This window comes from Cervus elaphus, chromosome 7 (assembly GCF_910594005.1).
Source record: "Cervus elaphus chromosome 7, mCerEla1.1, whole genome shotgun sequence".
Classification (NCBI taxonomy): domain Eukaryota; kingdom Metazoa; phylum Chordata; class Mammalia; order Artiodactyla; family Cervidae; genus Cervus; species Cervus elaphus.
The window spans coordinates 25,060,679-25,130,002 of record NC_057821.1 but is presented as its reverse complement, the minus strand read 5'-3'; the positions used below and the strand labels follow the sequence as shown (position 1 = coordinate 25,130,002).

The window sequence follows — 69,324 nt, the reverse complement described above, 5'->3', positions numbered from 1 at the left end:
GTTGGTTTCTGTATCTATGATGGTTATTTCACTTTATGCTCTGTTCCTATTGCAATCCGTAGAACATAGTAAGTCTCAATAAATATTTGTGGAATGCACTGTTGGTTTCATGTTTACTCCATTATATTTATTAAACTACCTTGGAGACAAACCCTGAGATATAGCATTTCAGCCATCTTCTCAGCTGACATCCTGTGGGATCTGGTCTTTTAAAAGAATCTGAGGATGTTTGTGGACTTCCCAGGTGGCTCAGTGCGTAAAGAATCCCCCTCAATGCAGAAGATGCCATTGCTATCCCTGGGTCTGGAAGATTCCCTGGAGTAGGAAATGGTGACCCACTCCAGTATTCTTACCTGGAGAATTCCAGGGACAGAGGAGCCTGGTGGGCTACAGTCCATAGGGTTACAAAGAGTTGGACATGCATGAGGATGTTAGTGCAGCAAGGGACTTTAGGGCTAGGTGAGTTAACCTATTTGTTCTACAAGAAACACTTGAAAATCAGAGAGGGATGGTAACTTTTCTAAGGTTACACAGCCTAGAAGAGCTAGGATACAAATGCATTATCTCTGACTTCTAATTTTGTCTAGGATGAACGCTAGTTCTTAGAGAAGGAGTAACCTAAAGGACACATATTATCAAAGTGGATTTTCATTAGGAGGAAAAGCATCAGGAAAGGCACTGCAGTGGCCTGAGCAGAAGTCCTCTGCAGCTTCTTAGTTCCAGCTCTAGGCAGTTCATAGGGCTTTCCATGTGAGTTGGCAATGTCAGAACTCTCATGTTAAAGTCTATTCTTCCTTGTGGTTGTTCATCCTGAAAATGCTAAGGAATAACTTCTCTGTCCTTTTTCTGCACTCCTGTGAAGCAGATCCTTCTTCATAATAATAAAATAAAAATCCAGAGTTAAAATTTTAATTAAAAGCCAGAAATCTGAGATTGAAAAGGATCCTGTCTTTTTTGCCCAAAAAAATCCTATCTCTTCATGTGTTTCTTTGTGGGATCACTGCATGATCAGGACAAGTAAAATCTGTGAAGTAGTTTGGTTTTTCAAGGCACTCTTTGATTTTAGTGCATGGGAGGGGACTTTCCATTGAATTTCACTAATATGTTAGCTTGGAGAAGAGAGTCAGAAGGCCTGGAGAAATTAAAAGTCCTTTAGCAGAAATCATCTGTGAAGAAAAGAAAACAATCTCAAATTCCCACTAAGAACCTAGTTTTATCTCCTCTGGGCCATTCTATCGCCAGAGTCAGACAGGACTTAGTGACTAAATCACCACCACTTTGTCCTGGCTACTGTACTGTTGAGTCTGTAAGAAAATGGGCAGAGGATGCCCATATGTGGTTTACATAAATGTAATGACATTCACACCCTTAAACAGTTCATAATGGCAGGGCTGATATTCATCAGCTAACTCAACCTTGAGCTTCCTGGTGGGTGCCCATACTTACCTGGGGGAGAAACATTTCACTGACCATCATGAGGAAAAGCATGCACACCCACACATCACTCTGGCCAGCTCAGCTCAGTGGCACCCACAACCCCCCAAGCAGGCTCTGTGGATCCAGCTGGGGAAGCGCTGCATGGCTGCCATGCTCTGGCTGGGAGTGGGGAGGCTGAGCGGTGGCTGCCCCAGCCCAGGGCATGCAGGTCCAACTGAATCAAGCCATCCTCTATCTGTGGTCATCCACACTCTGCTTATAGAGACACTTTGTCCCCCTGACCTTGGAAGACAAGCTCAGGACCAGGGTGCTCCCCACGCTGCTTCATATTTGGCAGGACCTCTGAGTGTGTAGACTAAGCCCCCACAGATGGAGGCAAGCCTTCCGGATGTCTCAGGAGACATTTTATTATATCTGCAAAAAGCTGGCCTGTAGCTTCAAAGGGAGGCCACCCACTTGAAACTGCTTCTCTCTGTGCCTCAGAAAGCAGCTGTTAGACCATATTGGCTGGCCTCCCTGGTGCCTCTGACCTTGAGTGTTGATCTAGAGCTGGGCATGCCTTTCGAGACACTGGAGATGCCATCTGTGCCACCTTTCAGGACCTCCAGAAAAGGCAGCCTGACCTACAGGAGGTCATGGAAAGATCCCAACATGAGGTGGGGCTACTGGAGGCCTATGTGGAAAACTATCTCAACAGCTGTCAGAGCCTTTCAGTGATTCTTCATGTCCTGCTGGTCTCGACCTTTATGTCAGCCAAGTGTTTGTCAGCTGCCCTGGATCCAGCCATAATTCACATGTGTTGGAAGCAAGTCAGCTTTGCCATAGAGGAGACGCAGGCACTCTCTTACCCACTGTCCAGAAAGAAATAGGGGGGTGTCACAGGGCTTGTTCCAGTGGGTGGTGGAACGTATCCTCTCCATCAGTGGCGTACAGCCCAGTACCACCAACCTGACACCCCTGAGGAGCTGTGTTTCAGCAGGCTGTCTGGGGCACTGTGGAGCAGGCCTTCAGGCAGCTGACAGGCCAGCAGCAGTATAGCCACTGGGAAGCGGAGTGTATCGGTGAGGTGGTCACTGGTTATTGCTGGCTCCATAATCTGCATTGCTGCTGCTGTTGTTCAGTTGCTCAGCTGTGTCCAACTCTTTGTGACCCCATGGACTGCAGCACAATAGGTTTTGCTGTCCTTCACCATCTCCCAGAGCTTGCTCAAAGTCATGTCCATTGAACTGGTGATGCCATCCAACCATCTCATCCTCTGTTGTCCCCTTCTCCTGCCTTCTATCTTTTCCAGCATCAGGGTCTTTTCCAATGACTTAGCTCTTTGCATCAGGTGGCCAAAATATTGGAGCTTCAGCATCAGTCCTTCCAAAGAATATTCTGGGTTGTTTGAGGAGAGGTCTAATGCCCAGAGTTGGACCACAGCCTCCACCCTTGCTATGGCACAGAGAAGAACCGCAAAGGATGAGGCACAAAGGCTGCTGAAGTTCCAAGTGCATCAAGCCAACAGCCAGCACCTGGCACTCCAGGCCGGGCCAACCCGAGGTGATAACTATCCATCCTGCTTTTTCATTGACTTTCCCCTTCAGGTCCTTTTCCCTCCTTCCACATTAACCCCCCTTTTCCCATTCCTGAGAAGAAAGTACTGTTGCTGATGTTTGTATTAATAAGGCTCCAAGGTGTTCTATCTTCTTATAAAGTGCCGAGAGAGGGCATGCACGCTGGTCATCCCCAGCCATAGGGGAACAAATTGTCTTCACTGTCAAAGGAGCCTGTAAACAACTGGTTACAGGTGTGTGGCTGCTTTATAGCCCAAGTAGTTGATAGTGGCCGACACGCTCATCTGTTGGTTCTACTTTAAATTTCTTAGGCTTCACTTTTATCACTCATAAAGGTATAAGTATTTATGTATATGCCTTTACCCCAGTACACACACAAATATGCCCTCTCTTAACCAACTCTGTTCAAATAATCATCTGTATTAGTTTCCTACTGTCGCTGTATCAGGCCTCCCAGGCGGCACTATTGGTAAAGAACCCGCCTGCCAATGCAGGAGACATGACATGGGTTTGATCCCTGGGTCAGGAAGATTCCCTAGAGGAGGGATGGCAACCCACTCCAGTGTCCTTGCATGGAGAAACCTGTGGACAGAGGAGCTTGTCAGGCTACGGCCCACAGGGTTGAAAAAAGTCGGACACAACTGAAGTGACTTAGCAGGCAAACATGCAGAGCACATGTGCTGTAACAAATTGCCACAAACTTAGCAACCTAACACAAGTGGGACTTGCGGAAGGCACAGGGGTGACACAGTGTGGTCCTCTGGGAGAACTGCAGTTAGTTCTGCCGGGTAGGGTGAGAGGGGCAGTGTGGGGCTGCAGAGGCTCCAAGCTAAGGAGCTTGAACATCTTCCTAAGAGCCAAAGAGAATAGCAGAGAGGGACCATGATCACTTTGGCCTTTACACAAAGATAACCCTTCAGGAGTAGAGGGATGAACTGGAGGGGGAAGGTGAGGGAGCTGGGGACAGGAGGACCAGCTAGGAGGTGAGCAGGAGTTACACGGGAAGGGTGGAGAGTGAACTGTACAGCGGTGTGTGTGTGGTAGTCAATTAGAATACGTGTGTGTGTGCAGGGTAATCAATTAGACCACACAAGAACTTCTGCCTTGTTAAGCACCCGCCTTTTTCCGGTTGTGATTGACCATTGTAGGACTGCAGCCCAGGAGCTCATTGGATGACGGGGCTGTTCGTTCTCCGGGTTGAGTTAACCAGAGGGATTCCTGAAAGAGGTGGTTTCTGCCCTGACCCTTACAGTTTTCAGAAGGCGAGAACACTTCCTTGGCCTCTCTCAGTCCTCCTTCCAGCCTACCCTCACCCACCTAGCTGAGGCTACAACTCTCAGAGGCAAATGGTGGGCTGGAGTCCTGCAGAGCTGGACAGGAGCCTTGGTTTCCCCGTCTTTCGAAGTGGAGCCAGACAACCCCTAGACCCAGCTACGATTTGATTTTGCTGTGTTTACCTTGTGTCCTGCCCCTTTTCAGTTTCCTCTCCTCCCCTCAGTGTCCTAGAAGTGAAAAAACTCACTGGTGAACATGTTGTGGGTGCAGTGAGGGTGGGGAGGCGGGTGGGGGTTGTGGGGAGGACTTCAGGGTGAAAACTACACCACAATGAGGAAAGCTCTACTAGTTAAAAAGTGTAACTTAATAAAAGTTTTTGTTACTCTTTTCCCCTCCTTTAAGGTTTATGCTGGGGGGCGTTGGTGGGGGGCGGTAATAGGTGGTTTTTAAAGTTAATGATGAAAACAAGGCAGACAAGGAAGATTTTATTTTGCTCAGGGGATACAGTTCAGATGGGACAGGCGCTTATTTGCTAATTTGGAGGTGAGAAAGAAGAGGAACAAGCCTCCTCCTGAGCTGTTTCAGGCTTGAGACAAGAGGAAGGCTGGTCCTGGGGCCCCAGGGACCTTAGGCAGCTGGAATCAGTGACCATGAAGGGGTGGCACTCAGTCCTCGGATCAAGAGGGTAAAAGCACAGTCCAGGCTCATGTTTCACTTGCGCAGGCACTCTGCCAAGAGAAAACTTCTGGGGAGAGAGCTGAGGCAGTCTGTGAAGGTAAGCTTTGGGTGGATCCTAAAGTTGGACAAGTTCTGAACTCGGGAACCCCATCTCCTAGGACCCCAAGGTCCTGGAATCTCTTCAGGTCTCAACTGGTCTCTCTGTTACACAAGCGAGCCCAACTGAGATCAGGGTGCTCTAGGATCACTCGGCTTCTCGTGTGAAAATGTTGTCATGGTGCTCACGCACTGTAGACCCAGCAGCATTCTCTGGGGCGTCGGTCAAGTCTGGCTGCTGATCAGAGTCAGTCCCAGTTCCTGGGTGGAGCTGGGTGGCAGTGGAAGGGAAGAGAGGAAGGGACCCTGCTTCTCCTATCCCTGCAGCCTCAACCTTCTGGAACCACAGAAGGCAGCTACCTGGAGGTCTGATCATGGCCTCAGTGAGGCCGGGCTAAGGCGGGGGTTGGAGTTGAACAATGGAGCAGAGGTTGAGAAAGTCAAAAGCACAGAAAGACATAAGTCTCTCCCACAGATTCAGCATCATCTGCTGAGAGCATCACAGGTGGCCGTCTTCCCATCAGAGAGTTTGAAAATATCCACTAACACACCTCCCCCTGAGGATGAGTTGGAGGTGATCATTACGAGTTATCTGGATATTCTACTCTACTGTGTGAGTGTGTGCTCAGTCGTGTCTGATTCTTTGAGACCCCATGGACTATAGTCCACCAGGTTCCTCTATTCATGGGATTTCCCAGGCAAGAATACTGGAGTGGGTTTCCATTTGCTTCTCCAGGGGATCTTCCCAACCCAGGGACTGAACCCATGTCTCCTGCATTGGCAGGTGGATTTTTTTTTTTTTACCACTGCACCACCTGGGAAGCCCCCTACTCTCTACTATATGACCCTAAATAAGACACCAAGGATGCTTTGAGACCCTAAGGCCCAATATGGGCAGTATCTATGCCTACAAAGACTAAAACCATTTGTACACGAGACACCTACCATAATACCACACAAGAATGTTCCAATGTCAGGTCAGGCAGTTAGTCGTCACCCTCACCCCATTCTGTCCTGAAGAATGGCTCTGCCTCCTGGAGCCGGGTGTAGGTGTCTTGGACCAGGACTGCCATGGGGGAACTGTGATGGTCTTGGTGGCCCAGCAGCTGATTCCCAGGCCACTTCGCTGACCAGCCACCTCTTCTCTACTGTATCAGAGGCAATCATGGCAGCAAGTCAGGTGGCACCTGACACTGTGGCTCTGGGCTGGAGCTGGCCCACTTGGCTCACGTGTGCTGTAGGGGGCACTGAAGACACCCCGGAAGGTGCTGGGGCTGACGGAAGGGTCAGGGTGGAGCTAAACCTAGCTTAAGCTAGGCCAGTTTAACACAAAAGGCCCTGCACTCTGTTCCTACCTCTACTTCAGAGAGTGGCTGGAATGGCAGTAGGTGAAGGATGATGTTATTGAGAAAAGGACTCCCAGAGAAGCCCCACTGCTGCAGAATTTGTTGTGGCTGCTGCCTTTTGGGTTCTTTTAGCAGCTGGAGATAATTAGGGATGTGCCTGGTACAACAGATGATGCTGTGGAGGGTCCAAGATAGTAACGCTTCCTAATGTCCGAGGCCCTTAGACTGGACCCCCGTTTCATTCCAGCTGGAGCCTGCACAGGGAGGGACAGAACCAGAGAGCTGGTCTCCTGGCTTTCACCCATCCTGGCTGACCTAGACCTGCCCAGGTCCCAACAAGGAGTTTCCTACCCACCACAGCCACCCCAATCTGTCAACAGGGAGAGGTAAGTATAGACCTACTGTCTTGTCCCCTCTTGAAGCAAACAACAGGCTTCCTCCAAATGAGCCACTGCTCTGCCCTCGAGTGTCTGTTTCACTGCATTGTGCAGGGGGCTTTACTTGGCCCCCCACTTACTTGCTTCCACCTCAACAGGGCCCCTGCGCTGCTCATTGCTGAAGGCCAGCAGATCTTTCAGGCTGGCTGGCCAGTGAGGAAGCCGGCTCAAGGCAGGGCCAGTCACCCTCCACCATACCATCTGCACAAACATCTTTGTTGGAAAATCCCTGCAATGGAAACCAAACAGAACAGATCGGTTCGCACAGCACAGCTGACAGAAATATCTTGCTGGGCCAGACTGCTGTCTCTGTTAAGATACCACCCACAGCTGTAAGCACCAGCTGACTCCTTTTGAAAAGAGAGGACTGTTATAAAGACCAGGGCTGGCTTTGGAAGGCCAAGACTGGGTGTGAGGAGGCTGTTGGGGGCTCCACACTTCAGCTGGGGACACAGGGTAGGAAGGGCATGAACACTAGGTGTCAGCAACTGTCACGTCCCTCTCCATTACCCTCTTGGCTCCCACAAGGTAAGACAAGGCAGATGTACAATTCTGTGCTGCTTCTGGGGCTCCCCCAGAAAGTTCTCATTTCCAGACACTGCCCCTAGTCTGTCTCCCTTGTCTTCCTGACAAAGCACCCTGGGCAACCCCTGCAAGCTGGTTTGAGTGTCTTAGCTTAGAGCAGGAGAGAGAAAAGACTTCCAAGTTTAAAATTCTAAACGTCTCAAGAGGACTCATGAAGGTAGTGGAGCAAGTGAGAAAGGCTTGGAGGACTTTAACGAGAGGCCAGGAAAGCATTCATATAAAACGGACTGTACGTATCTTTTGCTACCTGATTTTTTCACGTGGCAGTCTCCTGATTAAACGTCTACATTCCATTATAAGAATAACCAATTCACTCCTTATTTATAATAGTTCTTATGCTATTTACTCAGCTTTTCTTTTTTTCCCACCTCTTTTACTGTCCTATGCATCAACAGTGTTTTATTTCTCTTTTCCCTTTATTGCTTTGGCAGTGATAAATTTTTTTTTAGTCTTTATCCTTAAATTTAAAAAAGATGTATTTATTTATATGGCTGCACTGTGTCTTAGCTGCAGCACACGAACTTCTTAGTCACAGCATGTAGGATCTAGTTCCCCTATCAGGTACTGAACCTGGGAGCATGGAGTCCTAGCTGCTGGACTACCTGGGAAGCCCCTGTCCTTAAATTTTTAACCTGTGTGTATGTGAAAGTTGCTCAGTTGTGTCCAACTTTTTGCAGCCCCAGGGACTATACAGTCCATGGAATTCTCCAGACCAGAATACTGGAGAGGATAGCCGTTCCCTTCTCCAGGGGATCTTCCAAACCCAGGGATTGATCCCAGGTCTCCCACATTGCAGGCGGATTCTTTACCAGCTCAGCCACCAGGGAAGCCCTAAAAAATTTTAACATAAACTTTTAACATAACTGCCTTCAAAATGTCATTCTCCTTCCAAATGAATAAAGACTTTAAAACATTTAATTTTGCCATGTTACTATTACCTAAAGTTGTGCTATTTAAAACAGTAACCACAAGTCACATGTGGATACTTAGGTTTAAACTAAGTAATGTTAAATAAATTCGTTTTCTTGGTTGCATAGCCACATTTTAAGCGCTCAGTAGCCACACGTGGCTAATAGCTACCATAGTGAACTGAGCAGATATGGAATACTATCATTGTGGAAGGTACTATTGGACAATGGAGTTATTTCCATCTAGTTTTTACCTCCCTCCAAATTAGTCATTATTATCAGTATTGCTTTTTAGAGTCAATACTTCTTTAGATTTACCTTTATGTTTACCAGTTTCTTTGCTCACCAATGTTTTTACACCCCATTTCTTACTTCCATATTCAATTTCTTTCTTTCTGAATGTATCCTTTGGGAGCTGGCTGTGGGCAGAACTGTGTCCTTCCAAAATTCATATGTTGAGGCCCTAACCCCCGATTTGACTGTATTTGGAGATAGGGTACTTAGGAGACAATTATGGTTAGATGAGATCGTAAGGGTGAGGCCCTAATCCACTAGGACTGGTTGCCTTACTACAAGTGTAAGAGAGCTTTTTCTTTCTCTGCACATGCTCAAAGGAAGGACTATGTGAGGACTCCGTAAGAAGATGGACATGTGCAAGCCAGGAAATGAACTCTCATCAGAAACCAAACCCTTCCAGATCTTGATCTGGGACTTCCAGCCTCTAGACCTGTTGTTTAAGCCATCCAGCCTATGGTATTTTGTTATGGCAGCCCTAGAGACAAATACAGAGTCCATTCAACAAAGGTCCAGAGTGTTACTCTGAAAATATTTTACCTCTTTAATAACAGTTTAACAAAGTACAGAATTATAGGTTGTTAGGTTTTTGGGTTTTTTTTTTTAACCTTTAAAATATTATTCCATTGCTTCTGGCCTTTGATATTACATTGAGAAATCTATTATTCAGAATGTTCCTCTTTTCTTTGGGATTTCTTTGAATAGTTTTCCCATATTTCTGGATTTCACTACTGTGGGTCTAAGTGAAGGTTTAATATTCCTTGCCTAGGATTATTGTGATTCTTTAGTTTGAGGATTCTAGTCTTTGATCAATGTTGGAAAATTTTCAACTATTATTTCCTTTGTTTTTCTCCATCTGAAATCCCCACTGGATATATTCTGAACCTTTTCATTCTATCATTTCTTTCTTTTAATTTCTCTTTAGTTTTCATTTTCCCCACTCTGTTGCATTATGGTAATTTCCTCAGCTCCATCTTCTAGTTTACAAATGTTTCTATTCTGCTTTTGACTAGTCTTAATTTATGCTTTCAATAACTATTTTCCAACTGTAAAAGTTTGATTTGCTCAAATCTACCCTTCCTTCAGGGTCTTGTTGTCTCCTAAATATTTCTTTACCTTAAAAAAAAATCTGGTTTAAATATATTGATTTCAGAATCAAACTGGACTTCAGTTGTCTAGATTATAAAATGAGGCTTTAGACTAAATGGCTTTTAAGGTGACTTCCAGTTCTGCAATTCGGATATTCATTTATTTCTAATAAACACTGCTGGCACACTCTGCATTTACATTAATGCAGGCACACTGGAACATGGCAGGGAATAAAGGATCATTATTTTAAAAGCCACCCTCCCCAGACCTCTCGGGCTCCGAGCCAACACCTTCCATTTTCTCATATCTCCTTCGTGTGTGAGCACAGAGAGAAACAGGTGGTTAACCAGATGAACACACGCCAGGAAAAATATCCATCTGGGTTTGGTTTCAGATCTGAGATATTTCTGGAGGCTTATCAAAGAATCCAGTGAAAGGCTGGGGAAAGAGGTGAACACTAAACCTCTCTGCTTCTCAGAGATTTTGTTTTGAACATTGTAGCACTTAACATATAAAATTAAGAGTGTTAAAGGATTTTCTACACTAAAAAACAAACAAACAAACAAAAAAAAACAACCCAGAATAGTGCAGGGCTGGAAGAAGGATAACAAAGGCTTGTACTAATTTTTATCTAAAGATTCCCACAATTGAGCTAGAAGAATGTAGTAAGGTCCTAGAAGTGAACTGTGGGTATGAGCTGGAGGTTGGGGCCTAGAGGAGGTGATCTAAGAAGCTTGTATACCACGGTGCTTCACAAATATATCTTTCAAAACCTGCTCTGCTATTGTCAAATGTTTAGTGAATAGAGGATAGGAAGAGATTCAGTCTTTTCAGACCCTGGCCTCTATCAAACTGTAAATGCTATGGACTGGAACTGTAGGTTTTTAGACAAATGGCAAGGTACCAATTAAAAGGAACATTCAGCTTACTTCAAAGAGCACTTATTCTTCCTCCCCCTCATGTCAAGCTGACCACACACATAGTGCTTTTATGATTTATTTTCTTTGCTTACATTTTCAGAATAAACTTGTCTGAGGCATAATTTATACATACTTCACTTTATGGAGATACAGTTTACATATACCTCATTTTAAAATTCAACAAAATATAAATTTCCTTCCTTTTCCATACTGTCTGAAATAAAGTTGTGAAACTAACGCTAGCATTGTATTCCTCTCCCAACTACTGGTGTTTTAAGAGACTTGTTTGTCTCTTAAGTTTCTTTTTCTGTGTCCTAACTGCAAAATAATTACTGATTCTTACTAAAGATCATTTACCAACTATATGCTTTTTTAAGTCCTTGAGGCACTGTCTGTGAGAACGTATCTATTCTACATATAGGTAATTTTTATCTCTCTCTCCCCCTCATTCTCACTTCATCCAAACAGCTTTTAGATCTGTCCATTTTTTACTCTGGAATATCTCACTCTCATCCTCTTCTTTCTGTCCCTTCTTTGAATATCTTTTCCAGCTCTCCTCTCTATCTGATTAAAATAATCCATTTCACACATCCTCTGTCTACATTAGACATTCATGTCTAATGCATGTCTGCATTCCTGATGCACAAATTTAATACTGTCTCTCTTCTGCTCAAAAGCTATCCATGGCTCCCTCTTGCCTACTAACTGAAGCACAATCTCCTTTCCCTGCTGGTCAGTGTCCTCTACAGTCAGCCTGGATGCACCTGATTGCTTCCAGTTCTACCCTGCCCCAACCCGTCCCACTGACCCTTCATTCCATCCACCTCGGCCTCTCCTAGTCAACACTGCCTTTACATTTTGCTTAGAATGTCACCGCTTGTCACATCTCCCTAGAGGAACTACTGCCCACCTTTTGATCCTCAAATCAAATACTACCCGTTTTCTTTTGCTTCCCCTCATCACCCCTGTGCACATTTGTACCTGCAGCTTGTGCTGCAAGGTGCCTCAAAAACATGCATAAAAATCTGCCTCTCTTAATGCATATGGCACCCTGCACCATGCTAGAACACATGTGCCTTTTCTCATGGTTATTTATGTTTGTGCCTTATTTTAGATACTGGATTGTACACGTTTCATCTTACCTTTGTATTCCCCTAAATATCTTGCATATAATAAAATACCAGTAGTATTACTTACAGTATGAATAAATACCAGCATCTCAAAGCTGAATTCACCTCAAAGCTGAATAAAGATAGGTATTTTAAATTTTTGCAACTTCAAAACTGTTGAGGGAAACTATGCGACTGCCTTGAGGAGAAGGTCCTCACAAGGAACTGGGGAAGGGCCAGGACCGCCAGGCATGTCTCGAGGTTTTGCCCTGGGAAACATTTCCTGCATATATGGCTTTTACGACTGCATGAGAATAGTGCTGAGGATAACAAGCTTGCCTTGAGGAAAACAGACTGTCTTTTGATCCTGAGAAAATAGAGTCTATGTGTCTCATGAACTTTGTAAACTTGCTGTTATCAACTTTGTACATGCTCAAGCTCCATCTGTGTAACCTTGGTTTTTCTACAAGCTCCATTTGTGTAACCTTGGTTTTTGTAAGCTATTTCCTTGCTTTCATGTATAAAACGATTCGCTATAGAAGTAAAGTTTTGTCAGTCTCCCAGAGAGGCTGTCCATGTCCTTTTTTCAGAGTCTACTCTGCTGAGCTTTCCACACAAAATGATGATGTATGGTTTACTTGAAAGATAGAATAAAAACTGATTATAAATTATATATAATTTACTGTCTCATATATAGCTTACATGCAATTGATTAAATGAATGAATAAGCAAATGTTATAAGACACATACAGATGCTACTCCAACTTTTTTTAAATTGAAGTATAACTGACTTATAAGGTTGTGTGATGCTGCTCCAACTTAAACTATCCATCATGTCCAGAGAAAGGTCCCTCTAAACCTTTGACAGTAAAATGGATAAGCAAAACTATAATATACTAATGTAAAAATACAATATACTGTGTTTTTAATGCAAGTAAAGTATTTTAAAATATAAAACACCTATTTGCTTAATATTTACGTAAATTCTATTGAATTTCATGAGTTAGATTTTGTATTTGGATCTTAACATACTCATTTGTTCTTAAAACGCTGTTTGATAAAGTCATATAGATGGGGGCCAAATCCTACCTCTCTGTTCTTTACTGGGATCTTTTATGCTGTAGTCTCCTCACCTGTAAAATAAGGATTGAAAATAACCATATCACAGGACTTTCCTGGTGGTCCAGTGGCTAAGACTCCTCGCTCCCAATGCAGGGGGCCTGGGTTCCACTCCTGATCAGGGAGCTAGACCCCACATGCAATAAACTAAGAGTTCCTATGCTGCACCTAAAGATTCTGCATGCTGCAACTAAATTTTGAAACTAAGACCTAGTGCAGACAAATAAGTATTTTTTAAAAACCGTGTAACAAGGTATTGAGAAGATTAAATGAGGTTACACAATACTTAGCAGAACGTGTGGCATAAAGTACATGTTCAGTACATGGTTGCTATTATGTCAAACTAAGGCTTGGTTGCAGATTCATGTGCAACTCTTGGCAACCCCATGGACTGCAGACTGCTAGGCTCCTTTGTCCATGGGATTTCCCAGGCGAGAATATTGGAGTAGGTTACCATTTCCTTCTCCAAGGGACTGTCCTGACTCAGGGATTGAACATGCATCTCTTGTGCCTCCCGTATTGTAGGCGGATTCTATAGGCTATTTCAGGAAATCATTAGACAGCACAGATGTAAGGCTGTGCTGTCTAATTGGTAACCACTAGCCACATGTGGTGATTGAGCACTTAAGATGTAGTTAGTCTGAACCAGGCTGTAGGGAAGTATAAAAACCACAGCAGATTTTAAAAACTCATTATAAATAAAATGCAAAATACCTCGTTAATATTTTTTTAAACATTGATTACATGTTCCCTGATGTCTCAGAGGTAAAGAATCCACCTGCAATGCAGGAGCTACAGGAGACATGGGTTCGATCCCTGGGTTGGGAAGATCCCCTGGAAAAGGGAATGGCAACCTACTCCAGTATTCTTGCCTGGAGAATGCCATGGACAGAGGAGCCTGGTGGGCTACAGTCCATAGGGTCACAAAGAGTTGGACATGTCTGAAGCAATGGAGCACACACATACGTTAAAATGCTATTTTAGATATACTGTGTTAAATAACACATTATCAAACTAATCTCACATTTCTTTTTTCTCTTAGTATTCAAAAAATTTTCTTCTTTTTAAAAAGCTTTTATTTAAAATTGGAGTATAGTTGATTAACAATGTTGTGTTCGTTTCAAGTGTACAGCAAAGTGATTCAGTTATACATATACAACGATTGTTTTTACTTTTTAAAATGGAGGTACTAGAAAATTTTTATATATGTGTGTTCCATTCTATTTCTGTTGGGCAGTGCTGACCTAAAGTCTGGTCAAGAACAAAAATATATAGATGCTTAACTAATATTTGATTGGTTGATTGATATAGCTAAATCTCTTCATCATTTCATTGCATTGGCAGTTAAAAGCATAAAGGACTATTTTTTTTAATGCACATAAACCTAGACACGGTTTACAGAGTAGGATTATTAATAGCAAATTTCATATATTATATTCACTCAAGTTTTTTGTAATTTCTCTCTGGAAGTCTTTAAGGAATGAGGTAAAACTCTTCAAACACAGCTTCTGTGAAATCTGTGCAATTAAGAATGGGGATGACCCTTTTCTTGTCACTTTTACCTCAATAAAGCTGAAAAAAAAACCCAAAAGAATGATTACTTTTCAGGGACTAAGAAACCTGGCTACTGAAATTAACCTTGGCAAATAACAATGAACCACAAATGTTGGCAGGTCAACTATGCTGTCAAATCTAATGAGCAAATTAGGATCACTGAAGCTCTCTGGCTCCTGGAATTATCTGCTCTTTGTAGCAAATCTAATTTGAAGGACTGCAGGAAGCAAAAGATGGAGCAGAGGCTGTGCAACTCTTCTGTCTTTACAAGACACTCTGGCTAACTCTTAAGGACCTTGTGATCTTCTTCCACAATGTTCTTTAAGCATGAAGTAAATGCCTCTGATGGCTTTCAACACTGGCAGAGCCTGAGCCAAACAATACCTCCTTTAGCCAATTTGCAGCAAAGAAGGTCTCACTCAAAGAAGTGTCTGGACTGGTTCCAGTCAAAATTCAGACCATTCTTTGAACTGGATGCTACTTTTAATTTTGTAGGAAAGAAAACCAAGGTACAGAGTGGTTAAGTTAACCACAGTCACATAGCAGAGCAGCCCAGAAAAAAAATGAGCCTGCTTGTCTTGGTGCTCTTGTTGTTTAGACACTAAGTCTCCTCTGACTCTTCTGCAACCCCCACAGACTGTAGCCTGCCAGGCTCCTCTGTCCATGGATTTCCCAGGCAAGAATACTGAAGTGGGTCACCATTTCCTTCTCCAGGGGATCTTTCTGACCCAGGGATGGAACCCGCCTCTCCTTCTTGGTAGGCAGATTCTTTACCACTGAGCCCAGGTAAGCCCCCTCTTGACCCTAGACTCCAGCATTGGGAGAAGATTCTGATAAAGAAGAGAACAGATCTGCTTCATCAGGGAAAGCCTAGACTCCTAGGTTTTTATTTAAGCTGCTCCGACACCTAGAGGTGTAGTTTTTGACCTCCAAAATTTTGTGGTCTTTGAGGTACTGCCAAAAAGCTGTAATGGATTCTAGCACTTTCCTGAGTGCCTAAAGCTAGGGTTTTGTGTGTTCCAAACATTTCTTTTATTTATTTATTTTAAAAGTTGAAGTATAATTGACTTACAACATTAAGTTCAAGAGTACAAGACAGTGATCTATTTTATAAATTACAAAATGATCCCCAGGATAAGTCTAGCTACCATTTGTCACCATACAAAGTTATTACAGTATTATTGACTATATTCCCTGTGCTGTTAAAACTAGTTATTAATCATAAGTGTTGTTTAAAAAGTTCTGCAACTTATAATATTGTTCATTGGTCTGAGCAAACATATATGTTATTTAGTATATTTATTACAGGCTTGTTCTGTGCCTTTGGGTACCTCTCATTCCTAGAGGACAAGGGAAAATTTAAGTATTACCATACTTTGCAATCTGTTTTTCACTGGCTTCCTGCATACTTTTGCTCTACAAGGAGACCCCTAGTGTTTCTTCAGTTTAGGAGACTGGTTTAGGTCTACCAAGGCCTAGGGTGGAGAGAAAAAAGATGCAGAGAGAAAACAAATATCTGAGCAAAAACGGAAACCACAGATGCCGGGCTTCATCAGGTGACACCTGTTTCTTCATTATCGATAAGTAGAGGAGGGCAACTGGCTCTGCTGGATTCTATATGACATACATACAAATGCCCCTAACTTTTTTTTAAGCAACAACGTGATTGATTGTCCCTTCTGAACAGTTTGGAGAAGCAGAGCATGATGAAGGAAATACACTTTCTCAGCTCAAAGATCTCACTCCTTAATGAAAGGAAGATAATACAGACTAAATATCTGAATGTCACTGACAAGGACTTACTGTGGAGCACAGCGAACTCTGTGCTGCTGCTGCTGCTAAGTCGCTTCAGTCGTGTCTGACTCTGTGCGACCCCATAGACGGCAGCCCACTTGACTCCCCCGTCCCTGGGATTCTCCAGGCAAGGACACTGGAGTGGGTTGCCATTTCCTTCTCCAATACATGAAAGTGAAAAGTGAAAGTGAAGTTGCTCAGTCGTGTCCGACTCTTAGCGACCCCATGGACTGCAGCCTACCAGGCTCCTCCATCCATGGGATTTTCCAGGCAAGTGTACTGGAGTGGGGTGCCACTGCCTTCTCCGGAACTCTGTGCAGTATTCTGTGCTAACCTAAATGTGAAAGCAATGGAAACACATGTATGTATAACTGGATCACTTTGCAGTACGCCTAAAACTAACATAACATTGTTAATCAACTATACTCCAATATAAAATGAAAACTTTAAAGAAATCTGAATGGCTTTCACAGCTGAGGATAATGACATTAAAGTAAACCCAGTCTTTATCCAGAACCATGGCAGGACGGTTCTCTGTGCAAAATTCCACAACTCTGAATGAAATTTTTGGGAATTCCCTGGTGGTTCAGTGCTTAGGACTCCATGATTTCACTGCTGGGGGCCTGGGTTCAATCCCTGGTCAAGGGACTAAGATCCCACAAGTCCCACAGTAGGGCCAAAAAAAAAAAAAAAGGAAACGTAAGATTTGGTTTTCATATTTCTACTTTTTTGAACTTTCCATTGCAAATAATTTTTTTTTTTTTTTACTTATTTGAACTAAGCTTCCTGGTTCTTTTAGCATTAATTTCAAGTTGATTTCAGAGCAGAGGACATTGGGTCTTCAATATAGTCATAAACTGACAGTTAAGATCAAGTGATAAAGGCATTCTCAAGTTAATAAATAATTATCTTACTACATACTTGCAAACAGAATCCTCATCTAGAATTCCTTCCTTTTTTTCCCTTCATAAACAAAAGCAGCTAGCCAGACGACAGCCTTTTTCCTCTGACTAAGGATCTGCCCGCTAGGATGACACAAAAAATATGCTAACTATAAACTCTGTAAAAACTAAGAATACACACATACAAATAGATGGCATATACATTTTGCTTGGGCGGATTATATTTAAGTGTACAGTGAGTCCCAGAGACTTTCAAACATAATTTAATAATTATTTGTCGAAATTTCAGATATGGTTACCAAATGTCTAGTCCTGTTCATTACTTAAGAGGCTTGAAACACCTTTGTTTCTCCTAATTATCTTTCAATAAACTAAGCTTTTAAAAAAGAACTTGTGACCTTCTAATAAGGGGAGAAAGCCTTTAACTTACCCGCTTGCAAGTAGGATGGTATAGTAATTACGTCCACAATTTCGTGTAACATATATAAGGCCACCTCGGAGGGCAGCTGGAAGTAGGGGTGAGAGTGGGTAACATCCCGACCATTTTTATCTCATTTTTCCCTCCTCTGCGGCTTGATATTTTTATGAGCTACTTCAGGCCCCGGTATTCAGTTAGCAAACGAGTCACTGAACTACAGAACTTCTCCAAAGATGTTATTCTATTTTCCCCTCAGATTCTCGAAATTCACTCCCCCCAACCACCCGCCCCGGATACCACCAGAGACTGGTTGACTGAAAAACATATCCATGCACAACTGATTTGAATATATTTTTTAAACGACTTGCCTTTATGTTTTTATCGCCCTGCGTTCTAAACCTCTGTTCTCTGACGTCTAAGCTACTTTCAGTCCAATAGCGGGGCTGAATTTCTTCACTCTTCAGCAGGTCAGGAAACAACTTGGGGGAAAAAAACACGAACGTTTGTAAAAGTACAGGGAAAAGGGGGACGACTACAACTCCCAGAATGCAGCTCCGGGGTCTCGCGGGCTCTGCAATGACCGGACCTGGTTTCGCGAGTATCCTCTCGTCCAATTGGTCCGCCTTCTCGTCAGTAAGGGCGGAGAGGGGAGGGCGCCGGAAGGAACATTTCCCGCCACCGCGAGACGCCGCGAGGAAAACCCGGAAAAGAAGCAGCTCTCGATTGGATGCTCGCTGTTGTAGCGTAAGAAAATCAGCCAATCGGAATGTACATACGCTCCACGATACCCCGCCCCCTCCTTGAGGTTACTTTTCTTGGCGGGAAAAGTTGGGACGTTTTCGCGCCGGGGCTTGTCAGCCAAAGGGCCTCAGCGCAGAAATCCCTGGGCGGCGAGCATGGCGGGGACCGTGGTGCTGGACGATGTGGAGCTGCGAGAGGCGCAGAGAGACTACCTGGACTTCCTGGACGACGAGGTGAGAGAGGCGCCGAGTCACGAAATTAGGGCGCTCGGAAGCCCAGGGGCCGCGCAGGAGCTGAGGAAGGCCGCGGAGACACTAGGGGCCAAGGGGACCGCGGGCCTCCAGGCTGCGGCAGCTGGGCGGCTGCTCGGGACCTTCCACCCCGATCTGGTAGCTTTCCTGGCGACGGAGTGGTTAAGAGCGATCCTGTAATTTTTCTCTTGAGTACAAATGGTGGCTAAGTCTCGCAAAAGTCAACAGGTTTTCTCCAAGTGCAAACCAAATGTAAAGCCTACGTTGACCTTTTAGAGATCGTTCCCACTTTTCCCTGCTCTCTTAATTTGGGGGGAGAGTGGGGACAGGACCGCGGGAAATCGGTAGTGACCCGCCCCGTTATAGGGTCCCCATGCTTTAATGACTGACTTCCTACCCGGAGGAAAAGACTTTCTAATTTGGCCTCATTCTTTTTCCATACCTGATGGGAAGCGGAGAAAGAGGGTTGGTAACGCAAATAAAGGGGATTTTATAGACTTCCCTGGTGGCTTAGACGGTAAAAGCGTCTGCCTACAATGCGGGAGGCCTGGGTTCGATCCCTGGATCGGGAATATCCCCTGGAGAAGGAAATGGTAACCCACTCCAGTACTCTTGCCTGGAAAATCTCATGGACAGAGAAGCCTGGTAGGCTACAGTCCATGGGGTCCCAAAGAGTGGGACACGACTGAGTGACTTCACTTTCACTATAGGCAATTTAGGATTGACAGCCATGGAATATTGGTAAAGCATCTTGAAGGATTGATAGTGCTGTTTGTAAATGTAACTAAGGCTCCCAACTCCTAGGTCCCTTATATGAGAACTCTTTATATTATACAGATAATAGGGAAGTAAAATATTTTATTTTCACACAAGATTCTGCAACAGAAGTTGCAGATATATTACTGCAACTAAGTTATAGTTAGTTACTTTGATATATTAAAAGTCCCTTTAATTTACATTTTGACAAGTTTTTTACTTGTCTTTTTAGACTTCTTATGAGCTTGTTTTAATTCCCCATTAAAAGTTGAGAAGTGACTGCATACAGAAGAGCTGTTGGTGATAATAGGAATAATAACCTTGAGGAAGTTGTTATAATTTATACACTGGCTTTTTAGGGTGTATTTGGAATCCGAAGCTAATGAGTGAAAATGTGGGTGAAGTGGGGGCTCAGGTCTGCTGCAGGGATGGATATATTTATCTTGCTGTGAGAGCTGCCTCTCTTTAAAAACATCCAGTGTTTTAATTTGTGAGCTGCTGTAGCATGTGGTGGTTATTTTGCAGGAAGACCAGGGAATTTATCAGAGCAAAGTTCGGGAGCTGATTAGTGATAACCAGTACCGGTTGATTGTCAACGTGAATGACCTGCGTAGGAAAAACGAGAAGAGGGCTAACCGGTGAGTTTCCAAGAGCACATCCCTAGTCCTGAGTGAGAATGGCTCCTCTCTCTTCCCCAGGTTGGAGCAAGCTTCCCAGGGGAGGACCTGGATGAAATATATTTGACCAGGAAGCCCTTAGTACGTCACCCTCACCTGCTTCTATGTTTTTTACTTCTTCGCAAACTAGGTGGTGGGCATTTTCCTCTCCTTCCATGTTTAACTGAGTATCATTTCCCCATCACTGAGTTAAAATTGGCCTGCAGCTCTGATGTATTTTACTGGGCCTTGTAGGATGGCAGGAGAAAGTAGAATCTAGATTTTCACTCCTAAGCTTTGATCAAGTAAGAATGTCCACTTCTGTTTTGTGGGTCAAGTTTTTTGAGTTCTGCTGTCTCTGCCTGATGGTTCTCTGCAGCCTCCTGAGCAATGCCTTTGAGGAGCTGGTTGCCTTCCAGCGGGCCCTGAAGGATTTCGTGGCCTCCATTGATGCTACGTATGCCAAGCAGTACGAGGAGTTCTACATAGGCTTGGAGGGCAGCTTCGGCTCCAAGCACGTCTCTCCTCGGACCCTTACCTCCTGCTTCCTGAGCTGTGTTGTCTGTGTGGAGGGCATTGTTACTAAATGTAAGTGGGCTACAGTTGGAGACCCGCGGAAGGGAGGTAGGGTAGACTTGGGGGTATGGAAGGCAGGAGAGGCGGAATAGAGTTGGGGAGCTTATGGCTTCAAAAAGGTAGAGCACTGAAATTACCGGGTGAAACTTGAAGGAACTCAAGTGTTGCACAGTAACTAGGGGAGCTTTGAGTGACCACCTGTGCCAGCGGAATGGTGAATCTGCTGAGAATGGAGGAGTCTTGGCTCTTGGCAGTCTCCTCATTCTGACCCTGAATTCCTCCTTCTGCTTGGTCGGGATCAGCAGTACTTTAAGGTTTTACATGGATATGGTATTATTCTATGTGTAAATATAAAAATGAATTAACGACAGCTAGTATTGGGATAACCTGACTAGTTGGAAGAACATAATTTGGAGTCATCATGGACTTGCCTGGGTCAGATCCCCTTCTCACTGCTTAGTTGGGTGACTTTCTATTCCTAGGCTCTCTAGTTCGTCCCAAAGTCGTCCGCAGTGTCCACTACTGTCCTGCTACCAAGAAGACCATAGAGCGACGTTATTCTGATCTCACCACCCTGGTGGCCTTTCCTTCCAGCTCTGTCTATCCCACCAAGGTGAGGGGAATCAATTAGTTGGACCTCTTCAGAGGTTGGGTTCAAAGTTGTTTTTTAATGCAAGTAATTAGGTAATATGTAAAGTCTTCCTCTAAATGTGACTAGGGTGAAAAGTAAGGATTCATTTGAAAGAAGATTGCTAGCCATAGTTTAATATGAAAACGCCACAATTTTTTTTAAGGAAAATATTCTCTTAGGAAATTTGGAAAACTAGGGAAGAGTTGAAGGAAGCAAAAAGGTCACCTAATGTACATTTATCTTTTAGCAAAGTTAAAGTATCATGATTTCATAATCTACTTAGAGTAATATGGAAAAATACTTAATGCAGTCATGTTACTCTGAAATCTTTGCAAATATTTTACTCTGGGTTTGAGAGAACGTTGGCGTAGAACGTGATTTTAGTCTTGGTGTTCAAATTCATTTGACTTGAGGATGGTGTAAGGCCTTCTTACTGAATGAGACAAGAGAAGATGATTAATATTGATTATTTGATGTCTGAACTCATTCTGTCCCTGCCATCAGATTTTTTTTTCCCAAGTAATGTTTTTATTGCCAGTACATGCACAACAGTAAGTAAAGAACTATAAATATGCAATGTAATTAACAGTAGAAAACAAAATTGATACAGGTGAAGGAGGGGGATATAAAGAAATGATTTTTCTGCTGTTAGAACAAAAAGGTAAAAGCCAATGCTAATTATCCAGTCAGTACTCTTATCTTAAATTCTTTACCTCCATTTCTAGTTTTTCAATTAAACAAGGAATGTACAGATAACTGTAAGAGTAGCAAATTGCTTCCCAGTAGCCGTTTCCCTTTCCAGTCAAATTCATTTTATGTTCGAATTGACAAAAAAAAAAGTCAAGATGAGAAATCATTAATATCCTGGTTCCAAATTATCTTACTTGCATCTCACGAAAACTGGCAATTTTTAAAAGTTCCTGCCATCTAATGTTAATTTAGAGCAACTGTATCCGAAGGATTGTCAGGCACTGAGGAGAACACAGATCTAAAGAAGACTCAGTCCTTGTCTTCAGTTTTATCACCTGGTGGAGGAATCAACATATAAGCAAGGTTTGCTGCTGCTAAGTCACTTCAGTCGTGTCCGACTCTGTGCAACCCCATGGACGGCAGCCTACCAGGCTCCTTCGTGCCTGGGATTCTCCAGGCAAGAACACTGGAGTGGGTTGCCATTTCCTTCTTTAAGGCATGAAAAGTGAAAGTGAAGTCGCTCAGTCGTGTCTGACTCTTCACGACCCCATGGACTGCAGCCTACCAGGCTCCTCTGTCCATGGGATTTTCCAGGCAAGAGTACTGGAGTGGGTTGCCATTGCCTTCTCCAAGCAAGGTTTAGTTTCTTAGAATTGTAACTGAGTTGTACTTGAGAGCCATTTAGCCTGTTTCCTGGTGAAATGTGAAGGTCGGAGAGGTGGAATGACTTGTTTATGTTCCAGTAACTGATGGCCCCAAGGACTAGGACCCTGTCTTTTTACTCTCGGGCCACTTGCATTTTCTGAGGCACCCAGCTTTCTTTTTCATTAGGATCCCTACTTTCTAGAATTTATTCTCCTGGAATTATTCAGGGGGTACTCTCCCGATTGCTGTGGCCAAACTTCTTAGCTCAGGACCTGAAATATACCAGACCAGGTGTTCTGGCGACCGTCTAGCATGGTTCTTAAGAGCATGGGCTTTGGCGATCACCGTGGGGAACTTCTTTAACCTCTCCCAGCTTCAGTTTCCTTATTTTTGTAAAATGTGAAAAAGGCCTGCTTTGGGAACTGAGTTGTGGTGATGATCCTACGAGATAATTTTATGAAGTTACACCACAGTGCCTTGCACATAGTAGGCACTCCGTAAGTGATAGCTGTTGTGTTTTTAGAAAATTTAAATGGCAAGGAAGTAAAACTTCAAAATGTTTTTTTTATTCAAGTTTAATATACAGAACCCTAGAGAAGGTAATGGCAACGCACTCCAGTATTCTTGCCTGGAGAATCCCGTGGACAGAGGAGTCTGGTGGTCTACAGTCCAGGGGGTCGCAGAGTCGGACATGACTGAGCACAGCAGACACACACACACACAATGTACAGAAAAGTTTACATTGCGTGTACAGCTCAGTGAAATTTCACAAGATGAATATACTATAAAATCAACATCCAAATCAGGAAGCAGCACCTTACTAGTGCTCAGAAGTCCCTCCTGAGGCCGCTCTGCCCTCGAGATCCTGACATCTACAGCAGTTACGAGTAGTTTTCTCTGTTTTTATGTTTAAATGCTTGTCTGTGTCAGGCTTCTTTTGTTCAGTGTATGTTTTTGAGATTCATCCATGTGTATAGGTGCACTCCATACACTCATTGCCGCGTCGTGTTCACTTATGTGGATGTACCACACTTATTTAACCATCTTGTTGATGGCGTTTGAATTTTTCCTAGTTTTGGGCTATTACAAGTAGTACTTGTAATGTATGTGGCTTTGGGTGAACATTTGTGTTCGGTATTAACCTAGGAGTGGAAATACCGAGTCCTAGCACAGAGGAAGTGAGTATCTTATATGTACGTGTTAATATAACCGTGGTCCCTCTGGCTGTAGATCACCCCTTCCATTTGATGGTTTGTTACTAGGACAGGATTGTGAAGAACTGGAGAAGACACTTGGGGCATTATGTTCCTAGATACTAATCTTGTGAGGGTATCTCTGAATTATATTTGTTTCCTATAACAAAACGAGTGTGTGGTGTTTCTAAGACAGGGCTGAGGTGACCGCTGCTCCGTGTGCCTTTTTCAGGATGAGGAAAACAATCCCCTTGAGACAGAATACGGCCTTTCTGTCTACAAGGACCACCAGACCATCACCATCCAGGAAATGCCGGAGAAGGCTCCCGCCGGCCAGCTTCCCCGCTCCGTGGACGTCATCCTGGATGACGACTTGGTGGACAGAGTGAAGCCCGGTGACCGGGTGCAGGTGGTGGGGACCTACCGCTGCCTTCCGGGAAAGAAGGGAGGCTACACCTCGGGCACCTTCAGGTACATGGTCCGTCCTGAGGTGTCCGGAACGCAGCTGGCAGAGTGCATTCTGGTGGCAATCTTTCTCCAGGTTGCCATCGTCGAGAGTTCCATTAGATGGACAGAACACTGCCTGCCTGCAAGATGAACTGTCTTTTGCTAAGAGTGGAAATTACTGGTCTCATGGTTATAGCCTCCTGGCTTGCTGGGGGTTTCTCGTGTGTTCCCACCTCCCTCCAGGACACTCATTTCTGTAGGTCAGCAGGGGGTAAATTGACAAGGTGAGGCGCCATGAGCAGATTTGTGTCATGCGTGCCAGGTCACTTCAGTCGTGTCCAACTGTTTGCGACCCTTTGGACTGTAGCCCACCAGGCTTGTCCATTCATGGGATTCTTCAGGCAAGAATACTGGAGTGGGTTGCCATTTCCTTCTCCGGGGGATCTTCCCAACGCAGGGATTGAACCCACATCTCTTATGTCTCTTGCATTAGCAGGCGGGTTCTTTACCACTAGTGTAGCTGAAGAGAATCAGTGGTTGAATTCAGAACAGCTTTTCTTTTCTTTTTTTCTTCCTTACTCCCTCTTTGTACTCTTCCTCCCTTCTACTTCCTTCCTTTCTTGATTTGCCATCCTAGGTTAGGAGCCTAAGAAGGTTTTGGTGTTAGCAACTGAAAATAGCCTCATGCTTTCCTCTGTGTCCCAGGACTGTCTTGATTGCCTGTAACGTGAAACAGATGAGCAAGGATGTTCAGCCTTCCTTCTCCGCTGAGGACATAGCCAAGATCAAGAAGTTCAGTAAAACCCGCTCCAAGGTCTGGCATCCTCTGGGGATCTGAGGGTGGGGATAAATTTGTTAGGGTCATATTTGGGCATGGCCATCTTTGTCTTGGATCAGGAGGAAGGTCAAGGTTTTTTCTCTGAAGTATTTGGTGCCAGCTTCTAGTTTTGAGTCAGTAAGCAAAAGGGTGTTTTTCTTTAATATTTCTGTTGTGTTCCCTGTTAAGTGAACCTAATATAAATATTAGAATAGGAGTTAGAATATTAGTGTACAAAGTCTATATGGGATATATCAGTGATACATTGATTGCTATTTAAATTTGAAATATGTTATTTTTGTTTTAGTTCTCTTATTTTTCTTTAAAAAATTTCTATCTTTAAAGACAGAATGCCCATATTTAGAACTGAACAGGTGGATGTATGACAAAGGTTACTGCTGAAGCACAGTACACAGTCTTATTAAACCCAAAATGTTTTGGGCCTGGAAACACTTTTTGTTTTCCTTAAAAATTAAAGCTCCAAGCAGGAGTTGGAATCCAGGCTTTCTCTGTGTCTATTTTGATAATGCTCTGATCAGTGTGAAAGTCTTAGAGAAGAAGCTTTTACCATTAGAAACAGAATATTTCTTCAAGCATCATCTGTGGCCTGAAGTATGAAGCCAGTTCATCCAGCCCCAGGGCGTTTCCTCAGGCTTTTTACTCCGTGGTTGTCCCTCCTCTAGGATATCTTTGACCAGCTGGCCAGGTCACTGGCGCCCAGCATCCACGGGCACGACTATGTCAAGAAGGCGATCCTCTGCTTGCTGCTGGGAGGGGTGGAGCGAGACCTCGAGAACGGCAGCCACATCCGTGGGGACATCAATATCCTTCTCATAGGTACGGTGTGGGGACTTGTGTAGCTGCCTGGTCTTCCCCTGTGGGGTGTGGTTGCAGGAATCTGGCATCTGTCAATGTGTGTGTCTGTACCTAGCTGTGTTTCAGTTCCCTCAAAGGGCAGAAGTCTAAAGTGAATTTTTAAAGTTATATCTTTATTATTTCTGGGTTTTCTGATTTTTAATGTCTATTCTTCCAGGAATGGTAAAGGGAAATTGAAAAAAAAATTACACAAACAACCCGTTACTATATATTTTTGTTGTGTCAAGATCTGTGCTAGAAAAGCAGCACCGGCTGGGGGCGCTGGGGGTGGGGGTGGGGGGTTCCGAGAGTCACCGCGGCCCCGTCCCGTTGCAGGAGACCCATCGGTCGCCAAGTCCCAGCTGCTGCGATATGTGCTCTGCACAGCACCGCGGGCCATCCCCACCACCGGCCGGGGCTCCTCCGGTGTGGGTCTCACGGCCGCTGTCACCACAGACCAGGAAACAGGTGAGGGTGGGAGGGTCCTTAGCAGAGGTCCGGCAGTGAGGTGCGCATAGATGGTTTGAGCTTGCTCCGGGCCCTGGCTGGTGTTGGGAAGATACACTTGAGAGGTTAGAGCAGGCCTGCTGGAGGGGCCTGGCAACAGTGAGTAAATGATGTAAATGGTTTGGGTGGCCGTCTAGTGACAAGAATGTCTCCTGGAAGGTTGTCAGAGAGAGTTCTGAAGGAGAAAGCTTCTGACATTTGAAGAGAGATAGAAATGAAGATTGTTACTACTTTATACATTAGAGGAAGGGTTTTGAAGGCCAGTGAAAAGAGAACAGAGATCTAGTTGGGAAATGGCTTGAAGGTGAGGCTCAAAGAGGAAATCTGTGAAGGAGGGCTGTTGGAGGCTGGCTGCTTAGGTATCAAAGTGGGACAAGTAGTACTGTCCAGATCGGAGCTTGAACAGATGACCCCAGGGTCTGCTCCGAGTCTTAGAAGCTGACACCTCTTCATTCCACTCTCCCACTCATGTGATGGTGCAAGATGCTTAGAAAGTAGATTGACATCTCCCCCCTGTCCCCCCACAACCTGGATGGTAGTGTGTGTGTTTCCCTCCCCACCTCCCAGGTGAGCGCCGTCTGGAGGCGGGGGCCATGGTCCTGGCTGACCGAGGTGTGGTTTGCATCGATGAGTTTGACAAGATGTCTGACATGGACCGCACGGCCATTCACGAGGTGATGGAGCAGGGCCGAGTCACCATCGCCAAGGCCGGCATCCACGCCCGCCTCAACGCCCGCTGCAGTGTTTTGGCAGCTGCCAACCCCGTCTACGGCAGGGTGAGTGGAGTCAGGCACTCAACTGTTGTCCTCACCTTCATTTGGTTTTGCCGAGTAATTTGGGCTGTGGAGTTTATTCCAGGTGACCCAGACCACAGACTACAGTAAGTTCGTCATCTTGTTACTGCCCTTGGTTTAGGACAGTGGTTCCTCACCCATTCATCCACATCAGAATCCCCTGGAAAGTTACTTAAAGCACATTTTTAAAAATACAAGGAAGAAAACCAAAGTGACCTGCAGCGTCACAACCCAGGTAGCTGATATTGACATTGAAATGAGAGTACTGTACGCAGGTGGTGGAAGGGTTTATGAACAGAGCAGAGAGATATAATAAGGAGATTAATAGCCTGCCTTCTCTCTCCTATTCATTTCCCAAGAGAAAACTACTGACAGCTCTTGAGTGCTTCAGGAAACCAAAACTTTAGCATGTGCCAGTAAATATATTATCTCCTTGTTAAGAATTAATTTTCTTGTCTTTGTTTCTTGGTATGACTATGATGTGCTTAGGTGTAATCTTTTATATTTATGCAGCTTGGGGTTTGCTTAGTTTAGGGGGGTTTGTTTTTTTTTTTTAAATCAACAGTCTATTCCATTGTATGGACTTATGATTTATTTAGCCAGTCTCCACGTGATAGACATTTGGTATTTTCCTTTTCCTGCCTGCTATTATGACTGAAGCTGCAGTGAATACCCCTTAATGTGCATTATGTTAAACATTCAGGGATGAATACTTGGCAATAGGATTACTGGATTAACAGTTACATGCATTTTTATGGCAGAGATTACCAACTTGCCCCCTTTAAAGACTGTACCATTGTTATACTGTTAACTAATATTTACAGACGCTTTACATTTATTATCTTCTTTCATTCACTAACTGTGTGAGGGAGGGAGGTATTATCTTCATTTTACAGATGAGAAAATGAAAGCACAAAAGACTTAAGTCACAAACTAGAAAATGACAGAGAGGGTTTCAACACAGAGCCCACAGTGCATGGAAACACCTGTTTTGGTGGCATATTTAAATATACAGGTGCTCAATCCTAGCCCAGAGTCTCTGAATCCAAATCTCTGGATTGGAGCTCCTGGGGGCTCTGGTTTAGGAAGGCTCCATAGGTTGGTTCTAATGGGTTAGTGTGGGTTGAGAACCGTACGATATTTAGATTAATGGTAACATGTGATATGTCATTCTGAAGGTTTATTTGGCAAATGTAGGGAGAAAATGGCAGGTCCTGAAATGTGAATGCAATCAGAATCGTTAATGTTACCTGTGAGGTTTTCAGGCCTCTGACTGTGGGGAGCCATCAGCTGGTAGGCCTAGAGTTGAAGGATAAGAGCATAGGCGTTCTTGAATCCCAGGAAAACCTCCTTGGCTCCTTAAGGTACTGTGGCTTATAGATTATCACCCATTTTTGTTGAGACTTTACCCAGTACCTTCCGAGTAAAGAGGCCCAAGGTTTCAGGTGTTTCTGGCTTAGCCAGCTTATCTGTCTTCATCACAGGTAGAAAGAGGGACTCATCTTCCAGAGCTGATCTGCCTGGGAGTGAGCACAGAGTAGAGCTTGAGAAGGAGGAGGCTGGCTCTGAGACCCACACTCGGCCTGTTAGAGGCACTGGAGCTGGGAGGCTGGGGCTCTGTTCAAAGAGCGTAGATGAGGAAAGGGCTGCACACAGAGGAGATGAATTCCGTTTCCTAGTAGCTTTGAAATGCTTCTTCACAGCTTGTTTGGTTTGTATTCTGAGGGTCTGGCCTGTTCTCACTCCCATGACTGATCTGGCCTCCTTGTTCTTTCTTGTGATCGACGTTGTCTCCCTGCTCCTTTTCTCCGTGTTCCCCGCTACAGTATGATCAGTACAAGACCCCCATGGAGAACATCGGGCTGCAGGACTCGCTGCTGTCCCGATTTGACCTCCTCTTCATCATGCTGGACCAGATGGATCCCGAGCAGGACCGGGAGATCTCAGACCACGTCCTCCGAATGCACCGCTACAGGGCACCCGGAGAGCAGGATGGAGACGGTGAGGCGGGGGGAGAGACGGACTGATGTGGGGGGCGCCCAGACACAGGCCGCGCCCAGGCCCAGCCCGGGGCGGTGGGTGTGGCGGCATCTGGGGTGATGTGAAGGCGCCCTCGCCTCCCTGGTTCCTACAGTGTGTCTCTTGTCCATTTTGGGGTCTGGGAGCACCTCAGAGCATCTCCTGTGGACCAAGTGGTTCTGCTTCCTTATTTGTGGGGCCCATGTGTCTGCTTCCTTCTGGATCCTTACTTTGTGAGTCTCACCTGTCTTTAGAAGAAGCGATTTTTCTCTGGGTTCAGCTCTTTCTTACTCCATTCTCCCAACTTGGGCTTCTCAGCTATGCCTCTAGGCAGCGCTGTGGATATCCTGGCCACGGATGATCCCAACTTCAGCCCAGATGACCAGCAGGACACCCAGATCTACGAGAAGCATGACAGCCTTCTGCACGGGGTCAAGAAGAAGAAGTAAGCATTCTCCACACCTCCTCCTGGAGGGAACCTGAGATCTGTGTCACGTTAGAGCTGCCCAAGCCAAGGTCATGCTTGGAGTCATCATCATGGGGATCTGTTTTCTTTTCCGGATTGGCAGAATTTTTCATGGTCACTTGCCTTGTGAATGTTTGTGGGTGATCAAACTTAGGTTCTGGTCTCTTCCTAAAATGGAAGGCTTTGACGACCCGCCTAACCGGTGGTGGGTGTGTCTTGTTACCCATGTAAGTGAAGCGTTGCACAAGTCACATGGCCCTTGGAGTGCATGTTGGAGGGGCTGGTAGATCACAAACACTGGAAAGTCTGCAGGCAGATCTGGATAAAGGAGACTTGTGCTCAAGCGCCCAGAGCCTGACAGGTGTGCTCAGTTGCTTAAGTTGTGTCCGACTCCTTGTGACCCCGTGGTCCATGGCCCAGCAGGCTCTGTCCATAAACTTCTCCAGGCAAGAATACTGGAGTGGGTAGCCATGGCATGCCTCTGTTTGGCCATGGTGCAGTAGGAAACACTGTGTAATCTTGAAACACACTGGTTTAAGAATGTAGAATTTGGAGTCAGAAAAGGAATTTTGAGTCCACTTAAAATTCTCTGAGCCATATTTTTCCCACTGATAAAGCAGGACAGATAACACCTAAACTACCTATGTCACAAGTAATACCTAAGTAATACTGTAGAATTAAATAAAACCCATGAGAGGGTTTTGGACACGTCCTGTATAACAGGGGTTTCTGGCACTGGGTTCCAGGCCATGTGTGCCCTGTCACGTGACCCTGACTTCCCCGAGGAGGGGCACGGCCAGGACCCCAGGCAGGTGCCCGGGCTGCGGCAGGGGACTGACAGTCACCGTGTGTGTGGGTCCAGGGAGAAGATGGTGAGTGCGGCGTTCATGCGGAAGTACATCCACGTGGCCAAAATCATCAAGCCGGCGCTGACGCAGGAGTCAGCCGCCTACATCGCGGAGGAGTACTCACGCTTGCGCAGTCAGGACAGCATGAGCTCGGACACCGCCAGGGTGAGCCCGCCCTCGGGGACAGTGACCCGGAGAGAGGGGGCCGGAGCCCCTCAGGACGAGGCCGGGGAGGGAGTGCCCGCGCCCGCAGGAGCACGGGAGTCATTTTAGTGCCGTGATTCCTTCCCTTTTCCTCTCTGGCCTGAAGGGCTTCCTGTTACCCGGTTGCTCGTCATCTGGGCCTCAGTGGGTTCTCCCAGCTTTAGAAAGATTGTCGTCAGATAACCCCTCTCATAACCCCTTCCCCCCGACATGTGGGTGTGACTCTGGACAAAGTATTTGAAACTCTTGAGTCCCCTCTTCCTCATCTCTAAAGCTGCTCCAGGTTATTAATGACTGACACTGAACATAAAAGCGGGGTCCTGGCCTGTGGCGGGCCCTGTGGCGAAGGTTCTTCCCCACTGTCCTCACTCCAGCCGGGAGACACCTGGTTGTCTTCTTCCCTGTTCAACTCGTCCCCTCTCCTTCAACGCTCTCTATCATGTTTCCCTGGTTACTTTTCTTTGGGAATTTTATGTAGTTTTTCTGGCTAGGTGGCTTGGACTTCCCTCCCTGTGCAGGTGGGTTTGACGGGCACGCCGCCGGGTTTCTGGAGGATGGTCCCCCCTGTTCTCTCCCCCCAGACGTCTCCAGTGACAGCCCGGACCCTGGAAACCCTGATTCGCTTGGCTACGGCCCACGCCAAGGCCCGCATGAGCAAGACCGTGGACCTGCAGGACGCAGAGGAGGCTGTGGAGCTCGTCCAGTACGCTTACTTCAAGAAGGTGAGTGTCCAGGCGCTGCGCCTGCAGCTCCTCTGAGTGGGTGGTCTGTGCTCGGGCCTCCCAGCCAGGCATGGCTGACCCCGGCATCTGGAACATTGGCAGAGAGCAGCGGCCTTTCCAGTGCCCTCCCTCTCCAGTGGTTGTCAGCCGTGGTGCATGTGAGAATCAGCTGGAAGGCTTTAAAATACTGAAGTCAGCCCCTGGAGGCCTCAAAGACTCTGGTTTCATTGATGAGCAGCATCTCAGCTGACGGCTCCTCTGTCTGCTCCTTCTTTGCCTCTTGAAGAAGCAAGTGTTACCAGAGTCTCGGCCTTCCTCTTGGCAGCTTCTTCAGGTGTACTTTACACCTGCTGCTCCTCCTGGAAGTTCCCCCACGTCTGCTGCTGTGACAGTGTGTGTCTGTCTTGTTACACAGTGGGCATGGAGGCCTCGACTCCCTTCTCCACCTTGTCCTCCCCACCCACCAGTCGGATGGATTGTAGCCCTTGGGTGTTCAACTGTGGGTCTGATGAGCTTTTTTTTGACAATCTCTTTACTTGCGTGGGAGTTGTCTTAAATACCTAATCTATAAAGAAATGGCTTGTTTTTCCACTTAAGCAATATGGGATAGACTTTTTCTCTTTCACTTCTGTATTCAGTGGACACTCCTAGAGTGCATGCTCTGAGAAGGGTGTGGCACACGGCTCCTAGCAGTTTTAAAGATGGATCACAGCCGACTCCCTGCCCCCCGTCCTGGGCTCAGGGATGAGTGAGAGGCCAGGGCATCAGACCCAGGGGGGTCACTGCTGCTGCTGGTGGTCGGGCAGGTGGGGGCTGTTCTTCATTCGGTCCCCAGTATCCATGACCCTCCCGCCCACCCACACGTGGCTTGGTCCTAGGTTCTCGAGAAGGAGAAGAAACGTAAGAAGCGAAGTGAGGATGAATCAGAGACTGAAGATGAAGTGGAGAAGAGCCAGGAGGACCAGGAGCAGAAGACGAAGAGGTTGGATGGGGCACAGAGGAAGGAGATGAAAGACTCTGGTTGGGACTGGGGAGGATGTTCGGTAGAGTTGGGGGTCGGGGGAAGGGCAAGGCTGCAGGAAGCGGTGGCCAGACCAATGCTGCAGAGGGTTGGAGGGTGGAGGTGACCCGGACAGACAGGGTCACAGCCTCTTTTGTCCTCCGTGTGAGGATTTGGCCCTCTCTCTTGCTCGAGAAGCTCTGGGAGACTGCTGGGTTCACATTTCAGAAGTCTTTCCTCCGGGTTATCATTTCAGGCCTGAGACTGAATTTCTGAGGGTGGGCGACAGGGAGAGAGCCTTGGGAAGCAGGGCCTGCTTGTGCTCTAGTCCAGGGACCTTTGGTCTCTTTGAGAAAAGGCAGCGGTTTGTACAGGCCTGGGCCCAGCATTCCATTTGGACTGTCGGTATTTTAGGAGGAGGACCCATCCCTCGGATGCCAAGGAAGGGGACTCCTATGACCCCTATGACTTCACCAACACGGAGGAGGAAATGCCTCAGGGTGAGCGAGCAGCCCCCACTGGTAAAAAGGTGGTCTGGGTCTCCTGGCTCTTTAATGCTCTGTGTTATGCATTTGCTTGTGGGTTCCCATTCAGCTCGCTGCTTGGGGCCCTGTGTCCAAGAATCCAGGAAACTTGGAGCTTTGGAAATAAGCTTTGCCTTCTGGTCTACCTCCTCGGTGCACCATGCTCTTTGCCAAGCCTGGCGCGAGCGTCCCAGATCCCGTGGGCTGGGGGGCTCCTGCCTGACCAGAGCCTTTGTTGCAGCTGCTTTGGCTGGCCCCGCGTGAGCCCCAGGGTTGCAGGCTCAGCAGGTGGAGAGGGGCCTCTGGGGTCGTGGACGTGGCTTCACCTTGTTGTCTTCTGCTCTCTGTAACCTTTTCCCCTCAAGTGCACACTCCAAAGGCGACAGACTCACAGGAGACCAAGGAGTCCCAGAAGGTGGAGTTGAGTGAATCCAGGTGAGTAGGGAAGGACCTCTTCCCTGGAGGTAGGAAACAAGCTGTTATCAACAGAGCTCAAAACTAGAGGCCCAAGGATTTCTAGAATGTTTTGTATTCTGATGGCAATTTCAAGCTTGAAAAAAGTTATGAAAATTGTGTAAAGAGCTCATATATTCTTAGAATCCCCAGTTGTTTAGGTTTTACCATTTGTATCATAAATAATTCTCTGAGAATTTAAAATCTGATATCCTTGTGCCATTAGAAAGAGAAGTCTTAAAGCAAGGCTAGAATTTGTGTCTCACTGTAACCTTGGAGTCTTCTCAGTAGGTTATGTATATACTTAAAAAATATGTATATTTTTTTCTTCTCACTGGATGGTTGTCATTTGTTTTGAGATAATCAGTTTTTACCAGTAGATATTCAGAAACAGTTTTATCTAAAAACTTTATATTTACTGGATATCAAAGGAACTCCATGGCTAACCTTAACATACACAGTGTCTTCACTGAAAAAAGTTGAAACACATCATCAAGTATTTAGGAAGAAACATTAAGATCAAGTGGAACTCCAGCCCCCAGGACAGCGAATCAACTATATCTGAAAGTACTCTCTGAATCTTGGAGGTCTCGTTTCAATGACTGCAGGTTTTCCATAGTATGAACATGTACATTCTTGTGTTTTCTAATGAGGGATGTCTGGCTTTCCTAAGACTGCTGTTTACAGTAAAACACATTCTTAACACATGTCACTGCAGTGGTGAGGATGGACCTGTGGGGTTAGTTTCTAGGAATGGATTCCCAGAGTCAGAGGAGATGCACCTCAGAATTATAACACATGTGGCTAACTTGCTTCCCAAAGATGTCATCACAGTTTGCATTTCTGCCAGCAGTGTACAGATGCCAGTTTCCCATATCCTCAGTGGCTTCTGGTTTTTAAAATGCTGTTATTTCTCTATGGGCAGGAAGCTCTGTAACCTAATCGCTTAGCTTTGAGGGTGAAGCTCAGGCGCGGAGCAGCCATCGGGCAGTCTGTGGGGTACACCGATGCTCTTGGGCTCCGGCCTCGTTGTGGCAGCTTCCTCCTCCTTCACCCTCTCTCTCCCATCCTGGGCAGGTTGAAGGCCTTCAAGGCGGCCCTCTTAGAGGTGTTCCGGGAAGCTCACGCACAATCAGTTGGCATGAGTCGCCTCACAGAATCCGTCAACCGAGACAACGAAGAGCCCTTCTCCTCCGCGGAGATCCAGGCTGCGCTGAGCAGGATGCAGGACGACAACCAGGTCATGGTCTCCGAGGGCATCGTCTTCCTCATCTGAGGGCCCTCGTCTTTCGACTGTGGGGTCCAGCCAAGAACGTTCCTTCCAATTTCCTCTTCACCCTCCCTCCAGCCCAGCCTTTGCCTTCATTCCTTGAATGTCAGTGTTGAATTGAACTGAAGTGGAGGATGAGTGACAAGCAGAGTCAGGACTCGGGGGAAGCCTGAGGACGGGTCAGGAAAACCGCCGTGGGGTCAAGAGAAGGTGGACGGGACCAAGGCGATGCATCTTCACTGCACAAGACTGGACCATCCCCACTGCCGGCCCCAAACAAGCCACACCATTTTTCACTGTAGACAGCACAACTTCTGAGTATGTTAGGGGGTCACAGCTGGTTTCTATTCATCCTTTCTGTGTTTGCTTCTGCCCCCCAGCACTTTGGTCTAGAACAGACTCCGGTGGTTCTGTGCTGATAGAGAAACTCTGAGGCAAATCCTCAGGCCTAGAAAGCTTGCTTTGCGGTAGCACCAGTTAAGACTCATGGAGTTTTGACCCAAACATCCAAGACATTAAATAAACACTCATATTTTATAGTCTCCATGTGGCCTAAATACTGTGTGATTTTTTTTGGACTCATTTCATTGTATTTTCCTCCAAAGTTCCACCCTGTGGGATGGGCTGCCTGCGTTTGCACCGCATCACCAATAGGTGGCAGCAGGCTGCCGTGCTCATTGGGGGTTAAGCTTTCTCTGGGCTGATTTCTTCCCCAAGGACATCAGCATTTATCTGTTAAAACTGCAAACCAAACCTTGCCAATTCAGGATAGCTTAGTGGCCACAGGAGGCCAGTGTGTGAACATATCTAGGAGAGTTGACCCTTTGCATGGCTTTTCTGAACAGGAATCAAAGCCCCTTCATGCAAAAATAATACCCAGTATGTCAGACCCTCAAAATTGGTGAATTCTTGTCCATTAAGAGATCCCCTTACAGGATCCTTGTGAAACCTCCTAACACCTGATGTCCAGCCCTTGGGGTTTGTTTGTTTGCACAGAAGTCTTGGAGGGTCCAGGGCAAGACTTCTATCCTCTGTATGGTTTTGGTAGCTTCTGAGGAACTTTTGAGGTTATTTAAATAAAAAGAAAAAAAAAATTGTGAGTCAACGGGAGGCCTGGGTCGCATGGATTTGAGTCTGCTCTGAGAAGAGGTGGTGTGGGTTCCCAGCTGTGAGATCTGGGAGCTGCTTCCTTCCCCTTGTTGCTGAGGGGGCCTGTCACCCTGAGGCCATGAAGCAGTGGTGGGGAGTTCAGTTTTATCTTCATGTTTTTTTCACAGATGTGAAATACCAAGTTCTGTTGGCAGAGCCCCAGAGAGTACAGTCCAGGGACTGAGCAGTGATACGAGAGGAGGACTTGGACAGAACTGCACACCGGCAGCAAGTCTCGGACTGTGCCGGGTGCAGATAGAGGACTCGATGCTCTGGAGGCCCCCAGGCTGGGGATATACATGTCTAATGTGTCAGTGAAGAGCTGAAAACCAAAATATATGCACATGAGAGCTGAAGGAACTGACGGGCCAGGAGAGTCAGGACGAGGTGGGAGCTTCTGATGTGGTGCTGTAGAAGAGCTAAGGTCTCCTCAGGGGAGCGTTTCTTGGAAGCCCGAATGCTTTGCCAGTGGGACTTTAGTCCTCTCTCCTTCACGCCTGATGAAACAGGCACGGGGTGGGAGAGTAGGTGGATAAGGTGATCTGGCACCAGCTGTAATACCACATTTAGCCATAAGAATGGAAGGTAGAAGAGTATCAGTTGTCAAATTAGATGTTACCCAAATTAAATAACCTGACTCAGGCACTCAGTGAATCTCCACATGTGTGTGTTGTTTCCCAACTTACAGCAACAGAAGAGCATTGCTGAGCATTTAAAGGAAATAATTCTCACTTCTTGCCCAGAGACCCCCTCTTCTGCTACAAGGACCTGAAGGAGGCTGCTGGGCAGAGGGGATCTGGTCTGTGGGTCAGTGTCCTCTGAGGGCGTTGCCGTGGCCACAGAGATGGCAGAGGTGGCCCAAATTTACTAGGGGGGAAAAGCACTTCTTTCGAAAAGAGAAGTTTGTTTCCATTTATGTGTACCATCTAAAAGAGGTCAAGTAGTTTGGGGGTCTTTGAGAAATCAGTTATGTCTTGAAAGATTGTTACCTTATTCCTGAACCCTCCTAGATAAAGGACATGTCAGTGTGAGAGGAAAGTTGTCAAAACAGAGAGTTGGTCAATGCCGATGGAGTGCAGTCCTTTGCCACTTACCAAATAACTTCAAGTGTTGAGCTGCTAATTCATCTGTAAAATGGGGCTGACTTCTGGCTTTGCAGGTGCATCTCTCTTTTGTGAGGTGACGGAGGGCAGCTGTTAGGTGCTAGCTGGCGGGGAAATACTCCATGGTTCTGCCCTTATCACTGCAAATTACAAATTTCACTAAAACAAAGTGAGTCATTTTGGTGTGTGGAAAAGACTCACTATCCTTGGATTGAAATCATTGAAAACAATATCCCCCCGTGGAGTCCCAGAGCTCTGTCCTCTTTCCTGCCTTTCCAGGCTTTCCTTTCTTTTTCTAATTAAAACAAATTTTGTTTGTTTTGATGTGGACCATTTTTAAAATCTTTTTTGAATTCGTTACAGTACTGCTTCTGTTTTTATGTTTTGGTTTTTTGGCCAGAAGGCATGTGGGATCCTAGCTCCCCAATCCGGGATCAAACCCGAAACCCCTACATTGGAAGGTGAAGTCTTAACCACTGGGCCCCCAGGGAGGTCCTTCCAAGCTTTGCTTGATGGTTCCTGTCCTCCAGTCTGAATAGCTCTTACCCAGGCCCATCTCACACGGAGGACTCCTGCCTTGGTGTATGACAATGGGCTCTTGGCCGTCCCCCAGGGACAAAGCCTGCCCAACGTGGGCAGTGTCATGTCGGGCCTCACAAGAGCCCTGCAAGATGGGGTCATCAGGACAACACGGATGAGAAAGGAAAGGAGGGGAAAGACCCTGAAACCAAGAATCCATAGGTTGTCCCCTTCTCATTTTCCCTGAGTTTTCAACACACCCATTGTCCTAATGACTCCAGACTTTTTCTGGGGTGAGGTTTCCCCAGAGGGTGTGGTCAGTGGAATCAGGCAGGTGCTGGGGTCACCTGTGGGTCAACTCCCCGGCTGCTCCATCCTCATACCAACTAAGTCCTTCCCTTCCCGAGTGTCCCCCTTCCCGAGTGTCCCCCTTCCCTCCCCAGGAGCCAGGTGCCACCACTTCTGCTCCACAGGAGGGGAGTTGAGAGGTGGGGCATCGTGCCCTGGTTCTGGGTGGGCAGGTAATCTCCCCCAAGAGCCTAAAGCTGGCAGAGGAAGTGAGGACCCCCACCCCCACCCCCACCCCCACCACACACACACATACTGGGCAGCAGGGGCCCTGAGCTTGAGTTCCTTTCCGGCAGTAAGTGGCTGAGTTCATGTGCCAGGTTGGCTGAGCCACTTCCTTGCAGGGAAGTGCTTGGTTTCTTGATCTGGAAGAGGAGGTGGTTGAACTAGGTGATGATCTCTGAGGTCCCTTCCAGTAACGCATGAGACACCCGGGTCAGTTCTACCCAGAAGACACGTTAGCCCTGGTACCACGTGGAGGCAGGTCAGAATGAGTCTGCTATCCTGTTAAATACACATTTTGAGGTTAGTGATATTTGTGCTTCTTGATTTTGTGACTGGAGCTCCAGGATGTTTCCCACTATCTCAGGGAGTTGTATTTAATTCCTAGAAAAAAATTTAGAATAAAATTAATTTTTATTTAACTTCACTTTAATTGGTTTTAATAAGTTCTTTTTCATTTTTTTCCCCTGTCTGCTGCCTTGATGATGAATGCTGGTTTCTGCCTGGTTCTTTACTAACCAGAATGAACTTCTACCTCATTCTCTTCCATTTTCCCTCAAGGGAAAGAGAATTCAAGGGAGAAAATTAAGATTCTAAATTCTTTTTCCTAAACATTTTTACTATTAAAATCCTATGTATTTTCCCACAGTTGGTAAGAGGATATTAACCTCCGCTGAGGTTTGCCTTCTGATAATAGCTCTCCCAGAAGGTACTCCCAGCAAGCTAAACCTTCCTACATTTAAGTTCCAATATTTAACTTTGACATAGAAAGGTCAGCTCCTGCTGCTGTTGTGCTAATTTAAGTGGGTTGAGTCCTGAATGAGAGCGATGATAGAACTGGGTGTGGCAAAACATTGAATAAAGTTGGAATTTAACTCTGGGCATAGTTCTGTTTTTTAAAAATGATAATTATGACTAGTAAGTATAGAGTATTGGGGAAAACAGAGAACAAAAATTATCTTACCACTCCAATGTAACTACTATAATTTATTTTTGGTGAACTTTATTTATTTATTTTTTTGTTTGTTTGTTTTTTTGTTTTTTTTTTGGTGAACTTTAAAACCAGTTTTAAAGGTGACACTTCACAACATATCCAGTGGTATCAGCAAGTTACAGGATCAGGTGTTTGAGACTGACATTCATATACAACAGGAATTTAGGGATTAGGAGTATTTTTCAGTATTTATTTATTTACTTATTTATCTGGCTGTGTCAGATCTTAGCTGTGGCATGAGGGACCATCATTATGTCTTGCGGGATCTCTTGTTGCTCCGAGGCATGTGGGTTCTTAGTTTTCTGACTGGGGATCAGACCTGCGTCCAGGGAAGTCCTGAATTAGGAGTATTTTTGAAACATTGAATTAAACTCAAATTTCTGAAAATCTTACTGCAGAAGAAGTGCAAAAGTTCACCTGTCATATTTATCACTCTGATGGATGATAATAAAAAAAAAAATTAAGCAAATTAAAGTTAACACAGGGATGCTGTCCCAAGTTCCCAAGCAAACTCTGACTCAGAGACAACTTCTTTGAGCAGTAGTGATTGGGGAAGGTACGAAGGAGTTGGCCCCATTGATAACTATCATGGTTAAGGGCTTACCATAGACTAGGCATCAGATAGTTTATCTTGATAAACCTTCCCTGCAATTCTATGAAGTAGGTTCTGTGATCCCAATTTTGTAGAGGAGGGAATAGGCTTAGAGAAATTACATAGTTTCCCAGGGTCTCATGGCTAGTAGATGGTGGATTCTAGATCCAAACCCAGGGCCATCTTAATATTTTTTAAAAAATTTATTGAAATACAACTGATTTACAATATTTTGTTAACTTCTGCTGTACAACATTCAGTTATACACATATACATTCCTTTTCATATTCTTTTCCATTATGATTTATTGGATATCATTCCCCTCCCATTCTCACCTATTTAAAGTTGCCAAATTTACTCTGGTTGGAATTTGAAATTAATTTTTAAGATCTCATATCATTCACTTTTCATATCATACCTTCAGTAACACTAGCAATTTAGAGTTATGTAAGTGGTAAGTTCTTCCTATCATTACACATAACAAATGTAGAAAAAGCAACTGTCTTACCACTTTACAATCTTTGAGAACCAGAGGTGATAAGTTGGCAGAGTGAGACATCTTAAGAGCTGTCATTGAAACTATCTGATTGCATGTTCATTTATCTTGGTATTCCAATAAATGTGTGTAAGATTATGTGCAAAGGCTAAAGAATATTTAGAATTAAAAAAAAATGAAAGACTGTCTTCATTTCCATCTTCTTCAGCGAGCAGGCAGAGTGTCTCAGATGTGCTGACTTCAGGGCAGACATGGCTTAGAAGATGCTCCTCATCCTACAAGTCTGATCCTTTGACAACCCCTCACTCTCCACCAGGCCCTGGGAGCCTCGGTTTCACATGTTCTCCAGCCTGCATCTGGAGGAAGTTATTTTTCCTTCTCTTGGCTCAGAATCATGAGCCCTGGGTTTGAATTTCTGCTCTGCTATTTAATAGCTGTGTGACTTTTGACTGGAGAAGGGAATGGCTACCACTCCAGTATTCTTGCCTGGAGAATTCCATGGACAGAGGAGCCTAGTGATCTACAGTCCGTGGGGTTGCAAAGAGTCAGACATGACTGCTTCCATGCACTTCCTTGCAGTCTTAACCTGTGAAGTGGAGAGATTTATGGGTTTGTTGTGAGCATCAAATACAGTGGTATATATGAGAAAAACTTTGTGAGCTGTATGGCTTTATCTACAGTATAAGGCTAATAATATTATAATCATTTTCCTCTCCCCATAGCATTTTGTTAAAGAGAAAAACAGCCCTGGAAGAGCTGGAGAGAGAGATCCCTCTATTTGTAGGTGGAGACTAATGGGAAGCTTGGATCCAGGCAAGGCTCACGTGCTGGGTCCATCTGTAGGAAAACCATCCAACATCCTCGTTAGTCAGAGGGTTGAATCAGGTTACTCCTGAAAGTTACAATGGAAGCAGACAGCCAAGGTATAGAGTTGTCTCCCCCATCTTAATGGCTAATCTAAACTGGGTGCTAGGTGAAGGGGTGCTCAGGACACCTGTGGGTATGAGAGGATCACAGGATAGGAAATCTGGCAATGGGGTCCCCTCTGGTTTCTTGGTTGGCATAAAACCTGCGTAATGCACATGGTCATGTGCAATCTACAGGAAGCTTCCTCTCCAGTTTAGGTAAGTGCTCAGGTCTGCGTGGCCAAGAGCCTTCTCAGAGTCCTCATTTTCTCTCCATGTCCCTACCACCTTCCTCTGATCTCCTGCTGGATGAATGCAATGGAGCAGATCTGGAAGGAGCCCTGCCCACTGGAAGCACTTCTCTCTGTTTCGCCCCTTCCACTGTCCTTCCTGCCTCCCTCCCCTCTTCTCTCTCGATTTCCTTCTCCTCCACCCTCTTCTTCAAGCATCCTTCATCCCCTCACCTCAGCAAAAATGAAGAACTATCTCTCACGGGAAACCCATTTCATCCTGCGGTTCTACAGCATTTCTAGGAACACTAGGAGAACCTGAGATTCATTTGTCACTCTGAGTCAGTCCACACAGGAGTGAAAGTGACACATTTCTCAGAAGTGTGGTTGTTTCAGCGCCTTTCTCTCTGGTCCTCCTCCCCTCCATTTTTTTCTCTTCTTAATCTGTATTTTCATGGAAAACATGAAATGATGGCACTTAGAATGATTCAAATTGCTTTTCAGAAAAAGGGGAAAAAACCGAAGATACGTTACTCCTCACCCCCCAAGGATATGCACACACTAAAACACACACATATGTGTGCACTCACACACACCTCTACTCCTGAGACTGAGACAGATCCCCAAATTGGAAGAGAACATGGAGATGGTCCAGTTCAAATAGAGCTCCCTGGTGCACCATTCCTGTCTGGAATGTCACTACAGATGTTTATCAAGCTTTAGTATGATCTTCTAGTGACTGTCTGATCCCTCTCCCTTTAAAAAATTTTCTAAATACTTGGAACTTCTGTTGTGTGCCTGTAAGTTTTTTTTTTCCTCCAAAATATCCGTCTTTAATTAAGATTTTTTTGAAATTTAATTATTTTTGGCTGCGCTGGGTCTTCATTGCTTTGTGTGGGCTTTCTCTACTTGTGAGCAGGGTCTACTCTTCCTTGCTTGAGTGGGCTTCTCTTGTTGCAGAGCACAGACTCTAGGGCTCAGGCTTCAGTAGCTGTGGCGCATGGGTTGATTAGTTGTGAAGCAGGGGCTTAGTTGCTCTGTAGAACCTGGAATCTTCCTGGACCAGGGATTGAACCTATGTCCCGTCCCCTGCATTGGCAGAAGGATTCTTATCCGCTGCACCACCAGGGAAGTCCTAATTAAAACTTTTCATAAGCTACTGGTCTACTAGAAATTGAAAATAATGAAAGAGAGGAAAAACTTTGTCCTTTACCCTCTTGGATTCAGTATCTGGGGTCCTGCAAATTAAACGAACAAAAACAGATTACCAGAGAAAGGATTTATTATGTGTGTATACAGAGGCTTTTGCAGAAAAGAAGTGAAGACTCAAAGATGCAATTAGACTCAGTGGCTTAGATACCATTTTAACAAAGAGTCATAAATGTAGAGAGATAACTAGATAAAGGAAACAGGGAGTGTCGAATTTTTAGGGCAAGTAGATAGTGGGAAGGTAAGTATATGGGGAAAGCTAATTAAAGATAAGGGTAATTTAGTAGGGTTTGTTATGCTGACTCAAGTTGGTGTCTTTTCCATCCATAAGAGCTGTCCCCCTCTTGGTAATATGTGAATTTCCTCCATACAAATGGAGATCTATGTTACCTTTACAAAGGGAAATTAATGCCTGGTTGCTAGACAGAAGGCTTCCAGATGGTGCAGTGGTAAAGAATATACCTGCCAATGCAGGAGATGCAAGAGACTCTGGTTCAAATGATTCTTGGGTTGGGAAGATCCCCTGGAATAGGAAATCGCAACCTGCTCCATATTCTTGTCTGGAAAATAGCCTGGAAAATTCCATGGACACAGGAACCTGGTAGGCTATAGTCCATAGGGTCACACAGAGTCGAGTACGTTTAGAAAGAAACAGGGAAGGCAGAGAGTTTTTCCTGAGTCTGCTGTTTCTCAGTTTGCCTTCAGTTCAAATTAAACCTTATGCCAAAGTGGCATTTTTTGTGTGGCATATTCGAATCCTTCTCATTAGTAAGAAACTGGGTGGAAGAAGAATTTCACTAGTATGACCATCAAATTAAATCAAGTCAAGTGAGTAAGTATTCACTGAGCATCAGCCATGGCTAGTGTATTTGTTGGGATGTGGGTGTGCAGAAATCATGGGTGTCCCTTCTAAAGAGTTCCAGATTCAGAGAGCAGATTAGAAACAAACACTTGAAAGTTTAAAAAGCCAAAGTACATAAAAATAGCCATTCAAGGAGACAATAGAAAAGTTGTCTCCAGGAATTGCTGAATGAAATGCCACGAGAGCAAGCAGAGAGGCCAGAAGAGGGACAGATACAAGTGGGTTTTGCATCAGAGGAGATGGATTTTGTGGAAGAGTCCAGGAGTTTGGGTGGAGTCTAAATCTCCTGGTGGCTCAGATGGTGAAGAATCTGCCTGCAGTGCGGGAGACCTGGGTTCCATCCCTGGGTTGGGAAGATCCCCTGAAGAAGGGAATGGCTGCCCACTCTGGTATTCTTGCCTGGAGAATTCCATGGGCAGAGGAGCCTGACAGGCTACAGTCCGTTACAGTCCATGGGGCTGCAAAGAGTCAGACAAGACTGAGCGATCAACACTTCAAATCAGCAGAAGAACTGATATGGTCTTCCCAGAAAAACGATCTGGCCTTCAGAGGAGAAGGGCTCAGAAATACAACACATGTTGTGGAGCAGAAGCTGGAAAATGAGTTTCTTTCATGTGGATGGTTTGGGAAGGTGATTTCCTTTAACAAACTAGGTTGGGGCCATGCATCAGATTTAGGCCACTGTCTCAGGGATTGGTCATCCCCACCCAGAGGCAAGAGTGGAGTACAAGGGCATCTTTCTGGGGCAAGCTCCTCCATCCCCACTCACCACCCCAAAACTTTGTGGGTTGTCTGCCTGGGACTGGGGGAAGTCCAGGAGCAAATGTTGCTGATCCCCGGTTCCTGTACGACCCTGGTAGAAACAGCTGGGGAGAAATTATGGTGGGAGGAAGCCAGGAACATTTGACAGACACTCACTTGGGCTTTCCCCGAGCATGGCACTCCGGTAGTCAGCTGACTAATACCATTCACCTCAATGCAGGAAATTAGCTTATTTGCTGAGTAAGTGAAAGCCTGCACGAAACCCTGAGTTGCCTGCAGCTTGCCAATGAGTGGCTTGGTCAGGTCAACCTAAAGCAGCGGCTGCTGAGTTTTGACCTGAAAAGACCTCACTTTTCTGGTCTCTCCATTCATGCACTTGCCAAGAGACCCTCCAGAGTAGGAGAGGAGGTGAACAGTTCTTAGCTTTAAGGCAGTGCAGCTCTGAGATGGAAGGCTCTGATCTTATCCCAGTCACTTCTCGAGGGTACTTGACTGAATTTCTCAGCTTAAGAAAATGGAGTGTGTCCAGTGAGCCACGCTGTGATTTCATAAGAAATTTCTTATGTCCCACACTTTCTTTAATGTTCCTTAAAGCAGTACACCCCAGACTTTCATATGAGGAGAATCACCTGGAAATTTTATAAAAAGGAAGACTCTGATTCAATGGATTTGACATGAGGGCCCAAGATTCTGCATTTATTTTTTGCATATATTTTCAGACTTTTTTCCGAGCATACATTAATACATATATATACAAATATATACATGCATGCATATATTATGTTTGTATCTACATCAAAGGAATGTCCTGCTTTATATGAAGAACTGTACCTTAATATTTTCAAAATTTGTTATGAAAAAGATATTTTTAGTTATTAAGTTTTCTTGGAAAATAATTTCTAGTGGCTACATAGGTTTTATCATAAATACATGCTAACAGGTACTTAACAATTACTCTGCTGTTAGAAATCCCATGTATTTTCAATTTTCCCACACTGAATATTCTTGTACGTGGATCTTCAAGTACTTCTCTATTTCTTTAGAACAATTCCCAGGGGTAGAACATTTTTTTAGGTTTTTGCTTTACATTAGTAAATACCCTGCAAAAGTAGTACCAATACACTCCTGGCTAAAATACCTGAAAATGTCCCTTTTTCCTATTCTGCTGTTAATATTGCACATTTAAAAATCTATGCCAATTTCATAGCCTAAATATGGAACTCTATTCTAATTTACATTACTTTGCTTTTGAGGCTAACCTGTTTCTTCATGTATTCATTATCTATTTTCTTCTAATTTAAACTTTTTAACTTTTTCTTTTTTATATACATAATTGAGATATAATTGACCTGGTATATTAGTTTCAGCTATAAAACAACAATTCCACCTTTGCATATATAGCTAAATGATCACCATACTAAGTTTGGTTAATATCCATCAACTGAGATTCTGCCTTTATAACAAGCTCCCAGGTTCTAGTTTTCTAGATGGGGGTTGGGGGGATTGTGCTTACTTTCTCATTCCAAATTCTTCTTCTTTTTTAAAATTCATTTTTTGGCTCTGCTGGGTCTTAGCTGTGGCATGTGGGATCTTAGTTTCTCGACCAGGGATCGAACCTGGCCCCCTGCTTTGGGAGCACAGGAATCTCAGCCCCTGGACCACCAGGAAAGTACTTTTCATTCCAAATTCCTGTTGACCCATTTCTGCTGGCTCCTTTCCTGAGGCTGCCTTGTCTTTCTTTCTTTCTACGTCACTTTGCTGCTGTGTGGACCTCATAGGACTGCTTTGCACATAAAGAATTTTATTTCAGGCATGGAAATCAGGGAAGAGAATTAAGGCACAATGTAGACGTGGAAACAATTTGAATACTAGACTCGGGACTCTGTAAAGTTCCCTTGTTATGTCAGCTTCTGAAGTTTCTAACTAGCATCTCTCTCCATTTCTCTTCGGGGTGATAACTCAAGTTCCTGTTAATTGTATATGTAACAATTTCCTTCTCTGTTTCACCCTCAAAGAATAGAACTTCCCTCTCTGTGCTTATCCTAGAGAGAGATGGCTTCTTCTTTGCACTTCCAAAAAGGTCCAAGGTGAGTTCTCTCCAAAACAGAAGTGCCATCTAACAGAAAGTCCATGGCACTCCTGGATGGAGGAAACTGTAATGTTGATTTTCTTCTTTTTTGGGTAGTACTTTTATTTTTCTTCTTCTTATCTGTGTCAAGTACTCAACACAGTGACTGACACAGAATGAGCATTTAATAAATGGTGTTTCTATTAACAAGGAGATAAAATTCTGGTGCAAATAGCTCCATGGTTCATAGAATAGATTCAGAATTGAGTGGTCCTGCATGCAATCTGGAACTTTTCTCCAGTGACCTCAACTCTATTCCATCCAGGGTTCTCACGCAGCACTCTGGGAAAATCCTTTCCTAAGTCTCCCCCCACCATATGTTACTTTTCTTCTTTTCAGCCTTTGCTTCCAATCCTCTCCCTTCATTTCTGTCCCCTTTGAATTCTATCCCCTGTAATTCTTTCATAGGTTCTTCACTTTTTCATCAGAAGATCAGGAATTGTACTGTTTTTTTAGGCAATAGACAGATACACACATCACCACACCCATGGAGGGAAGGACAGAAAGAGGAAGGGAGGGAAGGGAGAAGGAGAAGGAAAGGAAGAGTGAGAGAGAGGGAAGAAGGCTTCTGTGTTTAAGCCCCAGGTAATTCCTATGCCCACAGTCATCAGCATATGAAGACCCTGGCATGGTATTTTCACCTGACAAACAATCACTGTGATGAATTTTGATTTTTAAACCGAAAGTAAAGCCATTTTGCTCTTGAAAATCTTTTCACAGTGGAAATACGTTGACCTTAAAAAACAGAATTGGTTGCTATGGAATGTCATTTTTCAGAGGTTCTATTAAATATTGGTTGGCCAAAAGAATTCATTTGAGTTTCTCTGTAACATCTTATATTTTTGGCTAACCCAACACATAATGGGTTTGAATATTTGAATCAAACAAATAGGTAAAAATGAATTGGATACAAAAAATGCTGAAACTAGAAACAATCTTTTGCATTGAAAGGGAGAAAAACAGATCACGTGGAGTTTGTAGGGTCTCTGACTTTATAGTTATAAGAATGATCCATGTTTTTTCTCCAATAGGGAATGGAGATGTTGGTTTATGAAAGGGAATGGGACATGCACTTTCAAAATGATCTTCAGACTGAAAAGGCAAATAAACCATATACTTAATTTGTTTGAATAACCCAAGAGGAGGAAGAATTTTTGTGCTTGAGGAGAAGAGCTGCAAGAAAACTTGAAAGTTAGGAATAAAAACCATAATGCTTTGAGGCCATTCTGACCTAATGTTTTAACCCATATTCAGGGAGTCTAACTCTAACATAAATCAGTACTTCAGGGAAATTAGAGACAGTGTTTTAATATCATTTGGAAAAGAAGAATGGAGTTAAAGTAAATTATTTGCTAATGGTTTTTGTTTGGTGAATAAGATAGTGAATGATATGATAATAAGATAGTGATAATTCATTTTTTGCATTTAATTCTTTATGCATTTATTCTTTAAACCTGTTCTATAACAACATTGTTTAACTGGCTGTTAATAAGGAGTCAGAGCTCTGATAAAAAAGTGAAAATAAGCAGAGAAGCCTATAAAATTATTTATTATCTCTCTCAGTCAGTTTAGATTAGGATAAAACACTTCCATTTAGAGAGAGAAAGAATGGGAAATGTATGCAGTAGATTTGATCTGTTACAACCTTGAAATCCTGCTTGGCTGACATTGTGGGAATCCCATGGCCAGAGCATGTGGAATGTTCTTTGATCATACCCCAATTCTGCTTTTCAAGGGAGGCTTACTTCCCCAATACTTTTTGAGGTCATTGCCTCCACCTCCTGCCTTGGGAGGTTTTTTCCCCCAATGATCTCTTTGGCCACATCTAAAGTAATGATGGCAAGTGTAGCTTCCTTGGTGCCCTGTTCTAGCTTCTAGATGGTTACAGGACTGAGGTTTGGTTCATGATTAATTTTGAGAACTCTCTCAAAAATTTGCTGAACTTTTTACTTAAGTCAGTTCTCTTTGTGGCTTAATTCCTAGAACATCTCTACTTCTTTGCTTTTCCATTCCTATAATTCTCCCTCTCTTGATTTACTGGTAGATTACTAGAACTCTACTGTTAGACCATTTTTTTCTGAGTCCTTTTACCTATGTTAAGAAATTTCCAAATGCTTCTTTTTGTTTCATGCCTGTAGGAAATGTATTTGGTTGAAAGGTTGTACTGGGGACTCCTGTCTCAAAGGCTTTTCCAATAGTATCTTTTGCTTTGGGGGAGGAATAGAAATAGTTGTGTTTTTTTTCAGTCTTGCAAGGCTCTGAATTTCTAGACTCTCTTCATTTTCTTTTCTTTTTTTCTGTTTTTTTTTTTTTTTTCAGACCTGCCGTCTCTTTCCTGAGCTGTCTTCCCTGTGTTACCTCACCAAATATAGGTGATAGCTTCCAACACACATAGCTGATATTCTGTTTTCCAGGGCCCTCCAGGTGGCTCAGGTGATAAAGTATCTGCCTGCAGTGCAGGAGACCCCAGTTCGATCTCTGGGTCAAGTAGATCCCCTGGAGAAGGGAATGGCAACCCGCTCCAGTATTCTTGCCTGGAGAACTGCATGGACTGAGGAGCCTGGCAGGCTACAGTCCATGGAATCGTAAAGAGTCAAATACTACTGAGCACCTAACAGTTTTACTTTTCTCTAGAGGTATTATTGGATCTCTAAGTACAATATCTGCCTCTGAAGTTGTTGCATGCAATAATTTACCAAATGTCTTGCCATTCATAACATTAAAGTGAAGTGAAATTGCTCAGTAGTGTCCGACTCTTTGCAGCCCCATGGATTGTAGCCTTTCAGGCTCCTCCATCCATGTGATATTCCAGGCAAGAATACTGGAGTGGGTTGCCATTTCCTTCTCCAGGGGATCTTCCCAGCCCAGGGAACGAACCTGGGTCTCTGGCATTGCAGGCAGATTCTTTACCGTCTGAGCCACCAACATTGATCATCATTTTTTAGCCTCCGATTTCATTGTCTTCATGGTCTACTAACTGACCACCATGGACAATGCCATAATTTCAGCCTTCTGCTATGGAAGCTCTTCACTTCTAGGTATCAATTTCTGTATCCATATGTATACTGCTAGGTTGTGTTCTCAATGTCTGTGTCTCCATTACTACTCTGCAAATAGGTTCATCAGTACCATATTTCTAGATTCCATATATATATGTTAGTATACAATGATTGTTTTTCTGTTTCTGACTCACTTCACTCTGTATATAAGCTCTAGGTTCATCCATTTCCTTAAGACTTACTCAAATGGCTTACTGTTTATGGCTGAGTAATATTCCATTGTATACATGTACCACAGCTTCCTTAATCATTCATCTATTGCTGGACATCTAGATTGCTTCCACATCCTAGCTATTGTAAATAGAGCTGCAATGAGTATTGGGTTCAGTTCAGTTCAGTCGCTCAGTCATGTCTGACTCTTTGCGACTCCATGCACTGCAGCACGCCAGGCCTCCCTGTCCACCACCAGCTCCCAGAGTCTACCCAAACCCATGTCCATTGAGTCGATGATGCCATCCAACCAACTCATCCTCTGTCATCCCCTTCTCCTCCTGCCCCCAATCCCTCACAGCATCAGGGTCTTTTCCAATGAGTCAGCTCCTTGCATCAGGTGGTCAAAGTATTGGAGTTTCAGCTTCAACATCAGTCCTTCCAATGAACACCCAGGACTGATCTCCTTTAGGATGGACTGGTTGGATCTCCTTGCAGTCCAAGGGACTCTCAAGAGTCTTCTCCAACACCACAGTTCAAAAGCATCAATTCTTCGGTGCTCAGCTTTCTTTATAGTCCAACTCTCACATCCAGACATGACCACTGGAAAAACCATAGCCTTGACCAGATGGACCTTTGTTGACAAAGTAATGTCTCTGCTTTTTAATATGCTGTCTAGGTTGGTCATAACTTTCCTTCCAAGGAGTAAGCGTCGTTTAATTTCATGGCTGCAATCACCATCTGTAGTGATTTTGGAGCCCCCCAAAATAAAGTCTGACACTGTTTCCACTGTTGTTACATGTGTTTTTTCAATTTTGGTTTCTTCAGGATATATGTCTGGTAGTGGGATTGCTGTTTCAAATGGTGGTTTTATTCCTACTGTTTTAAAGCATCTCCATACTGTTCTCCATAGTGACTGTATCAATTTGTATTCCCACTAACAGTGCTAAAGTGTTCCCTTTTTTCCACACCCTTTCCAGCATTTATTGTTTGTATTTTTTGGTGATGGCCATTCTGACCAGTATGAGGTAATATCTCATTGTAGTTTTGACTTGCATTTCTCTAATAATGAGTGATGTTGAGTGTCTTTTCATGTGTTTATTAGCCATCTGTATGTCTTCTTTGGAGAAATGTTTGTTTAAGTCTTTTGCCCATTTTTTGATTGGGTTGTTTGTTTTTCTGGTATTGATTTGTATGAGCTGCTTGTATATTTTTGAAATTAATCCTTTGTCAGCTGTTTCACTACCTATTTTTTTTTGCCATTCTAAGGGTCATCTTTCCACCTTGTTTATAGTTTCCTTTGTTGTGCAACAGCTTTTAAGTTTAATTAGGTACCACTTGTGTATTTTCTCTTTATTTCCATTACTCTAGGAGGTTGGTCATAGAGGATCTTGCTGTGGTTTATATCATAGTGTGTTCTGCTTATGTTTTTCTTTAAGAGTTTTATAGTTTCTGGTCTTACATTTAGGTCTTTAATCCGTTTTGAGTTTATCTTTGTGTATGGTGTTAAGAAGTGTTCTAATTTCATTCTTTTACACATAGCTGTCCAGTTTTCCCAGCAGCACTTTTTGAAGAGACTGTCTTTGTCCCATTGTATATTCTTGTCTCTTTTGTCAAAAATAAGATATCCATAGGTGTGTGGGTTTTTCTCTGGGCTTTGTATCTTGTTCCATTGGTCTATATTTCTGTTTTTGTGCCAGTACCATACTATCTTGGGGACTGTAGCTTTGTAATACAGTCTGAAGACAGGAAGATTGATCCCTCCAACTTCATTCTTCTTTCTCCAGATTGCTTCAGCTATTTGAAGTCTTTTGTGTTTCCATATGAATTGTTAGATTTTTGTTCTAATTCTGTGAAAAATACCAGTTAATTTGATAGGGATTGCATTGAATGTGTAGATTACATTTAATTGTATAGTAATTTTTACAATATTGATTCTTCCAACCCAGGAACATGGAATATCTCTCCATCTGTTTATGTTGTCTTTGATTTCTTTCATTAGTGTCTTATAGTTTTCTGTATACTCTTCTTTTATCTCCTTAGGTAGGTTTATTCCTAGGTATTTGATTCATTTTGTTGCAGTGCTAAATGGGATTGATTGCTTAGTTTCTCTTTCTGATATTTCATTGTTAGTGTATAGGAATGCTAGTGATTTCTGTGTATTGATTTTGTATCCTGCCACTTTGCTAAATTCACTGATTAGCTCTAGTAATTTTCTGATGGTATCTTTAGGGTCTTCTATGTATAGTATCATGTCATCTACAAATGACATTGAGAGTTTTACTTCTTTTTTTCCAATCTGGATTCCTTTTATTTCTTTTTCTTCTCTGATTGCCATAGCTAGGACTTCCAAAACTATGCTAAATAATAGTGGTGAGAGTGGGCACCCTTGTATTGCTCCTGATCTTAGAGGGAATATTTACAGTTTTTCACCATTGAGAATAATGTTTGCTGTGGGTTTATCATATATGGCCTTTATTATGCTAAGGTAAGTTCCTTTTTTGCCCTTTTTTTGAGGAGTTTTTTTTTTTAAGTCATAAATGGGTGTTGCATTTTGTTGAAAGCTTTTTCTGTATCTATTGAGATTGTCATATGGTTTTTATATTTCAATTTGTTGATATGGTGTATCACACTAATGAATTTGTGTATACTGAAGAATCCTTGCATCCCTGGGATAAACCCGACTTGATCAAGGTGTATGATCTTTTTAAAGTGTTGTTGAATTCTGTTTGCTAGAATTTTATTGAGGATTTTTGCATCTATGTTCATCAGTAATATTGGCCTGTAATTTTCTTTTTCTGTGTTTTCTTTGTTTGGTTTAGGTATCAGGATGGTGGTGGTCTTATAGAATGAGTTTGAAAGTGGTCCTTCCTCTGCAATTTTTTGGAAGAGTTTTAGAGGGATAGGGATAAGCTCTTCTCTAAATGTTTGATAGAATTCACCTGTGAAGCCATCTAGCCCTGAGTTTTGGGTTTTTTTTGGGCAAGGTTGGGGGCGGGATTTTTTTATCACAGTTTCGACTTCAGTGCTTGAAATTGACTTGTTCGTAAGTTTTATATCTTCCTGGTTAAGTCTTGGAAGATTAACCTTTTCTAAGAATCTGTCCATTTTTTTCAGATTGCCCGTTTTATTGGCATATAGTTGCTCATAGTAGTCTTTTATGATCCTTTGTATTTCTGCATTGTCTGTTGTAACCTCTCCTTTTTCATTTCTAATTTTGTTGGTTTGATTCTTCTCCTTTTTTCTTGATGAGTCCAGCTAATGGTTTGTCAATTGTATCTTCTCAAAGAATCAACTTTAAATTTTATTAATTTTTACTATTGTTTCCTTCATTCTTTTTCATTTATTTCTGCCCTGATCTTTATGATTTCTTTCCTTCTACTAACTTTGGGTATTTTTTTTTCTTCTTTTCCAGTTGTTTTAGGTGTAAAGTTAGGTGGTCTATTTGATGTTTTTCTTGTTTCTTAAGGTAGGATTGCATTGCTGTAAACTTCCCTCTTAGAACTGCTTCTGCTGCATCCTATAGGTTTTGAGTTGTTGTATTTTCATTGTCATTTGTTTCTAGGAATTTTTTTATTTCCCTTTGATTTCTTCAGTAACCTATTTGTTATTTAGAAACATATTATTTAATTCCACATGTTTGTGCTTTTTACAGTTTTTTTCCCCCTATAATTGATATCTAGTCTCAGAATTGTGGTCTGAAAAGATGCTTGATATGATTTCAATTTTTTGAATTTACTAGGGTTTGATTTGTGACCCAAGATGTGATCTATCCTGGAGAATGTTCCATGTGCACTTGAGAAGAAAGAGTAGTCTTCTGCATTTGGGTGAAAAGTTCTGAAGATATCAATTAGGTCCATTTGATCTAATGTTTCGTTAAGGTTTGTGTTTCCTTATTAATTTTCTGTTTTAATGATCTGTCCATTGGTGTAAGTGGGATGTTAAAGTCCCCTACTATTATTGTATTGCTGTCAATTTCCCCTTTTGTGTCTGTTAGTATTTGCCTTATGTATTGAGGTGCTCCTATGTTGGATGCATAGATATTTACAATTTTTATGCCATCTTCTTGGATTGATCCCTTGATCATTATGTGGTATCCTTCTTTATCTCATGTAATAGTCTTTATTTTAAAGTCTATCTTGTCTAAAATGAGAATTACCACTCCAGCTTTCTTTTGATTTCCATTTGCATGGAATACCTTTTTCCATCCTTCTTCTTCTTTTTTTTCTATCCTCCTACTTTCAGTCTGTATGTGTCTCTAGGTCTGAAGTGGGTCTCTTGTAGACAGCATGTGTATGGGTCTCATTTTTGTATCCATTGATTAGTATGTGTCTCGATGTGTTTCTCCTTGAGTTTACCCTGTATTGGACTCTCTGTGGTTCCTGGACTTGATTAACTATTTCCTTTCCCATGCTGGGGAAGTTTTCAGCTATAATCTCTTCAAAAATTTCTTCAGGGCCTTTTTTTCTCTCTTCTTCCTCTGGGACCCCTATAACTTGAATGTTGTTGCATTTAATACTGCCCAGAGAGCTCTGAGGCTATCTTCAATTCTTTTCATTCTTTTTCCTTTATTTGGCTCGTTGGCAGTTATTTCCACCATTCTATCTTTCAGCTCACTCATCCATTCTTCTGGTTCCATTAATCTACCATTAGTTCCTTCTAGAGTATTTTTAATTCCAGTAATTGTGTTATTCATCTCTGTTTCTTTATTCTTGATTTATTATATGTCCCTGGTAATTATATTAATTGTGTTTATTGCTTCTTGAATTTTCTCCATTCTAATTTTGAGGTTTTGGAACATCTTTACTATCTTTATTCTGAATTCTCTTTCAGGTAGTTTCCTATTTCCTCTTCATTTAGTTGGTCTTGTGTGTTTCTACTTTGTTCCTTCATTTGGGCTGTACTTCTCTGCCTTTTCATTTTTTAAAAAAGTTTATTGTGTTTGAGGTCTCCTTTTCTCAGGCTTTGAGGTCGAATTCCTTTTTCCTTTTGGGTTCTGCCCTTGGTGGGTGAGATTGATCCAGTGCTTTGTGCAGAATTCTGTTGGCCTCAGGTTTGCACTCTGGTGGGAGGAGGTAAGTTTTTTTCCCCTCTGATGGGCAGCGCTGTATGAGGTGGTACTTCTGTTTGCTGATGATTTGGTTTGTTTTTGTCTTGTTTATTGTCTGGGTGAGGCATCCTGCACTGGGTGCTGCTAGCTAGTTGAGTGACGCCGGATCTTGTATACAGGTGGAGGCCTTTGTGGGAGTTCTCACTAATAAATACTCCCTAGGGTTAGGAGTTTTCTGGTAGTCTTGAGTCGTATTGTCAGCACTCCCACTCCAAAGTTTCAGGGCCTGATCTCTGGCCAGGGAACTGAGATTCCACAGGTGGTTTGTTATGGCATTAAAGGGGATTAAAACAAACACACTAAAACAAGAAACAAAATGCAAAGCTCAGAAAAATGGCAAACGCAAAATCAGGCAAATATTAGCAAAAATAATGGAATATATACACAGACATATATACACATAAAGAAAACCAAAGCAGTCCAAAAAAAGAAAGTAGAAGAGATTGACCTGGCAAGCAAAGGAAAGCAAAAATGTTATCAACCATTTAAAAACAAAACTAAGTAAAATATAAACTGGAAAACAAAACCAAAGCAGTGTGCCAACTGGGGAATAAAGCAATGAAAGCAAAAACAGACTCATAAATATGGTGAGAAAAAGAAGAAAGGAAAGAAACAAATGAAAAACAAAGCTGAATAGAGGTAAAAGCGATTTATATTTATTAAAGAATAGCTACAATAGGAAAAGAATAAGAAAAACAAACAAAAGTATATATGTAGAAAAGTAATAATAAATTGAAAAAAATTTTTTTAATTAAAAAAGAAAGCAAAAAAGGGAAAACCCCTCAAAACCTTGAAAGGCCAATGTAGAGGCAGAAGTATTTAAGGGACATAAAAAGTATGATTAAGAAAAACAGAAGCAAAAACAAAAAATTCTCAAAAGTGTAAATAAATTTAATAGTATTAATTAAATCAACAACTACAGCAACAGAAGGGGAAAAAACGAAAAAAGAAAAAAATCCAGAAGCAACTACCAAACAAGTTAAAATATAAAAATAAAAAACATTTTTCTTGGATCTCGGTTGTCAGTATCTTTTCTGTCTCTGTGAGTCACAGACTACCTCGCCTGCCTAGGATGCCCTCCAATACTGAGCTGGTCTCTGGACCAGTTATAGGGGCAATTCTGACTCTAATCTGGTCCTACTTCTGCATGTTCTTGCCTCTAATGTCGGCATCTGCCAGTGCTAGTGCGTTTTATTTTGCGGGACATCTCATTGTCCTTTTACATATTCCATAGACACAGAGTCTGCCTAGTTGATCGTGTGGATTTAATCTGCAGCTTGTACCACTGGTGGGAAGATTTTGGGTTCTCTTCCTTAGCCACACTGCCCTTGGGTTTTAATTGTGGTTTTATCTCCACTGCTGTGTGCAAATCGTCCACAGGAGTTTGCTTCTGAGGCTGCCCTGGAGGACGTGGGCCTGTCCCAGGGGGGACCGGGTGTGCAGATGGGGTAGCTGCTTGAATCTCAGGAGCCCTGACAGTACCAGGTACTCAGGGGAGCTGGTGGCTAGGACAGCAGGAAATACGGCACTCTTTGGGTGTTTTCCCAGCCTCTGGTTGCTATGTCCCAGTGGGGATCGTGTGAGCAGGTGGCACGGTAGCTTGGATCATGGGGACCCTGGCAATGACAGAGATGCAGGGGTGCTATCTATTGCCACAGGAGGTATGGTGCTAGTAGGATTTTTTCTAGCTTCTGGCAGCTCTGCCCCAGTGAGGACTGAGAGGTGGCACAGCTGCTTGAATCATGGGAACTCTGGTGGCATCAAGTGTGCAGGGACATCAGCTGCCCCAGCCGCAGGCGTATGGTCCGATCAGAGTCTTTCCCTGGCCCCTGGCAGCTGGCAATCAGAGGGCCTCTTTGGCTGGTCTTTCCCTGCTGCATGGCCCATTCAGGCACTTACAGGACCCCTGTTTGGGGTCCTTCTCTGTTTCTCAGCAAGTCAGGCACTTACAGGATCCTCTGGTTGGGGTCCTGAATAAGAGGTGCTCAGTCACTCAGTCACTCAGTCATGTCCAACTCTTTGCAACCCTATGGACTGTAACCCTTCAGGCTCGTCTGCCCTTGGGATTTTCCAGGCAAGAATACCGGGGTGGGGAGCTATTTCCTCCTCTGTGGGATCTTCCCGACCCAGGGTTTAAACCCATGTCTCCTACATCTCCTGCCTTGGCAGGCAGATTCTTGACCACTGAGCCACCTGGGAAGCCCTGAAGACTCAGAAGTGAGAGGAGCACTCATGTTTCTACCCAGTTTTGAACCAGGAAACTTTCATGTGTTAGGCGAATGTGATAACCACTGTGGAAACTGGACTTTCCTGGGCTTCCCTGGTGGCTCAGATAGTAAAGAATCTGCCTTCAATGCGGGAGACCTGAGTTTGATCCCTGGGTTGGGAGGATCCCCTGGAGGAGGGCATGGCAACCCATTCCAGTATTCTTGCCCGGAGAATCCCCATGCACAGAGGAGCCTGGTGGGCTACAGCCCACGGGGTCGCAAAGAGTTGGACACGACTGAGCGACTAAGTGCAGTACATAGGTTGGGGTCCTTCTCCATTTCTTGGCGTGTCAGGCATTTAAAGGGCCACCCTGGCTGGTTCAGGACATCAGGTGCTTAAAGAGCCCTCTCTGGGGTCTTTCAGGTGTTAAGTGCTGACGTGTTGGGAGATCGAGGATATAGGGATGGCTCCACCCACTGCGTATGATTCAGCAGTATCCTCCTGCCTTCACTTTGCCTGGCTTTCCTTCGCAAGCATGTCCCACTGCGATCTCCTCCTTCAGGTTCCCTCCAGCAGCCGCAGTGAAGAGCCGACCTCGCCCTGGGATTGCTCTCCAATCTCTATGCTCCATCTCCCAGCTGCTGCGCTTTCTAGGGCACTTGCATCCCTGCCTGGGGTACGTATGGGGATCTTCCCAACCCAGGGATCAAACTAAAATAGGATTGTCTGTGTGATTGTCATTCCATTCAGACGCTCACAGATAAGCTGATTCACTCTCCAACAGCTTCAAATGCTTCACCTCTGTCCCAAACAGTTGCCCCGATGTGGGGATCTGACCCCTGCTTCAGTTCCCTCACCCCTCCATGTGCAGATCCATTCCTACTCACTCTCCTCTTTCTCCCCCTCCTTCCTTTGTCCAACCGAGATTTGCGTGGTTCTATATATTCCTTTCCCATAGTCAGGACTCCCGCTCACTCTCAGCTGGTGTTTTGCAAGATCTTCTGTATCTGGAGGTGTATGCCTGATATATCTGCGGAGAGAGATGTACTCCATGTCTACCTATTCCTTTACCATCTTGGATCTCTAGACTCCCCATTCTTGAGTAAAGATGAAATCTCTTGAGGGTACATTTAGTAAAATTAAATGTGTACGTTTAACTATCAACATCCCCAACAATTAATTCCATGTTGTTATCTTACTGGTTAACATACGTGTGTTTGCTTTCTTTTCAAGACTAGATTTTAAACTCATTAAGGTAGAGATTCTTCCAGCAGAGTCTATTACCTGTAACACAGAAGGCGGGAGGGCAAACAAAAACCTTACTAACTTGGATGTTTGAGCAGCTATAATATTTTACACATGGAGGCTTGGTGTAACTCATTCATACAACTACGGAGTTTTCTGCTGTCTCTTTTTTCAGGCTCCTGGTATACCGACAGTATTCTAGCTGTTGGTATAAGGTAAGGGAGTTAGAGAAGGTGAGGTTCGAGGGAAAAAAAAAAAAATGAGACCGGCACTTTACAGGAACAGATCACCTTGAATGAGGCGAGAAGGGGCAGCAGTCAGAAGTGGGCTGAGGCGCTAAGTCAAGAAGAGAGAGTAGGTATATATATAAAACATGTATGTGTGGAGATGCATCATTTCGAGGGGGTCTGTTTTTCCTCATGATTATTTTTGATTAGTTAGCTTTCAACAACTGGGGTAAGGAATTCCTGAGACTGGCCAGAGGCTGGGATCGGCTGGGAGCTGAACGTAATCAATCTTTCTTCGGGGGAGAAAGTTCTTTATTCTGTATAGAATGGTGGGGAGGACCTGGAGGGGAGTTTTAACTCCAGGCTATTTTGAGCCGTGTAGCTTTCACCATTCCAGACCCTTAAGAATATATAAAAGAGAAAGAGAGATGGGCGTTGTCAATGTTCAGGGCTTCTTCATGCTGGTAAATGAGGGTCGGGGGTTTGTGGTCTGGGTGGAAGGAAGTCTAAGGCCCATAGTGTTGATTTTCTATTCTAGCTGCCAGGGTCTCGAGCAGAAGGACAGTCTTGACTTGATCTCGAGAAATGGCTCGGATTCGGTCCTGGAGGAATCCCTGGAAAAGATTAAACAAACAAGGTCCAAATGTGAATAGGAGGATAATGAATAAGAATGGTCCGAGAAGGGGCAAAACCCAAGGCATCCAGTTCTAATGCATCAACCATGACTGCCAGGAGTTGCTTAATCTCTGGCGGATTCGAGAGGCTCGATCTGTAAGGTATTTTGCAGCTTCCTGGACAATACCCGACTGGTCGGCATAGAAGCAGCAGGTTTTGTCCAGAAAAAGGCACAAACCTCCTTTTTCTGCAGTTAGTAGATCTAATCTCCTTCTCTTTTGTAACGCTACAGCTGCCAAGGAATCGAGTTGATTTTAGATAGTTATTAGACCTTGGGCTATTTCCTGGAGGCTGTCTGATAGGTCTTTAGATAGTGCCTGTAGTTTCAGATGGAGGTGGTTAGGCCGGCAATTCCTGCTCCAGTTCCAGCCGCTATCCCTAGTCCCCCTAAAAGGGGAATGAAATGAATGGCTCGTTTCATTCACTTATGAATGAGAGGAATAGGTAGGGGTTGATCATTGGGAGTTATAAAAATGTTTGGACTGGGGTATACCAGGGTGCAGGTTCCAGTCCAATTAGTAGGTAAACAGAGGTATGTAGACACCCCACGTAAGAAAAACAGACCAGGTGTCACAATACAACAGCTGAAGTGGATGGCCAACAGGAGTCGGGCGCGGGGAGGTGGGGGGGTGGTTTGAGTGTTCGTTCAAGAATGGTCAGGGACCCTGGTATGGTGGCTCCAATGATGGGAGAAGTGGAGGAATATGCTGAGGGGAACCATCCTGTAAAGGTAAAAGAGTGTCCTGTAGGACCAGAAACGTTATATATAGCCTTTCCAGTGGCAAAGAGTAAAGTGGAGATATGGTTACACATGGGTTTAGGGATTATGCCCGTGGGTTGGTCATATGAGCTGTTTTGGGAGTTTCTAGATATGCAAAAAGAAGCTGGTTGTAATAGTGTTACTCTCTGGGTGATAGGGCCTCCTGTTGGAGGTTTGCCATTGTAGGAGGGAAAGTCAGTGAGTAAAGAGTCTAAGAGTTTGTCTGAATTCCAGATTTGATTATCAGTGTGAAGATATTTAAGATATGAGATGAATAAAGGCTCCCCACGGTATGAGCGGTGTACAGATATGATACCTGTGGTCCCGTCAAAGATGGATGTGGGGAGGGCTGAATCTCCCAGAGGAGTTATGGATAGACATGTCCGGCAGTCTCTAGCCAATTGTGAGTTAGAAGTATTGAGAAGAGTATGGGTTAAATTAAGGATCCAGAATAGTTAGCTAAGGTTAGGGTTTTGAAAGCATTCTTGGGTCAGAGGAAAGAAGATAAGAAGAAGATGTTAACCAACATTTGGGGAAGCGAATATAAGATAGACTACTATGAAGAATTGGATTTCAAAAGGATAAAAGTTATAAAAGGTTCCCTGCAGCCATGGGGTGAAGATGTAATCTTCTACGTGTTCAAACGTGGATCCTTGAGGACTCGCAACCCAGACATATGCCAGGAATTGTTCCAGAAATAATTGTAGCTGTGATACAAATGAACTGATAGGCTCATCCATTATCAGTTGGGATCGGTGGAAGCTGTGAGAACTTTAGAGTTGTAAGGCCTGTGTGAGAAACTTGGTAAGAATTAATACGGTAAGCATTCTTATCATTGGGCTGCATAACCTTTTTTAGTCAAGTAACATGCTCCCAAGTGGTGATTTCTTTTAATTTTGCAGCAGTAGGGGTCAGCAGAATTACCGTGTAGGGTCCTTGCCATTTTGGGGTTAGATCTGAGTGGGACTGAACTGTCATATAGACTTTGTTTCCTATTTGGAGGGATGGGTATGGGAGATTGGGATGTGGTCGAGGGAGTAGGTTATCCACATGTTGCCAAAGGGCATCTCATATCTTGGCAAGCAAGGGAAAAGGAAGATGGGATGGCAGTTTGGGACCGTCATGGAAGTGGGGGAGTCCTAAAGGTACTATGGGCCTCCCATACATGGCCTCGAACGGACTGCTATTTAGAGGTTTTTTTGGTAAGGCCCGGACCTTTAAGAGGGCTAAAGGGAGGAGTTTAGTTTAGTCCAATCTTGATGAAGTTCAATTGTTAACTTGATCAGAGTTTCTTTTAGGACTCGGTTGGCTCTCTCAGCCTTACCAGAGGACCGGGGTTGGTAAGAAATATGAAACTTCCAAGGAATTTGAAGGGCTCTTGCAATATTTTGGGTGATTTGGGATGTGAACTTGGCCCCCGTTGTCAGACTGGAGGGAGGAAGGCATTCCAAACCTGGGGAGGATTTCAGTAAGAATAAGGCGAGCCACAGTAGGGGCTCCTTTGTTAGTAGTCAGGAAAGCTTCAGTCCATCCAGAAAATGTATCTATGAAGACTAGGAGGAATTTAACCCTTTTGATGGGTGGCATGTGGGTGAAATCTACCTGCCAGTCTTGTGCGGGAAGATGCCCGTGAATTTAGTGGGTGGGGAAAGGAGCGGGGCAAATGTTAGAATTAGGATTTGTCCACTGATAAGTGCTATAAGTTTGGGTCAGATTATTTAAATGAGTCACATTGTCCTTACTTAACTCAATAAAGTTCTGAAGGAAAGTCTTAAGTACTTTTGCAGAGGGGTAGAAAAGGGAATGTGAATATGAAAATAACATGTGGATGTCAGGCTCATCAATCTGGGATACAGTAAAGACAGAACTGACAGAGGCGGCCTGCCGCTTTGCTTCATGATCTGCTATGTTATTATAAAAGGAGATAGGGCTATGCCGCTGATGTCCCCGGCAATGTATCACAGCAACTTGTTTTGGGAGCTGAGCCGCATGGAGGAGTTCAGAAATAAAAGAAGCATTGAGAATAGTTGTGCCCTTTTGAGTTAGGAATCCCCTCTCACTCCAGATTATAATATTAGAATGTAATATGTTATAGACATACTTGGAATCAGTGTAAATGTTTACCTTTTGGTCTTTGGCTAGGGTCAAGGCTTGTGTAAGAGCTATCAGTTCAGCCTGCTGTGAGGATGTGTGAGCTGGGAGTGTGGCTGACTTGATGAGGCGAGGGGGAATAAAATTGTCAGGTTGTCCCTGGACTATAGTGTATCCAGCCCCAAATGGGGCTTGTTTCTGGGCATTACTGTCTATGAACCAGGATGGGACTGTGGGGTCAGTAAGGGGCTGATCGGTTATATGTTCAAAGGGATTAAGTGTCATATCTAAGATCTGAACACAGTCATAAAGCTAGGTGTTCTGCTTCTGGATCTGATGTAGGGAGTAAATTAGCCAGGATTAAGAGGTTTACAGGACATAAAAGAAAGGGATGGGTCGAGGAGGTGTGTGTGGAGGTTCTGTAGTCGAGCAGGGGGCAGAGAAAGGAAAGCAATGAGAGAGCAAAGGAAACCGATGAGAGAGCAAATCTTTGAAGGAATGAGAACATACATTTAGAGGAGTATTTCAGGTTAGTTTTGGGCTTCAGGTATTAAGAGGTGATTGCAGCTAAGGCCTGGAGACAAGGTGACCATCTGAGAATGACGAGATAGAGTTGTTTGGAAAAGTAAGCTAGGGGTCCCCATATATCCCCCTGTTTCTGGCAAAGAATCCCTAAGGCATGTCCTCGTTGAGAATGTACAAAAAGGAAAAAAGGCTTGGTGTAATCAGGCAAGTAAAGAGAAGGGGCCTGTAGTAAATGTTTGATAAGAGTTCGTATTGGGGTGTGGAGAGAGGTGGGGGCCAATAAGGGTTCATCTAAGTTTCCTTGAGTAGCTTGGTGGAGAGGTTTTGCATGGAGGGCAAAATTTTGGACCCATATTTGGAAGAAGTTTAATAGACCTAATAGAGAAAGAAGTTCCCTCTTGGTTTGGGGCCTGGGGGTCTGTGTCAGGGTTCGAAGTCTCTGAGCTGTAATTCTTTTGGATGTGGGACTGTGAAGCAGTCCCATGTAACTGAGTGTTGGAAGCAATTTGTGCTTTGGAGAGTGAGACTCTGTAGCCCCAGTTGCCTAGGGCATTTAATACTGTCATAGCGAGGACTAGGCAGTTACGGCGAGAGGAACCACATAACAAGAAATCGTCTACATATTGGAGTGAGGTAGTAGAGCCTAAGTCTAAAGTTTGCAGGTCTCTTTGGAGGGCTTGACAAAAAAATGAGGGCTATCTCTAAACCCTTGTGGTAACACAGTCCAAGTTAATAGTCGAGATTGATATGTGTCTGGGTCCGTCCAGGTGAAGGCAAATAGGAGCTGTGAAGAGTGGTGTAGAGGTATAATAAAGAAAGCATCTTTGAGGTCTAAATCTGTGAAGTAGAGTATGCCAGGGGGACTATACGAGAGAAGGGTGTAGGGGTGAGTGACCACGGGGTGTACGGGTATTATGGCCTCATTGATCTTGCGAAGATCTTGAGCTAGACGCCAGGAGTGGGGTCCCTTTTTGACTGCCAGTATAGGAGTATTATGAGGAGAACAGATAGGCTGCAAAAGGCCAGCTTTGAGCACTCGGGAGACTACTGGTTTAAGTCCTTGACGGGATTCTGTGGTCAGGGTGTACTGAGTTTGAGTTATGACCTGAGAGGGATTGTTAAGAAACACCTGTATGGGGGAATGGTGTCGAGCTACTGATGGGGCTTTTGTGTCCCAAACCCGAGGATCTATTGGGGGAAGATCAGGGGGCAGGTTTGGGGAGTGAGGGCTGGCCACGGGTTCAGGTGTCATTTGGATGTAAAGAATTGATATGGGATCTAAGAATGGGAGGTTTATAGAAATTTGTAGCTTAGCCAGAAGATCACGTCCCATCAATACCACTGGGCATTGAGGAACTACTACAAAAGAATGTGTTAGTGTTGTTTTGCCAAAGGAACAAAGGAGAGGAGGGGTTATTTGGGGATAAAAAGCGATGCCTGAGACCCCTTCGATGACCACTTCTGAAGGCTGGAGAGGGCCCTTAAAGGAGGTTAAAAGTGAAAAGGCCGCTCCAGTGTCTTTTAGGAATGAGACTTTGTGTTTGGCCACTGTGCCAATTACCTGAAGCTTCAAGTCCGTCTGTATGGGACGGACTTGGGGTCTGGAGTTTGGGCTCCATCACTGGAATAACTCAGGCACAATTGAGTCAATTCCCATCTCTTCTGAGGAGCCATGGTCTGGGGTGCTAGGACCCCCAGAGACTGGCCCCTGACCCATTGTTGTTGGACCTGGGGTGGACCCTGAGATTTGGTGGGTAGCGTCTGAGGGCAATCCATTTTCCAGTGGCCCCACTGTTTGCAGGTGGGGCAGGGTTTGGTGGGTGGCTGGGGGTTTGGGCAGGACTTAGCCCAGTGTCCCATTTGGTTACATATGAAACATGGGCCTGAAGGGTTAGGTCCCATAGGGGTGGGTCGAGGTTGATGAGCCAGAGGGGTTGAATTTTTTTTCTTGGAAAGCTGCAGAGAATAAAGCATATTTGCCCTTTCTTTCCTTTTATTTTTCCTTTTTTGCTTCTTCCTCCCTATCACTGAAAACTTTATTTTTTATTTTTTTCATTTATTTTTATTAGTTGGAGGCTAATTACTTTACAGTATTGTAGTGATTTTTGCCATACATTGACATGAATCAGCCATGGATTTACATGTGTTCCCCATCCCGATCCCCCTTCCCGCCTCCCTCTCCATCCCATCCCTCTTGGTCTTCCCAGTGCACCAGCCCCGAGCACTTGTCTCATGCATCCAACCTGGGGTGGTGATCTGTTTCACACTTGACAGTATACTTGTTTCAATGCTATTCTCTCAGATCATCCCACCCTTGCCTTCTCCCACAGAGTCTAAAAGTCCATTCTGTACATCTGTGTCTCTTTTTCTGTTTTGCATATAGGGTTATTGTTACCATATTTTTAAATTCCATATATATGCATTAGTATACTGTATTGGCCTTTATCTTTCTGGCTTACTTTACTCTGTATAATGGGCTCCAGTTTCATCCATCTCATTAGAACTGATTCAAATGAATTCTTTTTAATGGCTGAGTAATATTCCATTGTGTATATGTACCACAGCTTCCTTATCCATTCGTCTGCTGATGGGCATCTAGGTTGCTTCCATGTCCTGGCTATTATAAACAGTGCTGCGATGAACATTAGGGTGCACGTGTCTCTTTCAGATCTGGTTTCCTTGGTGTGTATTCCCAGGAGTGGGATTGCTGGGTCATATGGCAGTTCTATTACTGAAAACTTTAAAGGCTATTTCTAGGAGATCTCGCTGAGGGGTTTCAGGGCCTTTTTCTTTTTTTTTTTTTTTCATTTATTTTTATTAGTTGGAGGCTAATTACTTTACAATATTGTAGTGATTTTTGCCATACATTGACATGAATCAGCCAAGGATTTACATGTGTTCCCCGTCCCGATCGCCCCTCCCTCAGGGCCCTTTTCTAACTGAATATCGGGGGCTGACTGACTTATGAACTGGACATGTAGGTATAGGAGTCTGGCGGGGGTGGAAATATGGAGGTTTGTGCGTTTCTGGACTGCCTCAGTAAGCCGTGAAAGAAAAAGGGCAGCATTTTCATCCTTTTCTTGGGTCATTTCCCTAATCCTATCATAGTTAACATGAATATGAGAGCTTTTTAGCATTCCTTCTAGTAAACAGGTGATCATATGATGTAGGTACCAGAGGCCAGCATTGCCGGTTTGATGTGTCCACCGCGGCTCAGTTAAAGGAACTGCGTCATCAGCCACTGGATGGATGAACCCTATCTTGGTTATGGAGCTGATCAGTATGAACTCGGGCTGCCTGCCATATCCGTTCCTTTTCATCAGGGGTTAAAGTGGCATTTATAATGTAGATCCTTCCAGGTTAAATGATATGCTTGTGTAAGGCGGAGAAATTCCTTCCTATATCTCGTAGGATTTGCTGAAAAAGATCCCAATTTTTCTTCAATCTGGCTCATATCAGAAGTTGAGAAAGGCACATGAACCCGTGTAGGGACCTCCGGTCCCGCTACCTCCTTGAGAGGAAACACATGTTTGCTTTGGGTCCTGGTTGATGGAGGGGGTTGGAAATCTCTTTTGAGGTTTTGGGGTCATCACTTCCCGATTTGGAGGAGGAAGGACTAGAGGTTGGGGTCTTGCCTCCGGAAGCCTCATCTCTGGGGCTGTAGGGAGGAGGCTCATCTGCCGGGTTGCAATCGGGGGCTGAGGGTTTAGGGGGCCTTTTAGGGGCTTTAGATTTGGATTATTTTGTAATGGAGGGGGAGAGAGAACAGAGAAGGATTTGATAGGTAGAACAGTCCTTGCAGAGAGAAGGACGGCTTCTAAGGTCCCAGAAGGCTTGAATTTGGGGACCTCTGACCATTCGCCATTCCATTCAAGGAAGTTAGTGAGATCTGAAAGTCCCAAACTCAGGCCGGTAGTTTTGGTTATCCAATTTGTATTGAGGCCAAATGTGAGTACAAAGTGACTCCAGTTTATGAACCTTGAGATTGGTCAAGAGCAGCGGTTTGCGGTTTCATTTTATGCAAGCCAAGGGAGAATCCTGTGGGATGGATTGGCTTGACCCCATAGCAAATGGCTAGCGACTGTTCAGTCGAGAGAAAAGGTCGTCACCTAATCCTTCGACCAGGAAAAGGGAGAGAGAGACTCTGAAGGAGGGAGGGGCATCCCCCAAGTCCCTCCCCAGAGGGCCTTTAGGCCGGAGGGTTCCCCGGGAACCTGGAAAGGACGATCATCTCTGGCGCCCTAGAGTACTGTCTGAGCTTACCTGGGCTACTGGGTCAGGCGAGAATTCACGGTGGATGGAAGGAGGTCGAATGGTAAAAGGCCTCTGTCCTGGAGTTGGTCGGTCTCGTGAAAAAGAGAGTGTAGAGAAAAGAGGAAGAGAGAGAAGGAGGCCAGTATTCCTCGGGGTACGTGAAAAACCCATAAAGCCCTAACACAGGGCTTGTACCACTCACAGCAGGCACAGGGCGTCCTCTCGAGGAGGTCTTGAAAGCCTGGGCAGGAAAGTGAGCTTGGCAGGCTTCCACGCTCAGAAGAGCCGTCCGTGGAGAACGAGAGGAAACCTCAACCCCCGGGTTTCAGCACCAAAAAATGTAAGGTAAGGGAGTTAGAGAAGGTGAGGTTCGAGAAAAAAAAAAAACAAACATGAGACGGACACTTTACAGGAACAGATCACCTTGAATGAGGTGAGAAGGGGCAGCAGTCAGATTATTGGACTGCGGCGCTAAGTCAAGAAGAGAGGTTTATATATAGAAAACATGTATGTGTGGAGATGTATCATTTTGAGGGGGTCTGTTTTTCCTCATGATTATTTTTGATTAGTTAGCTTTCAACAACTGGGGTAAGGAATTCCTGAGACTGGCCGGAAACTGGGATTGGCTGGGAGCTGAACGTAACAATCTTAATGTCCATTCCTTTCTTGGGGGAGAAAGTTCTTTATTCTGTATAGAATGGTGGGGAGGGCCTGGAGGGGAGTTTTAACTCCAGGCTATTTGTAGCTTTCCTTCAGTCGGCTGTGTTGAATGACAGCTTCAGGTGAATTACTGAAACTTAAAAGTTGGTAATAGCTTGGGTCATGGGTGGTACAGGGCCAGTTAGTGAAAAACTTCCACTATAATCAGCTGTGTGTTCATCATATATTCATCACGTGTCCCCAGTGTTAGTCCATGATTTATAGTATAAGAAGGGCTTATACTATAAATGGACTGGGCTACAGTCCAAAGGGTCACAAAAAGTCAAACATGACTGAGTGACTAAGTCGAATGGACATTTAAAAAAGTAAGTTATTGCTATTTCAGAAATGTCTGTGTATTCCTAGGCTATATTGCCCAGCATACAGCATGTTCTTAATAAATGTTGACCAGTACTGAACTAAATTAATTTTTTGCAGGTCATCTAAAATAACACATCAGAGACTTAAAGGCTCTACTTGCTAATCCATTTTGGTTAAAAAAAAATCAAATCATGTTCAGTCAGAGAGAGCCAAGGTAACGGTTGTTTTTATGTCCTGTGAATAATGATTATCGGTCTATTAAACACCAGTAAGAGTCTAACCATGGGGTTAAAACAGAATTACTTCAGGGAAACCATGAAACTAACTGCCTGGGGATATCAACTCTGACTCTCTCACTGATGCCACTCATTTCGTTGGTTTTGTTTTTCCATTCATAAAGTGGAGCTAAAGATAGTCTGATACTGCATCTCCTCGAAGGATGACTCGTCCACTTAAATCACGGTTCACATTGCATGACTGGAAAGTAGAACAGAAGGTGTGTGACTAGGTTCTTAGCCATTTTGGGAAAGAACATGAAAACCCATGACAGCCGTTTGTCATTTGGTTCATCTCCATAGTACATCAGTTAAGAGATTTGCTACAGTGTGAGGGCGATGAACTGAACTGAACTGAGGGCAGTGAGTGTGGGGGTGGGGCAGAGGAGAGGAAGATTTGGTCCTTTCTTCGTCATCCCCCTTCGACTCCCCTTCAGGAAGTGGAATAGGAAAAAACAAAAAAACACTACATTCATCAATTTCTCTGGGGCAACCACAACTTAGGCAGTAAGCAGGTCACTTGAAACAAGGACAGAGATTGCTATAAAACTGACAGGTACTCTCGCTGACGCCACATTGGCACACACAAGGCGACACGGGCTCAGAAGGAGTTTCCTGCACAACGCAAGCGGCCGGAGCAAAGTGACAATGCCTGTCCCGTGTGACACGGCCGTGGTGAGTGGTCAGCATCACCCCTGTGCGGGTGCAGTCAGCCCTAGGATTTCAGGAGAGCAGATTTCTAAGGAATGAGGCTGGATTGGGGTCTTTTGGGGTTTCATTTCTTTAAAACACAGAGCTGACTTTAATACTGACCCTGGTCTGTTGGAGAAAAACAAAAAAGTAGCCAGAAGTTATAGTGGGGTGAAAACCATAGCTCTTTACCAATGGCTTTGGCATGGTTGGCATTAGTTTGTGAAATTCTTGGCATCACCAACTGGACATGGTCTTTGCTTATAGAATTAAGTTGGCCCTATCTCCTGGGGAAGCTTAGCCAGCCTTTTAGGATCTATATAGATTTATTTTAACCAAGGAAGCTGGGGCCCTGCGAGGGGTGATGATTCTCCCAAGATTACTGGCAGACAAGGAGTGCCTCTGGATGCAGGAAGTGAAACCACCTAGCGATGCACTTGGACAGTTCCTGGGGGAGGGACCTGGTTTCACCACTTACTAAATGTGGGATATGGGATAAGTTACCTAAGCTCTCTGTGCCTTGTTATTCCTCTGTGACTTATTATCCTCTCATCTTCCTCATGGAGGATTAATTGATATCACTGAGAATGATAAAACCTATACTCTGAAATAGCAGATCTCTGCAGGCATAGCTTCTGGTTAACTTGGCCACTTAATATAATGAACAATAAGGATAGAGAAAGAATTCAGTGAGTATTTTTTTTTTCAAATAGAAGTAAAATTGATTTGCAATGTTGTATTAGCTTCTGGTATATAGCAAAGTGATTCAGTTATGTATAACAGCATAAATAGATCATCATTTCCATTATGGTTTATTATAAGATATTGAATACAGTTTCATGTGCTAACAGTAGGTCTTTGCTGATTATCTATTTTATATGTAATAGTGTACATATATTAATCAGAAACTCCTAATTTATCTTCCCCCCCACCC

The 69,324-nt window shown here is 44.2% G+C and overlaps 2 protein-coding genes across 3 annotated transcripts in view; both read left to right on the top strand.

The window, feature by feature from the left end:
• The first annotated feature begins 18,243 nt into the window (after window positions 1–18,243).
• On the top strand, window positions 18,244–35,128 carry MCM3 (minichromosome maintenance complex component 3). 2 transcript variants are annotated; one of them, XM_043907714.1, is made up of 17 exons: window positions 18,244–18,491; window positions 19,791–19,903; window positions 20,301–20,509; window positions 20,980–21,110; window positions 23,889–24,127; window positions 24,809–24,917; window positions 25,604–25,757; window positions 26,112–26,243; window positions 26,850–27,058; window positions 28,903–29,077; window positions 29,414–29,540; window positions 30,424–30,574; window positions 31,195–31,335; window positions 32,214–32,317; window positions 32,750–32,835; window positions 33,225–33,294; window positions 34,390–35,128. In XM_043907714.1, exons 1-17 carry the CDS (start codon window positions 18,414–18,416, stop codon window positions 34,586–34,588), a joined length of 2,427 nt encoding a protein of 808 aa, XP_043763649.1. In that variant the 5' UTR covers window positions 18,244–18,413; the 3' UTR covers window positions 34,589–35,128. The 2 variants fall into 2 exon arrangements, with proteins under 2 accessions (XP_043763649.1, XP_043763650.1); XM_043907715.1 differs by lacking the exon at window positions 19,791–19,903 and having other exon boundaries at window positions 18,439–18,491.
• Window positions 35,129–68,253: 33,125 nt separating this feature from the next.
• Window positions 68,254–69,324, top strand: part of IL17F (interleukin 17F) — a 7,301-nt gene continuing 6,230 nt past the window's right edge. Inside the window, exon 1 of the mRNA XM_043908746.1 lies at window positions 68,254–68,375. Within this exon, the coding sequence (XP_043764681.1) occupies window positions 68,349–68,375 (27 nt within the window). The 5' untranslated portion in view covers window positions 68,254–68,348. The remainder of the gene's footprint in view (window positions 68,376–69,324) is intronic.

Coding starts and splice junctions, on each gene's coding strand:
- MCM3 (XM_043907714.1), top strand. CDS start 18,414: ATGGCGGGGACCGTGGTGCTGGACGATGTGGAGCTGCGAGAGGCGCAG. Junction 18,492..19,790: donor TGGACTTCCTGGACGACGAG/GTGAGAGAGGCG, acceptor GTTATTTTGCAG/GAAGACCAGGGAATTTATCA. Junction 25,758..26,111: donor CATCAATATCCTTCTCATAG/GTACGGTGTGGG, acceptor GTCCCGTTGCAG/GAGACCCATCGGTCGCCAAG.